Raw genomic sequence first — 72089 nt, 5'->3', positions numbered from 1 at the left:
TAAAACCTCACCCTTCACACACTTTATATAAAGGGGCATTCCTTCGTTTCTCTTCATTAATACGACAGTTTTACTCTCAAGATCAACCCCAGTTCTTCGAGATTTAATTCCTGAAAATTCTTAATTCGACCCGAAGTATCACTAATTACCACAAAGACATACAATATTTGTCTACAATACGCCTTTCCCGTGTACATTTCGGCGTTGATTGCATTACTTGTAGGCACAAACACTCATAATCATCGGACATAGTTTTCATCAATAGAAATTGTTCATATATCTGAAGTCCGAACGAAGGAATGCCCTTTTAATATGAATTAATTTCGGCATATGTTTACCAAAACATCAATACCTTCGATACTTTGGTAACAAAATTAAACTATAATACTGCCTTGGTCTTATAGGTTATAATTATTTTTAATGAATACAAGTAAATTCGTTGAATTTGTATCCCTCGGTTTCCTGACATATTATAGGTAACCATTTTTGAGGTTAAGAGTAAACAGGTCTTTATAACTCGACAGTTTGGTTTGATTTGGTTTATTTTGTTTAACGTGCTATTAACAGCTGAGGTCATTTAAGGACGGCCTCCCGTGCGTGCGACGTGCATGCGTGTTGTGAGTGCGTATGTGTGTTTTGGGAGGCTGCGGTATGTTTGTGTTAAGTCTCCTTATGACAGCCCGGAACTTTTGCCGATTTATAGTGCTACCTCACTGAAGCATATAAATGATCAATTCTGTTGAATCATAATGGATTGCTTGAAACTTATACAGCAGTTAGATTTTTGTTTATGTATTACGTGATAGAGACCAGTGGACGTGTGGCGCATAGGTAGAGAACTTGCCTTTCACCTAGGCGACCGTGGTTCGATTCCCCACTTGGACGTGGATGTGGGGTTACCAGTTCGAGCACGGTATGTTTTGGGATCTTTCGGCTTCCACCCTGGCGAACAAGACTAATTCATTGATATAACTAGTTCAGATTGTGATGTAGATTAAATATCCATATAAACTGTTTGATGTAAACCTTATTAATATCACTAAATTTACCTTTTTATTTTTTTTTTTTTTATTTAATTTAATTTTTTTTTAAGTGCTCGAATATTTCTGGGTGACAAATGTTAGCGAATGTGCTACAAATATTCCCACTTCATATAACTAATCGAACACGGAAATTTGGTGGGACCCACAGTCCATGTATATACATATATGTATATATATCGACCTTGCGTTGGGAATTCGTACTAAATCACTACTGCAATTCATTGACTGATTGCATTGTTACCAGACAACAAAAAAGCGTCATGCCCGAACAAGACAAATTATTATCTCTCTGACGTTCAGATAATACTGCGACACAAACCTTTGAACCTTGTTGATAAGATATAAATACACTTGTACGTCACGCGACTCATATTTAAAATTATAGTTAGCCCATTGTCAGTATAAATTGTCCATGTTGTCAACTTGTTTGTTGTAATTATGTCCAATTAATTTGATTGGGTCATTAATTAACGGTCTTCATTAGCGCCAGGTGGGGTGTCAAGGGTTGACATTTATACATTTGATGGTACATGACCTCAAAGGGGCCGCGGTGGCCGAGTGGTTAAGGTGTACAGTACCGACACTTTATCACTAGCCCTCCACCACTGGGTTGCGAGTTCGAAACCTACGTGGGGCAGTTGCCAGGTACTGACCGTAGGCCGCTGGTTTTTCTCCGGGTACTCCGGCTTTCCTCCACCTCCGAAACCTGCCACGTCCTTAAATGACCCTGGCTGTTAATAGGACGTTAAACAAACCAAAACCAAACCAAACATGATCTCCAGGCAGAGGTCAGCCTGAATGACCTCACTGGATATCCTTGTTGTTTGTCCTAAACTGTTTTGAGGATGTAAATATCTAAACATTCAATAACAATAAACAATTGGCAGCCATTGCCATATCACAGGTACGTGCTACCGACTACGTGTTGTAGGTGCTAGTCGACAGGTCGAACAGTGCTGGTATGTAAGTAAATAACGTAATGCACTAATGTTTACTAGATAATTAGTTTTTTAAACGTTTAGACTGAATTAACAATAAATAGTTATTACTAACTACTGATACATATGGCGAAATTCCTTTCTTACCTGTTTGGTAGTGGCCGTTGTCAGGAACTTGTAATTTTTACTTTCGTTTCTGAAAATTCTATTAATATATCAATATATGCATAATAAATCGGAGTTATTTCCCTTCCATCGAATATGTCTCTATTCACCGGGCGTTCCTTTTAAATTCTGAATTGAAAGTTATGCTTTTGCATCTTCTATTCAGATTTGAACTTTTTTGCATTTAATTGTCTCGACATCACAACCAAGTTTTAGAAGGAAGAAACGACTCTTTGGTGTTGTATCTAACTTTTTTTTTTAAGTTTCATAAAATTATATTCAATATTTACAGATAAAAACGTCATTCAATAATTGGAAAGTAATATGGAATCTCTAACTCCCATTTGTATTGAAGGGTAGGTGCTAATATATATTTCTTATTGTGTACATGTATGTATTACGTTTATGTATTTCCTGGGAAGGTTTTTTTGGCCTGGTGTTTGATGAAAAATGCTGCAAGACTTTTTTATTGTTGGTACAACGCTAATACCTACGTCTTTCGCTAACATAAACTAAATCTCATATCCTCACCTCTGTTTTAAAGATTTAATTATATATGTGGTTATATATCCAAACATAACCTGTCACGTGCATTTAGATAATAATTTTATTGACATAAACATTTAATGAGGGAAGGAATGTTAAAAGGGAAGCAACCCAATATATACGGATGTCTCGATATTATATTATTATTTCATGAAACGTGTGTAACTCCACATAAAATTGTACGCTATCATCCTAGGTGATGATTTTGTGGGTGCAGGACTTCTTCACCACAAACTGTTGAGTTGTGTTTGGGGTTTGCTTGGCTGTGTGTACAATATATAGAAAATCTCTAACACGTGCTGCCTCCAACTTATATTTTATTCTTCTTCAACTAAACATCAAAACAACTTCCGGTGATGGACGCACACAAATTACGGAACAATGAACATACTAACATAAAAAGATGATATTGATTAATTCCGGATACACACTTGATGGTTGATAATATATATATACACCATATATATAACAGTTGAGCGTTGGGCAGAAATAAACAAATACCAAATTTATTGACTTTGTCTCGTTTAAGAACATGAAATTTTAATTGTTATCTTTTTCTTTTGCTATGAAACACAATAAAAACTTAGAATTAATGGGAGCGATAAAATCACTGAACGTTAATCCGAAGTGGTATATTTAAAAAGGATCAATGTTTCTTCTTCCTATATCAGCCATGTTAGATCTCAGTAAAAGGCTTTTTTATTTACATAACGATGACGTCTTAATAGGCACAATGTCTTTGTAGATTAAAGATAATATATCATATTCAACAAACAACAAAGTAACATTAAATATGGCTCCTCAGGTCTAGCACATACGCCACCTATCGTACGTTTGTGATTAAACGTGTCGTTATTACTGCCGTTTATATCAATCCCAGCTTCTTTTTGTCAGCAATATTTATCCCAGAAAAAATATCACAGAGAAAAAATATATCCTAGTTGTGTTTTGTCCATCAGCAGTATTTCGATCGCGCATGGTTCGGAAAGCAGATCATTAGAACACTGTACAACCTAGTTTGGCCTTATCGAAATAGGATGTGTTTTTTGACCACGCGGCGTCTTTATTCCAAAGGCATTTTCTGAGATCTACCCGAGATAGTCTAAAGAAACGTGAATTACTGGTGTTGTCTTCATCTTTAACTTTCCGTAATGTAAAGAACACAGACAGTCCTAAAAACGGCATAGTTTTAATGTTGGTGGTTGTAATGTAAAACTGCTAATTTAGGGTGGTCGGGTTGCACTTACTCTATAAGACGCCACCATTTCAGATTGCGTTCCATTTACCAAACGGTGGTTGGGTAGCACAGTGGTAACACACTTGCCTTTCACCTAGGCAGCCGGGGTTCCATTCCCTGATCGGACGTGAACATGTATGAGGTCACCTGCCCGACCACGTGGGTTTTCCCCGGGTACTCCGGCTTCCTCCCACAGTAAGACCCCTCGCACGCTCCCATCCGAGCCAACAAGCGTGATTAATATAAGTTGATATGCCTTGTTTCGCAATTGTTGTAAAATAAATAAAGTTTACAAAACTGCTAATGAAATTAATTAAGGAACTAATGCGTTTCAGCACGGACAATAAAATTGTATCAGTTTGAATAATTTTGGGTGATAATAAGACTGCATTTGAATCAGGAATATAATTTTATCAATGTGCCCTTTGAAAAGTTACATCCACTTCAATCTTAGTTCTTTTTTTCGTTTTTAACTGCATATCTGCATTTTGCATTTACCGCTACATTGACCAATCACATAGTTCATCTTGACCAGTAACGCCACCTGTCGCGTCATATCCGGGGCCAAAAGAATATTATACGGTCATGCCGAAAAATATAAACTGTGAATAATGATCAACATATGAGCTTTATTAAGATATTTGATCAAGTGATTTTACAGAACATTACGCAAGTAAAAAAGCTAACAAATTTTTGGGATGATGGTCGAACTTGGTATTCTAGTGTCCAATTATTCTACGGATTGTTTACTTCAGTACAAGGTTCCCAGCATTGTTAACTTCCAATAGAGGTCATCTTCGCTAACCAAGCGTTATTCTACGCTAAGCTCCATTTCTCACCTTTGGTTAGCGAAGATGAATGAGATCGGCCTAGATATTTTGTTTACATTGAGAAAACCACTCATCGGTACATGGCTTTGTGCCATCAACGTTGGGTTTCTTAACTATTCATTTAATCAAATTAATTGATGATGCACCTGCCTAATTAACTAATTACGAACTTAAATTACTAAACTAAGAACGCAGATTGTCAAAAAACGGATAAAAAGAAGTATTTATTTTAATGAAATATGAAAGTTTAAACCATAAAAAATACTGAAATACTAAAACAGTAAGAATACCGCCGATAATATTTATTTTTAAGCATCTTATAAAAATCGTTTTTGTGAACAATTGACATTTTGAATGTCATCTATATTCAAAACTATTTAGTGAATAGAGAGCTTTATTACCTTACCTAATCCTGTCCAAAGATAAAAGCTATACCATTCGTGCAAACTGCTGATTTTTCGCTTTGATGTATGTCACCGAAATGACTTGTTGAACGATAGTGGACATAACAGACCACCCTGTAACACTCCAAACCTAATGCACACATGTTCCTTTCTTAATATATAACCCGTAATACGTATTCATTTGATACCTGTATAATTTCAGTCAATGTACTGAGTCTCGATATTAATCTAATTCATACATAATATCAAATTAATGTCTATTTAATCAATGTACATACGTTCTCATTTTCATATTTTCAATATTGTCGAATGGATCTTCACACGTTGGAGAAAATAAAGATATTCAATTCAATTCAATTCAATTCAGTTCAATTCAATTCAATTCAATTCAATTCAATTCAGTTCAATTCAATTCAATTCAATTCAATTCATGCCTACCTGACAATCGCTGTTAATTATAATCAGGACATTAATTACGATTTATTACATGATATCACATGATAGTGATTAAGCAAATCTACAAATAAATAAAGCACATATATATATATGTTCTTTTGACATTACCTTTCATAATTTGTTCAGGTTAATTGTTTCTATGTCCTTCATTCAAAATATTGTATTTAAGTGTTTCTATCCTATTTACAAATTCGCATCTGACGGAGACTTTAAACACTCAAAACAGTGCCGTTCTCACAACGAGAGATAGATGTGTAGGTGTGGGCTGTGAAGTTGTAGGGCATTAAAACCAAGAAATTTGCTAGAACGATAAGACTTTTCCAGCTTCAATCTGCTGCTTGATGTTTTAAAAACAAATGGCAATAACTTTACTGATGATCAAGAGGTTTGGTTTGCGCGACGTACTTCAGATATTGTTATGCCAGAAATGGCACTGAGTTTGAAAATGGTACAATTATGTAAAACTACATAATTGAGAATTTATTTTGTAAATATCAATGTTTTTCATTTTCTATATTTCACAGAAATATTCTTATTTCTGATAAAGTTTACTTAAATTTTATCAGAAATAAGAATATTTCTGTGAAATATAGAAAATGAAAAACATTGATATTTACAAAATAAATTCTCAATTATGTAGTTTTACATAATTGTACCATTTTCAAACTCAGTGCCATTTCTGGCATAACAATATTATCGAAAACGAAAGCCGCAAACTGAAGATCAAAACGATGTAGTTGATGATGATACGTGGCTTAACCTCCAATTATTATCCATAGAAGATTAATGTTATGGCCAGTCTTCCACACCAACTTCATACTATGTATGAATAGTTTCAATCAAAACTTGACCATTTTGCTCGAGCGTGCAAAACACCAACTCATTTTTCATCACAAACTTTTGTGTCCTTGCTCCTCACATATTTGTTCACGTCATCCCATAGGGAAAGATCCTAACTCTAACGAGGAAATTCACACTGATGCTATTACATATGCTATGAATGTAGGAGTCTATCCTTCACTGTGTATTTCTCCTCTCTGAATGATGCAGAATATAGAGCATGGAAAGACTGGAAAAGAACACAGTTTCTAGAAATTCTTTCACGTTGATCGTCTTCTAACGACACTGGTATTGACACTCAACTGGTATTTAACCACGGGAATGTACTGCTGTTGCTCCGGGTAAAAGTGAGAACGGATATACACAATAGAGCTTGTTCAACTTTTATCAGCATGTCAGTTTTTAGTAAATCGGAAACACTTCATTACGTACTCTAGACACAACGTAATTGTTCAATCGTTCTTTGAACGTGAACATCTCATAAGTGAAAACATTCTTGAACAATACACCGTGTTCTCCGAAGCGTTTTTTTGGCAATCGGGCGACTGCCATACCTGACGGTACTTATATACTTAATCCCGAGTTCTGATCACAATCTACAGACAATCTCCTACTGTGGCAAGAAAAGCAGATTACCAAAGCTATAATGGATAGTCTCGCTGTGTTGGAGAAATATGACAATGTCGTTTTTTATCGAAGTTCTAAGGACGTTTTGCCATATTTAGAGTCACGTGGTTTGTAATTAAAGATGCCGTCTTATGTAAAACCTGAGCAGACTCAACATGCCGACCCACAAGCCAGCATTGATGGAGCTATAATTAAATCCAGATGGGTACTGGAGTCATATCACACATACTTCCAGCAATGGCTGTTTTTCAAAACACAACTTGCCTCCAACTGTTTCATAGATGTCATCGAGGTACTTGTCATTTTGATCAACGTCATGGACATGCTATGCGCTACGAATGAATCAAACTCAGCGAAGATAACGATTGCAAACATTTGCGTTACTTTGACTTCATTTTGGCGATATGGTGATCATCGTCACGTCAAGGCTTTGTATTGTGTGTCAGATTGGCTTCAAGTCAATCACAGATAAGAATTTGATTTAAATATGCTATTCTTCCAAATGAACATATAAGGAAATGAGTAAAAATAAAGAACATAATATATTTTATTTATCTTTAAAAGGCAATTTAAATATTGGTAAATGTAAATATAACACATGCTTGTAAGAATATATCTTTGTCACTATCAATGTAATCTGGAGGACAGGTTGATTATGCCTAAAAAATATTTTTCTTTTAAAACACCAGCTTGTTCTTGTTCAGTGTGCACTAAATAAAACAATGAAAATTTAAGTTGTATATACTCGGAACAACTCACCGTCGCTTTTAGTGGAAATATACATCCGGGTAATTCCACGGAACGATGACGTAGGGGTGCATTCACTTTGATTGTTTACGAAGTTATGCTTTTTAGAAACAGTTTTTAATTCCAAACACTGATATAAAGCCAAATTATTGATCTCTCTCATATATATGGTTTTTAAAAAGAAAAAGAAAACAAATCTCTCCATTAGATTCTCTTTTCTCAACGGTTCAGCTACCAAATATTAATTCTTTGGTGGATCGATAAAATTCTTCTTTGTTCTCTCAGATAGCCTCTAAACAACTCATTCCATCTTAAGTTCAGTATGAAGACCATTTCTATCCCGATACCTACAATATATTTGTTATGGTGTATCGATAAAATTCCTCGTTGTTCTCTCTTATTTGGGAATTTTCATCAGTACACAAATTATCCGAGGTAGTCAGACAGCCTCTAAACCACTCTTCCATTTAAAGTACAGTATTAAGACAATATCTATCCCGATACCTACCCTATTGTGTCTATATGTTCTTCTTTCTGTTTACGTCTCCAATACACAACAACTTGATATACTACATGTTTAGTACATGCGGCCCAAAGGGAAGTAATATTTTAAAGGGAAGCAACCCAGATTGTACAAATATATCGAGGGTGCGTGTTTCAGCGGTACTTGCCCTAACGGACTGACTTGGATTTGATAAAAATATGTTTGCAAACTCTATAAAACCGTGCCATTCTCGGAATTTTTTTTTTTTTTTTTTTCATTTAAGCAATGAACAGTGGTTTTAATGTTGTTATAGTCGATATGGCAGCAAGATGTATGGTGGGCAAATGGCATGGAAACACGTTAGCCCACCATACATCTTGCTGCCATATCGACTATAACAACATTAAAACCACTGTTCAATACTTGTATTTACATCGTTAAACTAAACCCAATACAAAAAAAATCCCGCCTTTTTTAATGTCACATGACCCACTGGGTGTTATAGCCTGAGGCACTGGGTGTTATAGGTGTATGATGGCAACTGCCTCTTAGCATTGTGTCAATGGGGAAATACTGTACCGAGCAAATGTAAATAAAGTGGCATGAAAAACAATTTCAACCAATCAGAAAGCTGCATTCTGCGTACAAACAGTGGAAAAATTAATTATATTCGATATATCATGATTATTTCATGAAACGTGTATAACTGTATACAAAGTGAACCCTATCTTCTTAGGTGTTGATTACGTATGTGCATGGAGTCCTCACCATAAACAGTTGAACGTTGGGTTGGGTAGAATGCAAATCTTATTGAATGTGTCTGCTTTAAAGAACGTAGAATAAACTTGTTCTCATGCATTAAAACAAATCACTTCACATTAACCTTGTAACAACATGGATTTAGAATTTGTTGAAACGATCAAAGTATTTAACGTTAATCCAAAGAGGTATATTGGTAAAAAAAATCTATATTTCTTCTAGTCAAGTAAGATCAGAGTGAAGGGACGTTTTTATTTACAAGCTGATCATTGTTTGATAGATTTGTTTTTACATTGTAGATAAAATATGCTTTATCAGATCCTATCCTACAGAAGTAACCTTCTACTATTTTATATACATGTAATTTATTATCATAAACATCATCAACTTCCTTTCATCAACATCACACTGAAGGCATTTTAGACGCCAGTCACCTATCCTATCCTACACGAAAGGGGGCCTCACTCGTTCGTTAAACATAAATTGAACCATTCAGTTCTCCAATGTTTCCCAAAATCATTTTTCCTCATTAGATGTTTTGCTTGATTTATGGATTTTTGGATATTTGACCCCTTGTATCACTGGTCAGTCATATTACCACATGTTTGACCCCTTGTATCACTGGTCAGTCCTATTACCACATGTTTGACCCCTTGTATCACTGGTCAGTCCTATTACCACATGTTTGACCCCTAGTATCACTGGTCAGTTATATTACCACACGTTTGACCCCTAGTATCACTGGTCAGTCCTATTACCGCACGTTTGACCCCTAGTATCACTGGTCAGTCCTATTACCGCACGTTTGACCCCTAGTATCACTGGTCAGTCCTATTACCGCACGTTTGATCCCTAGTATCACTGGTCAGTCCTATTACCACACGTTTGACCCCTGGTATCACTGGTCAGTCTAATTACCAAACGTTTGACCCCTAGTATTACTGGTCAGTCTATTACCGCACGTTTGACCCCTAGTATCACTGGTCAGTCCTATTACCGCACGTTTGACCCCTAGTATCACTGGTCAGTCTATTACCACACGTTTGACCCCAAGTATCACTGGTCAATCAGATTATCACACGTTTGACCCCTGGTATCACTGGTCAGTCTAATTACCAAACGTTTGACCCGTAGTATCACTGGTCAGTCCTATTACCAAACGTTTGACCTCTAGTATCACTGATCAGTCATATTACCACATGTTTGACCATTAGGATCACTGGTCAGTCCTATTACCACACGTTTGACCCCCTAGTATCACTGGTCAGTCTATTACCACACGTTTGACCCCTAGTATCACTGGTCAGTCCTTTTATCACACGTTTGACCCCTAGTATTACTGGTCAGTCTATTACCGCACGTTTGACCCGTAGTATCACTGCAATTGGTCAGTCCTTTTACCAAACGTTTGACCTCTAGTATCACTGGTCAGTCCTATTACCACATATTTGACCCCTAGTAACACTGGTCAGTCATATTACCACACGTTTGACCGCTAGTATCACTGTACTTTTAACTCTGAAATAATCAGTCAGTGATGTAAGATTATCTATTAACATTGTCCACAAATAAACAAGGCCTAAGTGTGTCTATTTCTGTAGAGCTGAGGTTGGTTATATATCCGGTAATCTGCTTTACATGTTTGTTAAGTCGGTGAAGTGGCAATCAACCAGTCAACATTGTTACGAATATTTTCCTGTGAGATACCAATATTCACTAAGTACACAAAACTGGTTTGTTTCAGATTCTCCGGCAATTCACCAACTCATATTCCACCAGTAACAACATTTACTTGATTTTGATAAACTTTCCATTCCTCACTGATTCCTGTGTCAGGGTTAATATGACCTGATTATGATATTATTATTATTATTATTACAAGCTAACCGGTAATAAGTATTTATATATTAAAGTATTTAAAATAATGCCGTATCAATCCACGTAAAGAACATACACTGTATAAAAAAAAATATATTGTGTGACCAGTAGCATTGGGTTCTAATACTTTTTCATCTAGGGAAAGTATGGTCTTTCATTGATATGTGCAGTATTTTTATATCTATAGTTACATTATCTTTAACATTTGTCTTTCAAACACATGTACATGTAGTGTTCCAACCAACTGGTTTTCATTTGACAGAAATAGTGACATTGACCTTTGACATCCGAGTCTGAAAGAGTACTTAAGGCATTGTGCAGCAACCAAACAAGAGGCCATATGGGCCTGCATTAGTCATCTTCTTCTCTGGAGCTCTTTTTGATATTGATAAAAAAAGGGTTTAAACATTTAAACATGTTTGACGGCTGTGACCTTGAATGTACATCAATGTTGCTTGTTTTTAAACAAATTTTGTATCACTTCATCAGCATACTACAGGCCCAATACCAGGTATCTTGACCTCAAGGTTATACATTTGAAGATTTTCAAGGTTATTGCATGTCTGGCTCCAGTGGTCTTTAATGAAGGTAAAGGTCATACATTAAACCAAACCTGCTAGCATTCAAGATTTGGGACCATCACTACAGAATACATGTGCATTTGAATTGCACAATCGTCCTTTTGTGTCCCACCCCTCCTCCTTGGGAGCCAACATAGTGCCTCAAGATTCTTAAAACAAAATTAGTGCCCCAGACCAAGTTTGAAAAGATTGTGATCATCAAGTTAGCCATACAGAAGAAAAAGAATTGAACAGGGATGTTATCTTGGACTAGTGTGTTGAATATGTGCTGATCTGACAGATCCGCCAATTCAAAATGCCCAACAACATTATAGGTAATTTTAACAAAACTAAAAATTTCATCAAAATTATTGTTAAAAAAGAAGAAGCAGAGTATTTTCATTTTTCTGTTATTGAGACATGCAAAATATTGATGTACACATATTGCAAAACAAAAAGCAAATTTTGAAAATCAACCAATTCTCAAAAGCCACTAAATATGACAATCTTTTAACGAAAGGAAACTGGAAATAGAAAGAAGTGAGAAGAAACTTTTGAAGATATTTAATAGAAGGAAATGTAAAGACTTATGTGAGAGACTATAACCAGATATATTATCAAAAGAAAGAAATTAATTTTAAGTACACAAACAACCAAGTGTAAACCTTGTTATATTGGAGTTATATATCTGATTTATATAAATATATCCTCTGCCCCAAACAATGGAAAGTAAAACAACCATAACAATAAAATGTTAAAATCTTACCTACATGAAAACTGAAATGGATTTGTGAAGTTTCTTTCACCTCTTTTGTAACTTCTAGATTTCTTGTGACTCAATAAAATAACCTATTCCATTTTTTGCCCACTTTCAAATATCATCAGATGTATATAAGGATGTGTAGAACAATTGGAAACAAATATGAATGGCAATCTGCTAGAATAAGATGTGTATGAAAGAAAACAAAGGGACACAACTCTTTAAGTTAGTGAAAATCCAACCCTTAATTTAGCATATGATCATATGTCATTAGAGAATGTGTTCCTAAACCAAAGTCAACAACTGTATGAGAGCTTGTCAGTGTCTAACTTCCGGTGGTGGGGCAAGAGGAAAGTCTGAATACTCATTAATTAGTCTCATCAAAGGTCTTTGAACTGTTGGAAGGTGAGATTGCCAGATCTATTGAAAATCTGACATTCTGTGTATTGAAATCAGAACAAAAGTAATGCAGTATATTTCAACAAGTATTTTTGGATTGATACACCAAATATGTTAATATAAATTTTAAAAAAATGTTTCTTATTACTGCAAACACATACATGTATATTATACAATTATTTCAATTACAGATTTGGGAAATGAAAGAAATATTTCTATGTTCGATTGGATTCAAGAAATATATAACACAGTAGTATTCTAATGAAGAAATGAATTAATAGTGAAAATGTCACAGAAACATGTCAACAAACAATATGGTGTGGAGCGCAATGTATTTTGAAAGCTAAATTCTTACTGTAGTCAAGAATCATATTCTTTTATATATCTACATGACTTAAAAAATCTCTGCAAGGATTTATAAAACAAAAACAAAACAAGAATTCCACGGAAGTGGAGGTGTCGCCTGTGTATGCGAATAATTAAAGGGTCATAACTCTTTAAAACTAGGACTTGAATAAAAAAAACAATAACAAACTTGTCCACAGTATTATGGTAACGAACATTCTATTTTCGCAAAAAAATTAAAGGGCTATAACTCTTTTAAAAAGGTCCGAATAAATTTGGTTAACGAACTTGTCCACAGTATTATGGTAACGAACCTTCCCATGCAGTTTCAAATTAATCCAGTAATAATTATTCAAGTTATTGAGGGGAAACCATTTTCGCAAAAAATAAAAGGGCTATAACTCTTTTAAAAAGGTGCGAATAATTTTGGTTATCGAACTTGTCCGAGCTATCATGGTAATGAACCTTCCCATGAAGTTTCGAATTAATCCGTTCTAAACTACTAAAGTTATCGCACGAAAAACATTTTCCGGACGACGCCGACGCCGACACCGACGCCGAAAAGTAATACCTATATGTCTCCTTTTTCAAAGGCGACACAACAAAACCGCACAAAAAAAACTATACACAGATGAACATAATTTAAAAAGATAGACAATCGAATCTGGTAATTGTGTAAAATGAACTTAATAACGTGTTTACACAGGCCTTCAGAACTGACTGAGAAAAACCCAATTCCATTCTTTTTAAATTTGTTGTTGACATTTCTCTGATCTTCAGTTTTTTTTTTTTTTTAATTTCACATTTTCATGACTTCAGCTTATATGCCAAATACAGTAAAAACTTTGTCTCAACTAACCCAACTGACTGTAAAAAAAATTCTTGCATGCTTTTTTTCCCAAAAAAATCAGTGTTTTTGGTAATGCAAATATCTTATAAGAATGTGTAGTCCATTCCTGTTTAACCATTAATCCTGGTCAGTAATACAAGGTATGTGTAAAGCGATTACACTTAATATTTGGGGAAATATTCTCTGTTTTTATATGATCAAATGAACGAGATTAAATTGATAAATATCTTCTTCATCTAAATGACAACCAAGGGAAAGACACAGCAGTTGCCAGTGCTGGAACAATCTTAAATGTTTTTTTAAAGTTTTCCACATTATCGGTAATATATACCACGAGGAGACAAACACGAACATACCGCAGACTCCTGAAACATGTATTAATTATATGTGCACCAGTGACCAGGTAGCTCAGTGGTGAAGCGTAAGTCTAGAGTTTGCAGGGTCTCGTGTTCGAACCCCTGTCTGGCTACTATCTTCCTCCTGTTACATACTTAGCGAGCTTGCAAATCCTTTGGGAGGATGCTTAAGCAACGGGATATCCGAACCTGTTATCTCTGGGGGTGAAGATGTGATAAAAGGGGGAAGGAATGTTGAGGAACTGGACTGGGTTGATCATTGGCGACCAGGTAGCTCAGTGGTAGAGTGTCCGTCTAGAATTAGGAGGGTCCTGGGTTCAAACCCTGGTCTTGCTACTTACTTTTCCCTTTCTTCTTGTTATAACATGTGACACACATACTTGATACATGTACATGTACAAAAGTATGTCTGTTACTGCGACAGGTTATGAGTACAAAGACAGGTTACTAACTATACTAATGCCCCCCCCCCCCCCCCTTCGAATTGTTGTATATCTGACCCCACCAGGTATGTTATTTTTGCCAAATTTTAATCAAGCCCCACAAAACGTCTCAAAATACATGTAGACTGTAAATGATTCTCATGTCCCTGTACATGAGGGTAAACGGAAGTATTATAACGGTTGCGTGCCTACAGTCCGTTACCAAGTTCCATCTTGGATCCAGTATATATCTAACTGTTGTAAGAAAACATAAACATTGCCGACAATATATACAAAACAATGGCTAGTCTACCTGACTTCAATATATATATGTAACAATTACCTAATTTACGCCTGGTAAATATTACCTAACACTATGATAGCCTGAATACAACCCATTACTTAGATAAACCAACTGTATCACAATGTACCTATACCCGTACAGCCTGTACCGCAACACTATGTGATCACGACAACTTGGCCGCGACACACGTACACCGTGACTGCGACTACCTTTACCGAGACACCCTTTGACCAAGTCACCCGTTTACCAAAACACGGCAAACACTTGTCTCGGTACCTACCCTGTAACGATATGTGATACTGATACAACAGTGGAACCCTAACTTATGCAGCTAGGCCCAAACTTATTCAGCTTGGTCACTGTTTACCTTTATTTACCTTTTTGTAACGCCGAGTGTTCCTTCATCCGAGCGAGCTGGAGAACAACATTAACTGAACAACTGAACCTGCCCGTCTGATGGAGCCTCTATTCACATACATATTCAAGGACTTGAGCAAGACTATCACAATATTTACATTCATTCGCTTCAGTATGAAGTCAATACAGGGGGGGGGGGGTGGAGTCACAACGTTCCAGAAGCATAGACGTGTATATCATAGAAGGTAGAAAATTGTAGTAATACAGATGAATCTGCCGTTTCTACAAAGGAATACGTAGTAACGACTAACGTGATCCTGTGGTCAGGGTCAGCTGAGGGTAGTCAGATCAGATCTGCAGATCTAGACTAGTAAACAAAGACGCACTGTACATGAGAAGTACAAATATTCTAAATAGAAAAATTCAGCGGATACAAAATTAGATGACTATGTTTGAGGAGATGGATTATTTACATGATCATATCTGTAAGCTTAAACTGTAAAACGAAAGTAGGTCTAACTACTAGCATCTTCGCTAGCCAAGGCTTCTGATTACGTAGTGTAACGTAATCAGAAGCCTTGGCTTGCGAAGATGAACTACTAGGTGAAGCAAATACTGCTATTTTCGCAATAACTGTTCATTTTACTTGATACGATAGCAATAAACAAAATTAGTGTTACCTTCCGTTGTATTTTAGCACATTGGTGTCTCAAAAAATGAGAAAATAAGCCGGTATTACGTTCAATGATCTTCTGTTTTTATTATCGTCATGCATGTTTTCCGGGTCACGTTCTAATAGCATGTGGGCTTCCGGTTACGTCATCAAATTCATTTCCCGCGAATTTATTGGGGAATCTAAATTAACACTTACAATGAAATGAAGTGAAAGAAATAAAAAATGTCTAAATAAAAATATTGTGATCAGTATTTAGTGCAACATTAAATTTTCACTGTAAAAAAATACTACGATTTGCTTACCTAAAGCATAAGTAATTAAAATCAAATTATTTTAAAATCCATATTTCGTTTCTATTATAATCTTAAAATTTGCATCACAAGATCGTTTAGAAGCTTTGCACAGATGCTTTGATTTGAGCAAAGATGGCGACCTGAAGCTGTGAGGCGGTTTGGATTGGAATTAAAATGCGTATATTTCGGCAAGTAAACATCGTACAATGTCCCCGTATGGTCAGATCATCTAATTTTGTCATTATGTATTCAGAACAGTTGTTCTTTAGTCGCTACGGTCATTAACATAAAAATTCGGATTATTATATAAATACTTATTTAATTATTGATATCATATGATAATTATGATACATTAATGTTAAAATAGTGAGATGATATTGAACCTCCATATCAGAACATGTTTTCAGTTTTTCCATTCGTCTTCTAGACATCAACATTTTAAAATCAGTTTAATTCATCTTTGGTCATACAACATCTGTCTCTGAATTTGTATTAAAAGTATATATGGCGTGTGTACGTATACCTGTCGTTGTCAGTATAATGTGACCGGGTGGGGTGTCCTGCTGGGTGTCTTCGGCAGTATGCTTCAGTGAGGTAGTACTATAAATCGGCAAAAGTTCCGGCCTATCACAAGGAGACATAACACGAACATACCGCAGCCTCCCAAAACACACATACGCACTCACAACACGCATGCATGTCGCACGCACGGGAGGCCGTCCTTAAATGACCTTAGCTGTTAAAAAATCAGTTTAATTCATCTTTGGTCATACAGCATCTGTCTCTGAATCTGTATTAAAAGCATCTATGGCGTGTGTACTTGTTACAATCCATATTTATCGTCACAATTCGTATCTATGTATGTAAATACATTTCGATCCAGGTATTTATATCATTTAATAGACGACTTCCACAATGATCATGTTAGGATATCGGGCCGATTATCTATAGGCTGCGGGTATTTCTGGCTGGGCGATTGGGTGTCGTAGATCGTGAGTTCGAGGCGCGGTCAGGACACGAGTCATAAAGTTGACTTCCTTCGTCAATTTTGTTACTATATTAGATATAATAGAATATATATATTATATTTAATTTGTTGAGTTGGAGTGGTGCTGAAATTTCATGTTATGGCACTCTAAAATAGTTATTGAATGACCCAGCATCTGTGGACACCATCGGCAAATAGTCTGTGCTGCTGTGTTGATTTAATTTTACAAACAAACAAACAAACAAACAAAAAACCAAAAAAACAACAAACAAACAAAAAAAGAACGGAATGAAATTATTATAAAGATATGGGTGTCAGATTTATATAAGTGTCTTGACACTTGTTTCTGATTCTTTTTTGTATCTTTTATATGTTGTATATATATATATATATATATATTTTAAATGCTTTTGATATATCATCGCCTTTTTTTTTAGTTTGAGATAACGGCGTTCAACATCACCTCAGATTGCTCGTGCATTTAACCCCCACTATTAATATACACCATAGTTACTTATATAGTTTGGGAACATGTGGGAGGGCAATGACCGATCTCAGCGACAGTGGATTACACTAAGTGCACGTGCACAACATACTTAATACCAATTGTTGTGCACGTGCATATTATAGAGGATTGCGAAAGGAATGTTGATAATAAACACATTTACTGAAGGATTTCGGTCATCATAGCCCCGTGTGCTTTATCATTCCTTGATTCCTGACGAGTTGAATTGAACAAATGCATTTTGTAATTTCAGATTTGGTGACGAAAAATATGGGTTTTTTTCCCAATGAGAAGCAGCACGTACATGTATCTCTAGCTTATCTACTCTTTATAAAAGTAATTTCGCTCGGGAAAGCAGATTTCAACCTTTAACTGTAAAATAACTTCCCGATGTTTATTACTTGTCTAAGTTCTCCGAATGTATTATCTGTTATAACCTCTCGACTGTATCATTGATTTGTGAAAAGGAACCCCTTATAAGATCAGTTAAATTGTACATAAAACATGTTTTAATTTTGAATATCAATTTCAAAAATTAGTTAAAGCGTTGATGTCAATTTTTTTTTTTTTTTTTTTTTAGTTTCATAGAGGTATGAAAAAAATTTGTTTGCAAACTTTTGTAAGAATCAGTTACGCGGATTCATACTGTTTACAACCACAATTATTTTCATTTAACAATTAAACGCTTTGCTAAATCTGGGGTTTAAGTTCAGCTATTCCCCTGTTTGTTCAATTGAAAGAACGGCACATGTGAAATCGATGTCATTGTAGTGCTTGGTTTGCATTCAAATTGATGTGTAATAACAAAGCACCAAAATGACGTCATAATTACGCGATTGTTCTAAGTCGAAATCTTTGCTAGGGTTTGATTCACCTGTTCCGGGCATTGCCAAACATTTTTTTGACGCTGACGGAAGTGACGTCATATGATCTGGGCTGCATTTATACGGTGATCAATACCATCTGGTTTAACACAGGAGTAATGGGAGACTGTCACACAGAATGTAAATATACCCAAATGAAGCAAACAATAATTTACATCAATGCTTAAATGAAACATAACTTCAAAACATCATTTTAACTTAGATGTAAAAATTAATATAGTCATCGGGCGGTCATCTTTCCGACTGAAAGTTTTGTTATGGCTATTTCTCAGAATCTGCATGACAGAATTTTCTCTTCAGCATCCATGTGCTCTTTGGAGCCCAGTGTAAAAAAAATTCTGAAATATCTCACACATATTTCCCATTAGATGTAGTTATCGACATCCTTTCGGTTGCATATATGAAAAAACAATATGGTTGTCAGCTTGTAAGGTGGTAATTTTGGATTTCATAGAGGCTATTATCGTTGTTTTATGATTCATATCCTGCTTTGTATACAAAGCATTTTTCGAAAACAAGGTCTGCTAAATAAATAATCGTATATTTTGCGAAAATTGTATATAACATTAAATTCCCATTACTACCCATATTTCAGATAGTATGTCCAACATTATTCAAAGCTTGTCTTGGCATTATTGGTGTCTACTTGACACCCATCCTCATATGACACTGTCTGTTGGTGTTCCCCTAGACATCCGTCCTCATATGACCCTGACTGTTGGTGTCTCCTTGACATCCGTCCTCATATGACCCTGAATGTTGGTGTCTCCTTGACACCCGTCCTCATATGACCCTGACTGTTGGTGTTCCCCTAGACACCCGTCCTCATATGACCCTGACTGTTGGTGTTCCCCTAGACACCCGTTCTCATATGACCCTGACTGTTGGTGTCTCCTTGACACCCGTCTTCATATGACCCTGACTGATGGTGTTCCCCTAGACACCCGTCCTCATATGACACTGTCTGTTGGTGTTCCCCTAGACACCCGTCCTCATATGACCCTGACTGTTGGTGTCTCCTTGACATCCGTCCTCATATGACCCTGAATGTTGGTGTCTCCTTGACACCCGTCCTCATATGACCCTGACTGTTGGTGTTCCCCTAGACACCCGTCCTCATATGACCCTGACTGTTGGTGTTCCCCTAGACACCCGTTCTCATATGACCCTGACTGTTGGTGTCTCCTTGACACCCGTCTTCATATGACCCTGACTGATGGTGTTCCCCTAGAAACCCGTCCTCATATGACCCTGACTGATGGTGTTCCCCTAGACACCCGTTCTCATATGACCCTGACTGTTGATGTCTCCTTGACACACGTCTTCATATGACCCTGGGTGTTGGTGTCTCCTTGACACCCGTCCTCATATGACCCTGACTGTTGGTATCCCCTAGACACCCGTCCTCATATGACCCTGACTATTGGTGTCCACTTGACACCCATCCTAAAAGACACTGACTGTTGGTGTCTCCCTGACACCCGTCTTCATATGACCCTGGGTGTTGGTGTCTCCTTGACAACCGTTCTCATATGACCCTGACTGTTGGTGTCCCTAGACACCCGTCTTCATATGACCGTGACTGTTGGTGTCCCCTAGATACCTGTCCTCATATGACCCTGACTGTTGGTGTCCCCTAGATACCTGTCCTCATATGACCCTGACTGTTGGTGTCCCCCTAGACACCCGTCCTCATATGACCCTGACTGTTGGTGTCCCCTAGACACCCGTCCTCATATGACCCTGACTGTTGGTGTCCCCCTAGACACCCGTCCTCATATGACCCTGACTGTTGGTGTCCCCCTAGACACCCGTCCTCATATGACCCTGACTGTTGTTGTTCCCCTAGATACCCGTCCTCATATGACCCTGACTGTTGGTGTCCCCTAGATACCCGTCCTCATATGACCCTGACTGTTGCTGTCCCCCTAGACACCCGTCCTCATATGACCCTGACTGTTGGTGTCCCCCTAGACACCCGTCCTCATATGACCCTGACTGTTGGTGTCCCCCTAGACACCCGTCCTCATATGACCCTGACTGTTGTTGTTCCCCTAGATACCCGTCCTCATATGACCCTGACTGTTGGTGTCCCCTAGATACCCGTCCTCATATGACCCTGACTGTTGCTGTCCCCCTAGACACCCGTCCTCATATGACCCTGACTGTTGGTGTCCCCCTAGACACCCGTCCTCATATGACCCTGACTGTTGGTGTCCCCCTAGACACCCGTCTTCATATGACCCTAACTGTTGGTGTCCCCCTAGACACCCGTCCTCATATGACCCTGACTGTTGGTGTCCCCTTAGACACCCGTCCTCATATGACCCTGACTGTTGGTGTCCCCCTAGACACCCGTCCTCATATGACCCTGACTGTTGGTGTCCCCCTAGACACCCGTCCTCATATGACCCTGACTGTTGGTGTCCCCCTAGACACCCGTCCTCATATGACCCTGACTGTTGGTGTCCCCCTAGACACCCGTCCTCATATGACCCTGACTGTTGGTGTCCCCCTAAACACCCGTCCTCATATGACCCTGACTGTTGTTGTTCCCCTAGATACCCGTCCTCATATGACCCTGACTGTTGGTGTCCCCTAGATACCCGTCCTCATATGACCCTGACTGTTGGTGTCCCCCTAGACACCCGTCCTCATATGACCCTGACTGTTGGTGTCCCCCTAGACACCTGTCCTCATATGACCCTGACTGTTGGTTTCCCCCTAGACACCCGTCCTCATATGACCCTAACTGTTGGTGTCCCCCTAGACACCCGTCCTCATATGACCCTGACTGTTGGTGTCCCCCTAGACACCCGTCCTCATATGACCCTGACTGTTGGTGTCCCTCTAGACACCCGTCCTCATATGACCCTGACTGTTGGTGTCCCCCTAGACACCCGTCCTCATATGACCCTGACTGTTGGTGTCCCCCTAGACACCCGTCCTCATATGACCCTGACTGTTGGTGTCCCCCTAGACACCCGTCCTCATATGACCCTGACTGTTGGTGTCCCTCTAGACACCCGTCCTCATATGACCCTGACTGTTGGTGTCCCCCTAGACACCCGTCCTCATATGACCCTGACTGTTGGTGTCCCCCTAGACACCCGTCCTCATATGACCCTGACTGTTGGTGTCCCCCTAGACACCGGTCCTCATATGACCCTGACTGTTGGTGTCCCCCTTGACACCCGTCCTCATATGACCCTGACTGTTGGTGTCCCCCTAGACACCCGTCCTCATATGACCCTGACTGTTGGTGTCCCCCTAGACACCCGTCCTCATATGACCCTGATTATACAATATCAGTTTGAAGACATTTTAAAGATTGGTTATATGATTATGATGATGATGATAATGATGATGATATTATGATGATGATGATAATGATGGTGAGATTATGATGATGATGATACTGATGATGAGATTATGATGATGAGATTGTGATGATGATGAGTATGATGATGAGATTATGATGATGAGATTATGATGATGATGAGTATGATGATGATATTATGACGACAAGATTATGATGTTGAGATTGTGATGAGGATGATGAAATTATGATGATGATGATATTTGCGAACCATACCTATTGGAATTGTTGTGTGTTTGTGTGTGTGTGTCTGATGTATTTATGTATTAAAGATGTCTTTAAAAATTAAAATTAAAAAAAGATTGGTCATATGTCGACAGATTCATGATATTAGTTTTCAGGTTGTTTAATTTAAACATGCTGCTGTATGTTACATGAGCTTATGTAATTCAAAACTACAGTCATCTGTTCTAACAGGAAACAGTTTTTAGAATCACTATATAAAGTTTAAGATGAATGTTTGTGCACCCGACATTGGAATATCTTAAGCTAAAAACAGAAATACTGCTAGTGGGATAATCAATGGAACATTTTGAGGCTTGCAGAAAATGTGTGTACTTGATTAAATATGATATTCGGAGAGTTAATATGATCAGGAGATCATTTGAAAGATGAGGTAGCTTTGTTGATGCACGCTGTTAGCCCCACTCGACATTTTGTCACAAAAAGATAGCATCGCTATTGTGTAGCCTACACGGGTCAGCAAAATCAGCCCGACCTTGATAGCTGTGTTCTGATTGGATAAAAACTAGCACACCCTCGGCTGTTTAGTTCAACAGCAACTCGAGGTAAACAAGAAAATGAACAAACATTTCCGCACGTTCTGTCTTCAATGTCGCCAACCTGACAAAAAACAAGGCGAGAATCTAGTCATAGTCGCGTGCACTTCGACATAATTTAAGCTTTAGTCATTTACTTCCAATCCAAATGTTTGTATTAATGTGTGATTCGCTATGGATTTGACCCGAATTTCTGAAAATAAAGGGTACAATTGTTATTGTAATCCTATTCTACATACAGTTAAAATTGTGTCAGAAGGTAAAAAATCCTAAATCTAAACGTCATAAACTATAAATCTCATAATGTCAGTTCCTCCTTTTAGTCACAGTATCAGATTACAAATTTACATAAATATTACACTATTAATATTCAGTACAGTATGTTACAGACAGTTTTTTTTTTGGAGAATTTTCAATTCTCAACTTTATTATGGAATGCCACGTGAATAGAGGATTTGTATACATATATCAAACATGTCAATGTCATTTGGCTCCAACAAACATCCATAAGTTTAACATCATTTTGTGGCATTACGTAATCAATGTGACAGCCTGTCACCAGTTCATCACCAACATGTCATACGATAGTCGTTAGGAACGGTTCTCTATGGTGACACGAACATCCAAGGTCATATGAGGACGGGTGTCTAGGGGAACACCAACAGGCAGGGTCATATGAGGACAGGTGTCTAGGGGAACACCAACAGTCAGTGTCATATGAGGACGGGTGTCTAGGGGAACAACAACAGTCACGGTCATATGAGGACGGGTGTCTAGGGGGATACCAACAAACAGGGTCATATGAGGACAGGTGCCTAGGGGACACCAACAGTCACGGTCATATGAGGACAGGTGTCTAGGGGAACACCAACAGCCAGGGTCATATGAGGACAGGTGTCTGGGGGACACCAACAAACAGGTTCATATGAGGACGGGTGTCTAGGGGACACCAACAGCCAGGGTCATTTGAGGACAGGTGTCTAGGGGGACACCAACAGACAGGGTCATATGAGGACGGGTGACTAGGGGGACACCAACAGTCAGGGTCATATGAGGACGGGTGTATAGGGAGACACCAACAGTCAGGGTCATATGAGGACGGGTGTCTAGGGGAACACCAACAGTCAGGGTCATATGAGGACAGGTGTCTAGGGGAACACCAACAGTCAGAGTCATATGAGGACGGGTGTCAAGGGGGACACCAATAGACAGGGTCATATCAGGACGGGTGTCAAGGGGAACACCAACAGTCAGAGGCATATGAGGACGGGTGTCTAGGGGACACCAACAGTCAGGGTTATAGGAGGACGGCTGTCAAGGGGAACACCAACAGACAGGGTCATATGAGGACGGGTGTCAAGGGGAACACCAACAGCCAGGGTCATATGAGGAGGATTGTCTAGAAAAACACCACCAGACAGGGTCATATGAGAACGGTTGTCAAGGGGAACACCAAAAGACAGGGTCATATGAAGTCGGGTGTCTAGGGTAACACCAACAGTCAGGGTCATATGAGGACGGGTGTCAAGGGGAACACCAACAGCCAGGGTCATATGAGGAGGATTGTCTAGAAAAACACCAACAGACAGGGTCATATGAGAACGGTTGTCTAGGTGAACACCAAAAGACAGGGTCATATGAGGTCGGGTGTCTAGGGGAACACCAACAGTCAGGGTCATATGAGAACGGTTGTCTAGGGGAACACCAACAGTCAGGGTGCTATGAGGACATGTGTTTTAGAGGATACCTACATTGGTGGCGTCATTAAGACAAATACTGTGTAGAAGCCTACACTGAAAAGGAAAGATTCAAGACTTGTGAAGGGGTAAGGAGATCGATGACTGCCTCTTCCTTGTCATAATAATAAAGGAACACAAGCATTTTCTAAAATGTTACTATTATGTATACCAAATCATTGTCATCCTTGATGCTCTTCTCAAAAAATGATATTGTGCTGCTGTAAAACTGTATCTATAATTGATGTTTTTTCTATGTATTTCATGTACTTATGATAGACAAAAGGATGAATAAAAATATTTTAAAACAGAAAAATGAAGGGACATAAAAGAGCTAGCTTTTAAGAGTCATGTTACGTATATATTATTATAATTTATGAGCTGCTATTTTATAACACGCAACAACAAAGGCAATTTTAGTCATAAATTCAAAGCTAAACATTTTCATGAATCACTTCATGTAATATGTACGTGAACATGAGTATGAAACTTTCTCGAAAAAAAAAAATATATATATATAGGCAGCTGTCAATAATGCCGTTACCCAACTTTTCATAACCGAGTATGTATGTGAATTTAATGCATTATTTCATGTCACCTTTGATATTTGATGCGCATGCGCAATATCTAAGGTGGGTCTATTTTGAGTGCGGCAGAGTTTGTTTTACGAAAATAAGTGCACTTGCACTAGCTATCGTAAATCAGGACAAATAAAAACTAGTTCCGCGGCTGAAGGTCGGAGTACAATACATGATTAAGCACACCCTGTCGACAGCTGGGAGGATTTCAGTTGTGTCCATTGCCTGGTGACACAATCTACTAAACAAATAACTGAATCGCATTAAATCTGTAAACACATTTTTCTCTCGATTTTCTTTTGCTGTATCTTACTTAACTATGCCTCGCAATTGACAACAGTCGGTAGTAAAATATCAAAAGGTATGTTACTTTAGACTGATCGATCAGAAATCTCTATTGATACAGACAAATAAGCTGAGAAGAGTTCGTCCTTAGACTAGGTCACATATTTTCACACATCCTCACCTTTTAAAGCGGGAATATAAACCTGACTATGTGGCATAGGATTAACCGTGTACTGTCAAACACGTAATGATAGACCGGTATTGGTTTTCAGTTTATCTATAAAAATGTTACCACATCAATGATAAGAAGAAGCATTATAATCCTGAAATGAAAATAGGTTACAATTCCCTTCATTTCAATAAAAACATATATTTGTCTGCTTCTTTCTGTCCCTGTAGGAGGTCAAAATTGTACTGACTATCCCTACTGCATTTTCCGTAAGAGGCGACTAAATTTGGGATCCTATTGTTTCTCAACGTTTTGAACAACTTTCTTCTTCTTATGTCGCCCTTGACAATGCCTAGATTTTTGACCCACAGTTGAACTCCGTGGGAAAAGTTTTAAACTTGAATCCGGCTGTCTCCTTACCTTGGAACACCTGAGGATTTTAAAGTGGTAGTAACTACTCCGATAGAACGCTCAGCATTTTGATTGGGGCGCCTGGTTCGCCTGTTGACAGTACCATGTGACTTGGGGGTGGGGTGGTCTGCTGTCGTCATTCAACATTATACTGCAGTGAGGTAGCACTATAAAACCGCAGTCCCGCGCTATCAAAAAGAAAACTCACACACACAGCTCGAATATCGGAGATACTTTCAATGACCAAAGTTGATGATATGACGTCAAACAATGTAAAATCAGCCGAACTATTCATCTTTCTAAACATATCCCCCCGCCCCTCCCCTCGACACCCTCCTTACTTTGTTCAAAATCATTCATCCGATACAAAGCATCACCGGTACATTCTGATGTCAGTATTATAAACCGGGAAAGCGACACATTTCAATGTCATTGAACTATAAGGCTAAATTGTCCGCTATAATTTGTTGACATTCAAGAAGGCGCCTGATCCTTAAATGACATTTATAGGTCAATCTGTACCGGAGATAGGTATATGTGTCCAATGCCATGTGAAAGGATTTAACGAATTTGATTTACGATATTTCGTCACAAAAAATATGTTTTAATTGATATAACTTACATAATAAGTAATGAAATACATATGAAACTTCTTTTTAAATTGAATTTTACTCGAGTCAAATGCCAGTTAAATTTATATCAAAAATAGACAACAATAATTATCAGCTGGATAAACAATCATCAAAATTTCCTTGATTACGGTTATGACAATGAAAATAAAACAACGACTGATATGTTTAAGTCAATTTTATTCATCTTGAAACTCGTTCCCATTAAAACTGAACATCTTAGAACCAACGACTTTGATTATGTTTCTGACTGGTCTGGTCAACACATGATGAAGCCACTGTCGGACATATATATTGACGTTACATTGAAATTCCACATCTGCCCACGGAAGAGTGCAACCCGAGTTTCCTCTGACCCTGACTCAAGACTTAGACATTAGCCTCAGTTTCCTCTTACTCTGGATCCAGACATTATGACTTCATGTATCTGTCAGAATGTCTAAGTCTAGTCAGGGTCAGTGGAAACTCGGGCTATTGTCTTAGTCTCGAGTCAGGGTCAGTGGTAACTCGAGCTTATGTCTTAATCTGGAGTCAGGATCAGAGGAAACTTGGGCTTATGTCTTAATCTGGAGTCAGGGTCAAAAGAAAGTCGGGCTGCACACTACTGCGATCAAATGTGGCATTTCAGCATGACAACACTATGAATATGGTCTATACATTCGGTTTTATTTTAAAGATACCATTGGAGCCAAAATCCATTAAGGAATTCAAAACAAACATCTTCTACAATCCTGCTGAAAAGGACAGTTATAATAAAAGAGATACACAAACGACATATTTATTATAATTAGACAAAAGTATATGGCATTTATTCCTCATATGAATGCCAAAGTAGAGACTTGTTTACTGTTGTGATCGTCACTGATTATATGTGGTTTTGAGGTGTGACCCAGTTTGAGTTACAATTGAATCTTTTGTAAATAACAATACATATATATGTATATTGTGCTTCCTACTGTATTTAATATGTAAGTGTGGTGCTTACGGGCACGCAAACAGTATATAACGGCTAAGGCAAATTTAGATTTCTAATAATTTATAAATAATTGTGAAACCAAGATACCGATAAACAAATATTTGTAAATGTTCAGTGTGTCTTTTATTAGAAGATATCATACTATTTGTATACGTCGTACACATACTGTATATTTTAATTTTAATTAATAAAAGAGTAGGTTATATCAATAAGGGATAGTTAAGCTGAATGAACACTGTAGATGAAATAAACAGTTCTTCATTCTGTCAGAATATCACCACGACTTTTATTGTCAGAATAAACCGTGATTAGGTGGTCAAAAACATCTAGGCCTATCACACACAGCGTGTTTATTTGGTGTAAAAATGTCCCCCCTCTCAAGGCCTCAAATAGGCATGACCTTGGCCCGGCCTAGGAGAAGCAATCCCCCTTAACAAAGAAAACTACCTCTCACCGACACATATATGCGCCTATGTATCCATACCGTCGTTAAATATGAATATTTAAATGTCATTAGCTCAAACTCTCCATGGAAAAATCACTGGCTATATGTTAAAGGTGCTGTTTTGTGAAGTAAACAACAGGGGAACCTGATATCTATTTTTAGCTGTGGTATATCAGCTGATTTCTGGGGTTGCTTCATGGATGAGGCCACAGAAGGGGCATCCCAGATAAACTGTTGTTCCTTTAACAGTGACGCTATCAACGATTCCTTTTGTGATAACACTAATCTTAAGCATTTCACCTTAATAAAACAAAATATTTTTCACATCTTAACGACAATTTGATTCTGTAAGGTATTCGTTACCAAGCTCATGCTGAATCAATCATGAAAATCTTATCCATTAATCGATTCAATATCCCCCTACCAGTCCTCGTATTATACGGAGTTAGGTCATATGCATAACAAACAAGCCTAGATGTTAATATTAGAGGCAGTATATTTTTACATAAGTTGGCTCCAGTCAGAGGTCAAAGATTCTCCACTGTAAAATCCAGGACAAGTGGCGGGCTTGGGTGTTCCAATTTAGGATAAATATCAACAGCATAAGCAAGATAGCTACCCTGGGCTCCATAGTCACTCGATCACATCAGTTACCTTCGGTATTTAGTAAACTTATCTATATTTATTTTCCGGAATGTATTCACCTTTGATAATATCTTGTGTAACAATGAGAAGCCGGTCATGACAAAATGTATTTCTATAGCGTTCTGTATCGATGTACTGATGTCAACACTTCTCAAATAAACAGTAAACAAACAGGATATGTTGCTATGTTACTATAAGTAAAAAGCTGTATATTGATGTTTTCGTTAGTAATTTGATACAAAAACCAAAGCTTTCAAATAATATAGTGAGGCAGATGTTAGAATAACGGAAAAAAAACACATCGATAAAATAATGAACGGATATCGAAGTTATTGTACAGCAGAGAAGGCGTTAAATTAGTCCAGGTGTGAAAACAAAATCATGTGTTTGTATTTAATAAAAGTTTAATAATTCACTTTGTATTACTCTGAACATAAGTTCATGGAGGAGATACCAAGTGTTATAATTATACGATTTGCTGACTATTTATTTTACTTTTTATTATTTCAAATACTCTTTCTTGCGTACTTTTCAAAATGTCCAAACTTATATGCGTATGTATACATAACATGATAAAAACAGAAACAGACACGAAATATCTAATGAAGTGTTGATATCAGTATATGCAGATTTAGAACTTGATTATATGTACATGTATATACACTTTGGTTTGTTTGTTTTTGTTTAACGTCCTATTAACAGCCAGGGTCATTTAAGGACGTGCCAGGTTTGGAGGTGGAGGAAAGCCGGAGTACCCGGAGAAAAACCACCGGCCTACGGTCAGTACCTGGCAACTGCCCCACGTAGGTTTCGAACTCGCAACCCAGAGGTGGAGGGCTAGTGTTAAAGTGTCGGGACACCTTAACCACTCGGCCATCGCGGCCCCATATACACACACATGAATATAGTGCAAATAAAGTTGGTGCCCACTTGGAGTGGGTCATTATAGGAAAAAATAACCAAAGCTCGTCGACCATTCCTCTAACAGCGTGTTGGGCTCTTCAGATGAGTTGATCGTCTAACTTTGTAAAAAAAAAAAACAACAACAACAACAACAATAAGTGAGGTATATTATAACACAATTGTTTGATTGTGAAAGGATGAGGCTTAATCCCTTATATAAATATTATTGCACTTTTAAAGAAATTGGGAAAATCCTTTCCTTTGTGTTTCATTCAAAGCTGTCTATAAATTAGCTTAAGGTAGGACGAATTTCGTATAAATGTATATAATAGTGACATGGTTAAATAGAAACATGTACTTAATGTTCACTTAAAATCCAATATTGAATTATGTACCCCATCCATGTGGTGTGTGGCCACTGTTTGTCACCTCCTCTATCGAGAAGATAACGTATGTAAAAGCCGTTAGATAAATGAATAGATGAAATAAATAAATAAATAAATAAATAAATAAGATAAATTAAATAAATAAATAAATGAATAAATAGATATAATAGATAAATAGAAACAAAAAATAAATAGCATAAATAAAATAAAAAAATAATAAAGGAAATAAGTAAATGGAGTAATAAAATAAATTACATAAATAAATAAATAAAATAAATAATGAATAAATGAAATAAATAAATAAAATAAAATAAATAAATAAACAATATTGAAGATACTTTAGTTAGTATCATACCGTGTATGATATCCATTACAATGGACTAGCTTGTCTAACATAACAATGGTCTTTGTTAAATAAACATAAGTATCATCAATCATTCATTGTTTGTTTGATAAATATTGATTTGATAGTGATTCACTCTGACAAAAACCGAATGATTTGAAGAGTTAAAGTATAATACTGCCTTGGTGAGCTACAATATACACGACAGACAAATATTAACAGCCATGGACTTGTCTGCAAATTTATGTTATGCAACGGTCCGATATTATATATTTATCATAAATTACCATAACGTACCTTGCTAATCATGTTGAGGTGAGTTCTTCCTTCGAAAAGCTTTCGGCAGCTCGAGGAACGTGACTAATAAGCAGTGATTTGTTTGTTTGGTTTGTTTATGTTTAACGTCCTATTAACAGCCAGTGTCATTTAAGGACGTACCAGGTTTTAGAGGTGGAGGAAAGCCGGAGTACCCAGGAGAAAAACCACCGCCTACAGTCAGTACCTGGCAACTGCCCCACGTAGGTTTCGAACTCGCCACCCAGAGGTGGAGGGCTAGTGATAAAGTGTCGGGACACCTTAAGCACTCGGCCACCGCAGCCCCACCAAGCAGTGAACAAAACTTAGGACTTGCCATGACTATATATTCATGCTGTGAAATCATTGTGGTTTAAGAAAGTTGGTGACAACCAAACTGCTCTTCTTCGTATACTATGTTTTATCCTATTATATATTTATATCTTTATGCAAGTTGACCTTTAAATGTTTGCTGGCGCCCTGAGGCATTAGAATCATTTCACAAGCTAGTCCGACGTCTATATTTTGTTATATTTGATTAAATGTTGGTTAAAACTATACAACTAAATTATTTGAATGAGTTTTTTGTTTTGTCTAAGGGGTATAACGTCCTCAGCCAGGGTCATATGAGGACGGGTGTCAAGGAGACACCAACAGACAGGGTCATATGAGGACGGGTGTCTAGGGGGATACCAACAGTCAGGGTCATATAAGGACGGGTATCTAGGGGGACACCAACAGACAGGGTCATATGAGGACGGGTGTCTAGGGGATACCAACAGTCAGGGTCATATAAGGACGGGTGTCTAGGGGATACCAACAGACAGGGGCATATGAGGACAGGTGTCATGGAGACACCAACAGACAGGGTCATATGAGGACGGGTGTCTAGGGGATACCAACAGTCAGGGTCATATAAGGAAGGGTGTCTAGGGGAACAACAACAGTAAGGGTCATATGAGGACGGGTGTCAAGGAGACACCAACAGACAGGGTCATATGAGGACAGGTGTCAAGAAGACACCAACAGCCAGGGTCATATGAGGACGGGTGTCAAGGAGACACCAACAGCCAGGGTCATATGAGGACGAGTGTCTAGGGGGACACAAACAGCCAGGGTCATATGAGGACGGGTGGCTAGGGAACACCAACAGTCAGGGTCATATGAGGACAGGTGTCAAGGAGACACCAACAGACAGGGTCATATGAGGACAGGTGTCAAGGAGACACCAACAGCCAGGGTCATATGAGGACGGGTGTCAAGGGGGACACCAACAGCCGGGGTCATATAAGGACGGGTGTCTAGGGGACACCAACAGTCAGGGTCATATGAGGTCGGGTGTCTAGGGGACACCAACAGTCAGGGTCATATGAGGACGGGTGTAAACGAGACACCAACAGTCAGGATCATATGAGGACGGGTGTCAAGGAGACACCAACAGCCAGGGTCATATGAGGACGAGTGTCTAGGGGGACACAAACAGCCAGGGTCATATGAGGACGGGTAGCTAGGGAACACCAACAGTCAGGGTCATATGAGGACGGGTGTAAACGAGACACCTAAGGTTTGAATAAATTGAATATCAATATATATTTGTTTTGATAAGTTATGTTTATTCTGAATTTTCACTCTATTTTCACGAGAAGAAAATGACACAACACTGCATTTAAAATCTTTAAGTTTATTATGCATGTTTGAGCAATATAAATACCTATTTCACTTATTCGTCCTTCTAACTTCCAAACTACAGGGAACACCGACCTATCATCAAAATCGTAACATGATTCGTTAAAACGGGACAAAATATGACTCTCTTGAAAGAGTACTGGGATACTGCGACCAGGTGTTACAGGGGAATGAGCGTCGAACAAATACCCTGATTTTTTTCTACGTCTGTATATGTATATGAAATCTGAATGTATGAACATAATGCATCGCTGATTTCACATATGAATATACATCCATTATTGAAATAACAATAATAAGAAAATCAGATATGCTCTGCGAATCAGGTTGGTCATTTTTCGGTACATACCAAACACACCGAACCTGCTAGAATTCCGGGACCAATATGATACTTTATAAATCTTCATTCCATAAATCTTGAAAAAAAATCGAACGTTTCTTCAATTTAAACCTGAAACATGAGCATTTTTTTTTTATTTTATTGTACTCTATTGTACTCTTTTTTTTGTGGTTTTGCTTTTTTTTCAATTTTATTTCAAGGCATTTGTATTGCTAAAAATAAACAGATGCAATGTTCACGTTAAGTTAAGCTGATGCAGGTTTTACATGTTTCTACTTTACAATCTAATCACGTAATATTTTAAACATCAAAAAAATACTCAGAACCAAGGATTTAAAATGATTTCTACACCATAATATATACAAAATCAAAGGCATCTTGGGTCTGTTTCATAAATATTCATTAACTCAGGGAGTTTCTTAACTTAAAACTTTGAAATTGAGCGTTTATGAAACCGGAGCCTGCATATATATAACTTTATTTAATTTTTTTTCCCATAAAAATTGAATCATTATATGTTTGTATCGATGTTGTGTTGAGGCTTGTTTAATGTTGTTGAATGGACGCACTTAATGCTCACTAGGTTATCAAGAGGTCACCCGGATGTGCACTCGTACTTGATCACTCGGAAGTACACATTGACAATGATATCTCTGCTGATTACGTCATCTTCACTGTCTGGTAGTTTAAACCACAACTTAATTATATTTCGCATGCGATAATATTTTTTTTCGTTATTTTTTGTTCTGTTGGCATTTACAATTATGCAGTGTCATTCTGTAGGAGACTTAATGATGGTTCATTTATCACATTGTTTTATAGACATTCAATATATTTGTTTCCAGAATGACAGCGACACAGGAACAGGATCGGTACACTGAAATGTAAAACAAGAAACAAAACAACTTTAAAGTGAAGAACATCAAGGCACCCTACAAAAAAAAGACACTGAAAAACATATTTTGTTCCATATATTAGACCTGTCATTATTTAAATCATGTGTTAGTTATCTGAACCGATTTTTTTGAAAGATTTTATTATATGTGCTCTTTGGTTTTTGGATATTATTTTCTAACCTGCTACATAATAATACGTCAGCTTTATCTATGTATTAAGAGCGAGTCGACTGTTTGTGACCACCCCCAACCCCTCTCCAGACAGCATGATGCATGAAAGAATTTAATACTGAGGTCCGCTGTACATCGTAGCATGCCACCGCCAAAAGGCGACTAATGTGAAATTCATTGCGGCATCAACATTGTTCTTTTATGTGTTAAGGAGCCTGCTGACTGTAGCATGTTATTGTACCGTTAATAAATATCGTTATATATTCTGCTCTAATCTCACCTCGCTTTATTTTCCTCTGTTGCTGTGTGGGGCAGTGTTAGCTCAGGCGGTAAGAGCACCGACCACGTGATCTTAGATGAAGATCCGAGGTACGTGGTTCGAATCTTCCTTCCCGTGTCGGTTTGTGTTTCTCTAGAAGCTGAGAAACGGGACGGTCTGTGTTGTCGCTGTTGTGTCTTTAGGCAATTAACTTTACCCTAATTGCTCTGGATGGCTTATGACTGATTTTCCGTATGTTGTTCAGTGAGGTAGTCACCAACTACAACAATTAGTATACTCTGACCTTCTATGACCCTGACTGTTGGTGCGACTCAGACAGACTATGACCCGGACTGTTGGTGTGTACTCAGACAGACTATGACCCTGACTGTTGGTGTGTACTCAGACAGACTATGACCCTGACTGTTGGTGTGTACTCAGACAGTCTATGACCCTGACTGTTGGTGTGTACTCAGACAGTCTATGACCCTGACTGTTGGTGTGTACTCAGACAGTCTATGACCCTGACTGTTGGTATGTATTCATACTATGACCTTGACTGTTGGTACGTACTCATACTATGACCTTGACTGTTGGTGTGTACTCAGACAGACTATGACCCTCCCGACTGTTAGTACATACTCAGACAGACTATGTCCCTGACTGTTGTCTATACTCAGACAGACTATGACCCTGACTGTTGTCTATACTCAGACAGACTATGACCCTGATGTTGGTGTGTACTCAGACAGACTATGTCCCTGACTGTTGGTGTGTACTCAGACAGACTATGACCTTGACTGTTGGTGTGTACTCAGACAGACTATGACCCTGACTGTTGTCTATACTCAGACAGACTATGACCCTGATGTTGGTGTGTACTCAGACAGACTATGTCCCTGACTGTTGGTGTGTACTCAGACAGACTATGACCTTGACTGTTGGTGTGTACTCAGACAGACTATGACCCTGACTGTTGTCTATACTCAGACAGACTATGACCCTGATGTTGGTGTGTACTCAGACAGACTATGTCCCTGACTGTTGGTGTGTACTCAGACAGACTATGACCTTGACTGTTGGTGTGTACTCAGACAGACTATGACCTTGACTGTTGGTGTGTACTCAGACAGACTATAACCCTGACTGTTGTCTATACTCAGACAGACTATGACCCTGACTGTTGGTGTGTACTCAGACAGACTATGACCTTGACTGTTGGTGTGTACTCAGACAGACTATGACCCTCCCGACTGTTGGTACGTACTCAGACAGACTATGTCCCTGACTGTTGTCTATACTCAGACAGACTATGACCCTGATGTTGGTGTGTACTCAGACAGACTATGACCTTGACTGTTGGTGTGTACTCAGACAGACTATGTCCCTGATGTTGGTGTGTACTCAGACAGACTATGACCCTCCCGACTGTTAGTACATACTCAGACAGACTATGTCCCTGACTGTTGTCTATACTCAGACAGACTATGACCCTGACTGTTGGTGTGTACTCAGACAGACTATGACCCTGACTGTTGGTGTGTACTCAGACAGACTATGTCCCTGACTGTTGGTGTGTACTCAGACAGACTATGACCTTGACTGTTGGTGTGTACTCAGACAGACTATGTCCCTGACTGTTGGTGTGTACTCAGACAGACTATGACCTTGACTGTTGTCTATACTCAGACAGACTTTAACCCTGACTGTTGGTGTATACTCAGACAGACTATAACCCTGACTGTTGTCTATACTCAGACAGACTATGACCCTGACTGTTGGTGTGTACTCAGACAGACTATGACCTTGACTGTTGGTGTGTACTCAGACAGACTATGACCTTGACTGTTGGTGTGTACTCAGACAGACTATGACCCTGACTGTTGGTGTGTACTTAGACAGTCTATGACCCTGACTGTTGGTGTGTACTCAGACAGTCTATGACCCTGACTGTTGGTGTGTACTCAGACAGTCTATGACCCTGACTGTTGGTATGTATTCATACTATGACCTTGACTGTTGGTACGTACTCATACTATGACCTTGACTGTTGGTGTGTACTCAGACAGACTATGACCCTCCCGACTGTTAGTACATACTCAGACAGACTATGTCCCTGACTGTTGTCTATACTCAGACAGACTATGACCCTGACTGTTGTCTATACTCAGACAGACTATGACCCTGATGTTGGTGTGTACTCAGACAGACTATGTCCCTGACTGTTGGTGTGTACTCAGACAGACTATGACCTTGACTGTTGGTGTGTACTCAGACAGACTATGACCCTGACTGTTGTCTATACTCAGACAGACTATGACCCTGACTGTTGGTGTGTACTCAGACAGACTATGTCCCTGACTGTTGGTGTGTACTCAGACAGACTATGACCTTGACTGTTGGTGTGTACTCAGACAGACTATGACCCTGACTGTTGTCTATACTCAGACAGACTATGACCCTGATGTTGGTGTGTACTCAGACAGACTATGTCCCTGACTGTTGGTGTGTACTCAGACAGACTATGACCTTGACTGTTGGTGTGTACTCAGACAGACTATGACCTTGACTGTTGGTGTGTACTCAGACAGACTATAACCCTGACTGTTGTCTATACTCAGACAGACTATGACCCTGACTGTTGGTGTGTACTCAGACAGACTATGACCTTGACTGTTGGTGTGTACTCAGACAGACTATGACCCTCCCCACTGTTGGTACGTACTCAGACAGACTATGTCCCTGACTGCTGTCTATACTCAGACAGACTATGACCCTGATGTTGGTGTGTACTCAGACAGACTATGACCCTCCCGACTGTTAGTACATACTCAGACAGACTATGTCCCTGACTGTTGTCTATACTCAGACAGACTATGACCCTGACTGTTGGTGTGTACTCAGACAGACTATGACCTTGACTGTTGGTGTGTACTCAGACAGACTATGTCCCTGATGTTGGTGTGTACTCAGACAGACTATGACCCTCCCGACTGTTAGTACATACTCAGACAGACTATGTCCCTGACTGTTGTCTATACTCAGACAGACTATGACCCTGACTGTTGGTGTGTACTCAGACAGACTATGACCCTGACTGTTGGTGTGTACTCAGACAGACTATGTCCCTGACTGTTGGTGTGTACTCAGACAGACTATGACCTTGACTGTTGGTGTGTACTCAGACAGACTATGTCCCTGACTGTTGGTGTGTACTCAGACAGACTATGACCTTGACTGTTGTCTATACTCAGACAGACTATAACCCTGACTGTTGGTGTATACTCAGACAGACTATAACCCTGACTGTTGTCTATACTCAGACAGACTATGACCCTGACTGTTGGTGTGTACTCAGACAGACTATGACCTTGACTGTTGGTGTGTACTCAGACAGACTATGACCTTGACTGTTGGTGTGTACTCAGACAGTCTATGACCCTGACTGTTGGTGTATACTCAGACAGACTATGACCCTGACTGTTGTCTATACTCAGACAGACTATGTCCCTGACTGTTGGTGTGTACTCAGACAGACTATGACCCTGACTGTTGTCTATACTCAGACAGACTATGACCCTGACTGTTGTCTATACTCAGATAGCCTATGCCCCTGACCGTTGTGTGTACCCAGACTATGATCCTTACCATTTAACGATATGAAATCTAGCAGATAACGCCTGTTAAAAATTGATAATTATTGCTATCTGTGTGACGTCAGACGGAGTTTGCAGTAAGGATTGGTTATGTGTCAGTATAAAGTGACCGCGTGGGTTGTCATTTTTCTGTATGACGAAACTCATTTTTATATTGAAAAAAAAAAATGGAAATACATCATAAATCACGTTGGGAACTGAAATTTGTATCACAAAGATTTTATAAATCTACGTCACCACAAAATACGAGAAATAGTTACACGAAAAATGATCTATTTTTTCATGAATGTATATATATATAGTGTTATCATGATGGATTGATTTTCTGACCACCACAATCATTTTATTTTTAAATTGAAACTGTTAAATTGAGATTTAAATCGAAACTAATAAATGGAGAACCAATAAAAATCTTGATTACTACATGTAATAAATTTTACATCTGTGACCGATCTTAATTTTTCCAAGTTCATTTCTCTGTCCTGGTTCATATATATACATGTATGTATGTCATGGTAGGAAGAAGAAGAGCGGCACGATGTAGCCACGAAAGTACTAGGGAGACAGCAGATCTGTGTTTGGCTTTTTATTTTATTATACATGTATATATATTACAAGTACGATAACAAACAATCCAGTGGACCCTTACATGTACCACAATATCTGTACAAAATAAACTCGATACATTTAATCACTTGGCATAATGACGACAGTACACGGTTTACCCATATAAGGTCAAATGATAAATTAACCCTGGAAATATATATCCGTATTAAGAGTGCCTAAAATATCAACATATGGTATATCTCACATCTAAAACCTATTTGTGATGATGTAATTTCATCCCCATCAAATTTCTGCTTAATCACCCTAAACCACATGTGGTAGGTAATTCAGTACGTAAAAAGACCCAGATACACTGAAGCAACAATAAGAGTTTATTCATATAGAATCATTATCATTATTTCTTTTTAACTGGCATTCTAACACGAAAATAAATGCCAAAGTTTATTTACTGTGCTGTAGCAATACGTTACAAACACAACACACCTATCTAGATACCATCAATACCTTACACGTACATGTAGATCACATTATGTAAATACGTATACATCTTTGGGTTTGTAAGCCAATACACAATAGGATTAAATCGTCCCCATCCTTTGTCTCTGAATGACTACGAGCGTTAGCCTACTGGACTTTCACCCCACCAGTTATCAAGTTACATACATAAATGTATTAATATATCACAGATGTTCAGAAACTTAAATACTGATTTTCCTATTACTGTTCAATGCGCTGTAGTTGACTGGCTTGTCCTGCTCCTGTCGGCTACTAAAACAATGGCTGCATTGTTTCAGTACAATTTGTGTTGATCAACCTAACACCATTGATGATAAAAATCTTACATTCAGTGGTAATATACCTAACTACGTTGATGGTTATATCTTGTTTTCTATTAAGTCCTTTATCTATATTGTTGAAATGCCATTGTTATCATGACCCATTTTTAGCTACGAATGATGTTTGCGTGATTTATTGTGACGCTCTTCAGTCATATATTGTTGTACATCTTAACGATTTTAAACCTCCCTCGGGGAGATTGTCATCATTCAGGGTTCAGAAATGTTTGAGACACCATTTAAACATTCAACTAGTCTTTTTCTGAACTGATTTTTGAGATGGTGAAAATTTAAAAAAAAAAGCAATAAACAAAAACAAGAAAAAACAAAAAATATTAAACATAATGACAACTTTACAAGTCTAGAAGTGATGGGGCCACACAAAGGGTACTTTGAATGAAGTATTTCCACATATGATGGGGCCACAAAAGGGGCACTTTGAAGTGTAATTTGTTGCATAGGTGATGGCGTCTGACATTGTGGAACTTTTAAAGTGTAATCAGTCCACCGATGGTTGGTCAAATGAAACGGCACATTCTCAACTGCACATTGCCACTCTTTATAGGAATTCCAACGTGGCATGCCGGGTAACGTTGAATTCGGAGGAGTTCCGGTTCATCTGCCAAGCTTACCACCCAGCAATCGCAAAATGCTTAGTACCAAGAAATCGCAAAGAGTTTACGCCCCAGCAATCGCTAAAAGGGCTTACTACCTAATCATAACAAAGAGCTTACCATCCAGCAATCACAAAGAGCATATCACTAAGCAATAGCAAATGGCTTACCATCCAGCAATCGCAAAATGTATAGTACCATGAAATCGCAAAGGGCTTACTACCTAATCATAACAAAGAGCTTACCATAAGATAAGATAAGATAAGATAAGTTTATTTCTGGTTCAGGACTTTTAAAGTCCTCTATACCAGACTCAAAATAATACATGAGATTGATATAGTACTTCTGTCCGGTCTTCTGTACATTGTTTTTATGATTTAATTAATTAATTAATTTACCATCCAGCAATCACAAAATGTATAGTACCATGAAATCGCAAAGGGCTTACTACCTAATCATTACAAAGGGCTTGTCATCAAGTCATTACAAAAAGCTCACCACACATCAATCGCCAAATAAATCAATTATATAGAAGAGTGTTATCACCACTTTGAGTCAATTGTTAAATATCTGATAATTTTATCATTGGTTAGATCGTTTTAGTATAATATAAGGCCAGGTGTGTATTAGTTTTGAATGAAAATTGCTTTTCAAAATAACCCCGTTATCAAAACCATTGTCTGTTATTAGGAATCGTGTACTTTATTTCCGTAGATTTGACGTTACAGTTATCGAAGTGTGCCACTTAATTAAGTCAGTAATATCTCAGGTTATTTTCTCTTCTTACCTTTCGATTTAATTTCGAAGTTAAGTGACCTTGTACGTTGTAGTTTTTATTTTGCTTTATTTAATTCCTTGCACTCATTTGAGCAGTGACACAATTCAGACTATTTATGACATTTATTGAATTATGAATTTAATGCACTTCCTCGTCCAAATTTTTAAATTTATTTAAATATATTTTAAGTGTATTTCATCACCTCACAAGTATCAACACTTTAGGCCCTTAGCATTACTGACGAATAATGACAAATGTATGATGCAGTTGAATTAATTTTGGCTCTGCTGTATCTTATTCCCAATTTGTATTGTAAAGTGCGTATATCGTGTGTTCTTGTACAATTCTTCTAATGCATGCACACCTGATAATTAACTGCACACCTGTTAATTATCTGCACACCTGTTAATTAACCGCACACCTGTTAATTATCTGCATACTTTTTAATTAACTGCACACCTGTTGATTGACTGCACCATACACTATGTTACGGCTAATGAAACGAACATCACGTCATGAGAAATGAATACTCCCGTTACTGTGCACTCGGAACACCTCGAGGTGGTGTTCCGAGTGGTTACTGTGCTCACGAATGCGACTTAATATGTTGTACATATGGGGCCTAATCTCTCTTCCCGCATCGCGTTTTTCGGCAAAGCCGTATAATTTTCTTTTGGCCCCGGATATGACGCGACAGGTGGCGTTACTGGTCAAGATGAAGTATGTGATTGGTCAATGTAGTGGTAAATGCAAAATGCAGATATGCAGTTAAAAACGAATTAAAGTTTGGATTGAATGCAAGCTGAATAAGTAGATTATCTTTTTAAATGACACATTAATAAAATCATATTCCTAATTCAAATGCAGCCTTATTGTTACCAAAAATGATTTAAAGTGATATAATTTTGTTATTCGTGCTAAAACGCTTTAGTTCGTTAATTTATTTCACCATCAGTTTTACAGTATAACCACCAGCATTAAAACTATGCCGTTTATCTTTTTAAAAGATATGTCTTGTTTCCTAATGATAAGGGTCCCCCCAGGCCATACACCCAGACACGAGCCTTTACAAAAACTGGTCCTAACCTCTTTCTGTTTAAAGATGGGTAGCCCATATTCGTTCAATTGCCCAGTGGAAATATTCATTGTTAAATAATATTTTCTATTTTCGTGGACTGGTGAAGTTAGGAGTGTAATGTTGGTACCAACTTGTAAAAGTATCTCACAGTATTAGTTTTTCAACCGACAAATATACTCTTCGGCTTTTTGACAGGTGGCTGGAATAGAACGATCACGTGATGTTCTATCATGTTTACCAAGGGACGTGTTCTCCTTCTCTCGCCTTTTTAAACAGAGAAACAGCAATGATTGGACAGTAAGTATTCATATATAACTTATGATTGGACAGCAAGTGTTCATATATAACTTATGATTTTACAGTAAGTGTTCATATATAACTTATGATTGGACAGTAAGTGTTCATATATAACTTATGATTTTACAGTAAGTGTTCATATATAACTTATGATTGGACAGTAAGTGTTCATATATAACTTATGATTGGACAGTAAGTGTTCATGTATAACTTATGATTTTACAGTAAGTGTTCATGTATAACTTATGATTTTACAGTAAGTGTTCATGTATAACTTATGATTTTACAGTAAGTGTTCATGTATAACTTATGATTTTACAGTAAGTGTTCATGTATAACTTATGATTTTACAGTAAGTGTTCATATATAACTTATGATTTTACAGTAAGTGTTCATGTATAACTTATGATTGGACAGTAAGTGTTCATATATAACTTATGATTGGACAGTAAGTGTTCATGTATAACTTATGATTGGACAGTAAGTGTTCATGTATAACTTATGATTGGACAGTAAGTGTTCATATATAACTTATGATTGGACAGTAAGTGTTCATGTATAACTTATGATTGGACAGTAAGTATTCATGTATAACTTATGATTGGACAGTAAGTGTTCTCCCAAGTTACCTGCTTTTGGGGTTTTTTCCACCTTAAAGGTCATCTATATAGCAGAATAATGTTGAATTTCAAACACGAATAAATATCTTAAAATTTGCACAAAAATTGTCATATTATATACCAAAATGTTTGTTTGGACATGTAGTGTCTTAAAATCACAAATAATTTGATGTAGATGCTAACAATTTCTTTCATAGAGTTACATTGTGGTAAGTTGTAGCATGGAATAATTCTAAGTCACAAAAATAACCAAACCTGAAAAATAGTGTCTATAGCACTGGGTAGGAGCATTATTTTTTTGACCGGATTTGACTTATGTAGGTATAAACACATATTTTGTTTTGACCTTGAAATGCAAAGGGGGACATTTCAGCCATTAAAAATGTTCCTATATCCTACTTTTAAGACATCTGATTATAGTAAGAATGACCTTTTCAAGTCAAATTGTCAAACTGGTGAGTTTTGGGCCTTTTTCAGAAATATATATCTTTTACCCCAAACTCAACAGATGAACATTTATTTGTTCCTAAAAACAGTCTTCCTGCCATGACTAGAGTTATTTATAGTATCTAATAAGAGCATTTTTGACGTTTGAAATACCTTCTTATATGCCATAATTGTGTGATATTATTCACAACCGCCATTTGCATTTCAAGGTCAAAATAAAATCAGTGTTAATACATAAGATAAAGTCCAATTTAGTCAAACCAATGCCCCTATTTTGTGCTTTAGACTCTTGTGAGCAAAACGACATGACTATTTTGCATAACAAATGCGATACATATGAGTTAATTATGTCCCCCTGAAACATGCCTTTTTCTCATGTTTTGCTGAAATTTACAAACAATTGCACAAATGAAATGTCAACAGCAAGGCCCACAGTTTGACATGATACATATAAACATTCTATCAAGTTATTTCTATTAAATTGCACCCTAGTAGGGATTTGTGGCCTTGTAAAATATCAACTGTTTTGGCTGGATTTGCTGTTTATATGCCCCTTAAGGTAATTTATATTCTACACTCCGAAGCAAGGTGTTAAAAAATGTTGACCCTAAGTGATGAAGGCAATCCTTTGTTAAATGAAAACAGAAGAATGAAATTAATGATACATTCAGAATCAATAGGATGCCTTTAAGAATGTATTCATCTTGCAATGAGATTGCAGTAAGAATTGGTCGGTCCGTTGTCAAAGTAATGTGACCAAGTTTGGCGTGCAATCTTGTAGTGATGGCAATTCAATGTGACGACACTATCAAAATGTGTAATGCTTGACCATAATACACAGTATCCCATTAAATATACAAGACCCAATCAATTTTCAAATGTAGCATGTTAATTTTAAAGGTATCATTAAATATCCAGTTAATTATCAAAATCATCCCATTAATTCTCAAATGCACCACATTTATACTACAGGTGCTCGGTAATTCTTTCAAGAACAATGTATCCAATTATTCTCGAAGATACCCCATTAATTATCAAACGTATCCGATTAATTCTCGAAGATACCGAATTAATTATCAAATGTATCCGATTAATTCTCGAAGATGCCCCATTAATAATTCTTGTAAGAACAATGTATCCCATTATTCTCGAAGATACCCCATTAATTATCAAATGTATCCGATTAATTCTCGAAGATACCCCATTAATTATCAAACGTATCCGATTAATTCTCGAAGATACACCATTAATTATCAAACGTATCCGATTAATTCTCGAAGATACATCATTAATTCTGAATGAACATCATAATTTCTCCAACACGATCCATTTACGTATCACAATTAAGTCTTCATTCTTCCAAGACAATAATACAACACAATCATCATTTAAACGTTTTATTTCTCAATGAAACTTGAAACATGATTGACAATAAGTTTGTATTTTCTGAATGAAAAGCGCCATCTATATTATACCTGAGCGCCACCTATTGTTAAAAATTGAAAAACTTACAGCACAGTAAACCCAACTGGCGGGGAGTACTGTATCCAACTTTTACACATGCCCTTATAGTAACAAAAGTTAATTGGGCCGCAACATTTCGATTTCATCCTTCACACAGACCTCTGCAGTTCGGAACACCCGATCTGCTCAAAAATTACAGACCTCTGCAGTTCGGAACACCCGATCTGCTCAAAAATGACAGACCTCTGCAGTTCGGAACACCCGATCTGCTCAACAATTAGTTAAGAGTTTCTTTAGTTCAGACACAATCGTGAAAGACAAGTACTTGAGAGTTTCCTTTGAAGTTAGTATTCAACTACTTTGGTATCTAGGTATAATGACTTAGCATAATGGACTGATCCAAAGGAAGAGTTCAAATCATACCAGAGAGGGGTGGACAGGACTGATAAAAGAACTCTTGTAAGTACGAAAGTACACTGTTCTACAACGACTGATTTGATGAGAAAATATTGTCATACACATTTGCTGTTTAAAAAAATAATACTGTATTATAATTAAAAAATATCTTTGAGAACTTATAGAACCTTTGATATGAAATCCAGGCAAAAACCAAAATAGAAAAGAATTCAAAATCGTTATGGTTATATCACCGAAATCTTTCTGTATAGAATTTGTTTTAATTGTCCCATTCCCAGCACATGGCACGATTATAGCATTTTTTATATATAAAACGTAATTCTAATGATACAATATCCCAAAAGAACACATAATTCACGATTAAGTGGCGCGATTAAAATTAAGCTGGGACACCAATATCAACGAAACTATTTCTCTCCCAAATACTCCTTTTCAATCGATGGTATCAAAAAGAACCGACAACTGCCTTTAGTTAAAAGTCACGAAATAATCAATAAGCGCTTGTTATTACAATAATTGCAAAAATATATCAGTAACTAATGCCAATTTCTTTAGTTGTTCGACCTATATTGCCATATGAGTGCCCAACACGGATTGAAGATGTTTCCATCAATTTTGAATTTTGTGGTGACTTTTATCCTTTTCAAAAAAAAATACATTCGTAAGGAATGCCACTCGATAAAACTATTTAAAACCTAATACGAATAAGGGAATAGGACTTCAAAACATTTCAAACAATATAACCTGATAGGTGATCGTCCTATCTACCGAAGGTGACCGTCCTATCTACCGACGGTGATCGTCCTATCTACCGACGGTGATCGTCCTATCTACCGAAGGTGACCGTCCTATCTACCAAAGGTGATCGTCCTATCTACCGAAGGTGATCGTCCTATCTACCGAAGGTGATCGTCCTATCTACCGAAGGTGACCGTCCTATCTACCGAAGGTGACCGTCCTATCTACCGAAGGTGATCGTCCTATCTACCGAAGGTGACCGTCCTATCTACCGAAGGTGATCGTCCTATCTACCGAAGGTGACCGTCCTATCTACCGAAGGTGACCGTCCTATCTACCGAAGGTGATCGTCCTATCTACCAAAGGTGACCGTCCTATCTACCAAAGGTGACCGTCCTATCTACCGAAGGTGATCGTCCTATCTACCGAAGGTGACCGTCCTATCTACCAAAGGTGACCGTCCTATCTACCGAAGGTGACCGTCCTATCTACCAAAGGTGACCGTCCTATCTACCGAAGGTGACCGTCCTATCTACCGAAGGTGACCGTCCTATCTACTACCGAAGGTGACCGTCCTATCTACCGAAGGTGACCGTCCTATCTACCAAAGACAACAATAAGTGTCACCATAACTTACTGACATTATAGTTTGCGTCATTGAAATTTCCGAATAATCAAATAAATCTCGAAACTTATTGGTGAAGTGAGAGGAGAATGGTCGAGGTAAGTAATGGTCCGTGAATGTATTGACGATAAACTACGTAACCATCAACGAAAATAACGATTTCAAACCGGAACATCTTTCTGCAATCGACCTTCAAATGTCATTCTGTTCTTTAACTAATTCTACTGGCCAATCAGAAAACAAAACGACAAAAACGTCTCCATTTCTGGTCTTAATCATTTAAAAGTCGATTTTGAAGGAATATTCAGGTTTGAAGTTAAACGTAATGCAATCTAACTTTAATGCCCTATGTTAGTCAGATGTGTCGCATAATACGAGATCTTGTTCTGGGTTCGTCTGAACGAAACTGTCTAAAATTATTCCACTGCTTTGGAACAGTAAAATATTACTTATAGTGGTGAAAATATATGGCTCTATTCCTTCATCCCCGTTACTGGAAAATGCCCCACGAAAAAGCCCAACTTTGTATATGGTTGTTACATTCGTGAAGAAAATATACGAATACATGCATGTCCACTTTGAAACACGTGACCAAATCGCATGATTTTCCTTCTCTGTTAAACAAGTTCCCATAAATCGTATTCCGGAATTTAGCTTCAGCAGGATCTATACCTAAATCTCAAACTTTAATGGTGTTATTAAAAGCAAAATATCAATTTCATGATTTATTCCAGAGTGACGGATCCTTTTACAGTAGCCATTTTACACCTTATGCCGATTTCTAAAATCGCTTATTTTTTTAATTTCTGAAAATAATTCCCGATAAATGATAATGAATTCAAATAATACCCACACTTTTTGATCATAAAGAAAAATAGAGATACAAATATCATGAACCACAACCCGAAGTCAACCCTTCCCGGTCCAACCGTGTCGAAGTGAAATATCTCTGAATATATTCTGAAAGGGTAAAACCTGTTTGTTTCTGGTTGAGAATTTTGACAGCTTATGAAAACTTGGTCAACACAGAAATACATATAAAAGAGAAGATATTTGATTTTCTTTACAATGGGCCTTTGCTAAATCAGATCCATTCACTTTATAAACATGATCCGCACTTTCTGGAAAGTCATACTTAGAAAAAATGTGTTTCCGGATAAAAATCGTGACCGAATCCTTAATACAAAGAATAATACTACTCGAACTTGGCTGAGCTAGTAACAGGGAGGGGCGGAAGAGTCAACCTGACCTTTGGACAACCGACGAATGTCCATTTTGTGTTTCCATGGTTTACAAGCACCAGAAAAGGAACTTAAATTTACAATTGTTTAGTCCATTCACACTGTACAAACATATATTCCACCAATCAAATCACGTACAACATACCTGTCTATACTAACCAATCAGAAATCACAATACTCTTCATACTACAGATTCTAACCAATGGTAGCCCATGGTACTAATAACCGACCAATCAAAAATACAGATACTTCAACCAATCATGTTTAGCTTTACACACCTCTTACTTGCAATGTGACCGACTCGATCTCTCAAGCAACAAAAAGCCATGCAAGGACCATTTCATATTGGAATAATTAAATACACTTTAAATAAAATTAAATACTTTAAAAAGAAAACGAAAATGATAAAAGTCTTATATATTATGCTACCACACGCAAAAACAAGAAACCATTTTTTTCAAAATGTAGCACTATCTTTTACCATAAAGTTTCCGTGAAAAACATTATGTATTTTAATGTTATTCAAATTTTACATTTGAAACTTTGCATTTTCAATATTTTTAAAAAGATAAAAATCACATTCTAAAAAATATGACCACTTCATAAGAACTATTCAGAAATTCAGTGACTTGTGAAATGTCATATTCCTGTAAACAATTGGCCCTTGCACAATAGTCAGACACATTCTACAACACATAGCTAACATAATAACCGTAAAATAACATAACTGTGCGTTTTGACATGATATTGAAAATGTGAACACCTGCGTTGATTTGGTGAAGATTGTTCCAGAGGAGAGGTAGGGGCAGGGAAGTGGGGCTGAGATTAAGGTGATTTGGGCAAATGGGGCTGTGGGTAAGGGGATTTGGGCCATGTAGGGTGGGGAAGTTGGGCTGAGGGTAAGGTGATTCAGAGCAGATAGGGGTGGGGAGGTGGGGCTGAGGACAAGGGAATTGAGGCCATGAGGGGTGCGGAAGTGGGGCCGAGGGTAAGGGAATTCAGAGCAGATAGGGGTGGGGAAGTGGGGTTGAGGGTAAGGTGATTCAGGCCAGGTAATTGTAGAGACGTGAGGGCGAGGGTAAGGGTGGAGTTTAGGGGCGTGTCCAGGTGGGATGGGTGAGGTAGGGCCAGGTTAAGGTGGGGATAGTGGTAGAGAGGGTAGGAATCCAATAATAACACAATAATGAAAAGTATATAATGGGTACAACAATCTTGACAAGATTTATACAATACTTTAAAGTCCGAAAAACATATTACTCCTATTTGAGCTTTCAAAACATAATTCAACTGCAATTTTCTCAGATTAACAGATAAACGAGAAATATGTATATTTGTTTACTTGTATATATATAGGTCAAGCCCATATGTTCAAATACACGGAATAGCTGGTATCATTTTCACAAGGCCATGGAAACAAGCATAATGAAGTGATGCAGCATAAAAATATGTTCTTAACTCAAATAACACTATTAAAGGGTTAAAACAAACAACATTCATACTCAAGTTTTCTGGCCTTCAATCCAAACAAAAATAAACAAGAAATAATGTTTAAAGGTATAGAGAAACAATATCAGCACAAATCTCCCATCCTTCTTATCACAAACAAAATAGCCTTCAGCCTAGCACACTTATAAGCCAACAGGAAAGATTTCAAAGATATTTTTTTTTCAAATAAAGTTGAATTTTGTCACAATTCATTAATTTACATAATTCCTCCTTGGGCATGAGTAATCTTTACAACAGGACAGTTATAAGTTCAGCCTTTAGAACAAAAAGTATCTTCTTTTCAAAACAAAAATATATCAATTTAGTGCCAAAGAAGATCTCAATGGAGTCGAAATGAGCCCAAGTTTTATGTAGAACTCTTGGATTGTGACCAGATTCTATATAATATCAATATAGCACTGTACACTATACAAATGAAATACAACATATGAAATAAACATGCTTAGTAACACCGTACTGATACCAAAACAACATTTACATAAACAGCCTAGAAACTTTGTAACTACTCTAAGTAGTATGGCGATCAAAATATCCTCCACTCTCAGTGACCTTTGACCTTAATGTTGGCAGGTCATGTCCAATAGCCATCCTACTAACCTCTCAAGGTCAGCGGGGCGTAAAAATTGCCACATGAGCAAAACATATGAAGTCATGTGACATTTATTTTCCTTACTAAATTGAATAACAGAATTCATGAATATGCTAATCATCATACAGAATAATATATTTTAAAAAGATATATATATTTATATATATAGATATATTCTATAAGGTATTTTTTTGACTCTACGGGTATCAGAGTCCGCACAACACCTTCACACAAACATACATACAAGTTCATATGTGCAAAATCAGTTCTCCAAACACTTTAACAGATTCAATAACAATTCAAATTGTTTTTCATTCTTAACTATCACGACAGACTGGAAATCGCTTAGAGTAGACTTTCTCAAGAAATGTTATCAATGGAAAAGTGTGTCTTATCAATTACAAAATATTTTACCAAGTGCAAGTCTACAATTTCAGTACATATGCTACCATATGCAGTATGGATGATGTATTACGGAGTTATTTCCCTTGAAATCATTTACCAGGATGGTCTAGCGTGACCTAAGCATTACATGCAGTGAAAATTCAACATTGGTATTCAACACTATTCCACGGTAAATCCATCTGGAATTTTTCCAGTGTCACATTATGTAACATTCTCCTTACGATTTCCATTTGTCATTTTCCTGGCATGAAAAAATGTGTCTGCTTAATGCTGGTTGATCACATTGTCATAATAAATTAAAAAAAATTCCTTCCAACTTAAAACATTGTCTTCCCAACTTCAATATATGTTTTTAACATCTCCCATTTATTTTATACCAGAGAGACAACCAACAATCTGCACAGACACATTTTCACATCACAAAAGGCACTGTATTTTGTGCTGAAAGCCTCCATAGCCCTGACCTTCTGTTCTAAGCTTCACCTTCAGGGAATATTTACATAGAGAACATAATAAAGTTTGAACATGTAAAAACATCTACAGAACGTATAAATGGAAACCTAAATTTCGATACATGATTGGAGGAAAAACAAGTTCTTTACTTTTAGAGTCAATAAATTTTCCACACTTTTTTTCTTCATTGTCTCCAAAAATATTAAAAATTAAAATATTTTCACAGATCAAAAAAAAAAAGAAGTTCAAAATTTCAAAAAGTCAAGCTATCAAAATTTATCCATTAAAGCAATTGAGATACTAAAGAAATCGCAAGCCACAATTCCAATCAAATATCAAAATCTCTAAAATGTTATCAAAAAGCTACAAAGCACCTTACTAACTAATACTATAGCACTTATTGAGACTATACTCAGCTGAGAGTTTCCTCTTCCTCAAAGCAGTATCCTAAAGATCACATCAACATATGTTGCCTGCTGATTATTTTTGAACTGAAACCTTTTAAAGTGAATATATAGGTTAAGATCTTAAAGAGAAAAAGGACTGATAAATTTTTGAAAAAAAAAAAAAAATCTGTTTAATTTTTTTATAACCTCAAAGCAATATAAATGAAATTCTGGTGAAAATCCTACAAAATAACATATCGGGTTTAAATTAGGTCATCCTGGAGTTCTCCCATTCATCAACACTCTCAACCTGAGGTCACATGACAGTTAACATCACAACTAGTTTTATTCCAAAACAATATGAATCTTGACCTTTTAACCTTGACCCAAGTGCAGCAGCACCAGACGAATGAAAAAAAAGTTCCCTGCCGTAAGCATAATTAACCTTTGACCTTTAAACTCAGAGGTGACGCAATAACATTTCAACTATGAAAAAAAATATTCAAAAGTTGATATGTCTAACCTCAATAAAAATGTGTCTCCGCCTGTTGACAGTATCTTCAAGCACACCTCTTACATAACAGTCAACATACATTTAAACATGGCGTCCATTTTTGATCTTCTGTGAGAGGTATAAAGGTCAAAGTTCATACATTGTCAAAGAGGTCAAAGTTAATACATATTGTTATGTATGTACACATATAAAATGACATTTTAATGTTATCTAATCTATTTATAACCATGATGCCACGGTAAGTCTCCATATTTCTTCTGTTCCAAACCAATGTCTTTCTCTTGTACCAGAGTAACAAGAAATGTCACAGAATTACAGCCCTATGCAGCATACATACAAAACACAAATTGTTTGACACAAAATTGTTCGGTATTTTACCGATAGTCATCATCCCTGGTACTTCTATGTACCAGAAATTTCTCCATGGCAATACTCAAAGCATGTTCAGATTTTATCTAGCACTTTTCAAGTATATAAGTTTCCATGGGAATATATTTGACTAAACGAGTTTGTATTCCCTCACTGTATTATGTTTCCATAGCAACAAGAGTCAACAACTTTTTATTCATTCTGGCATTTCTATCCCTGTATTTCTTCGCCTTTTTTACTCTCTGTTTCCCTGATGATCACAATAATTTGAGTTAACGTTATTCAGCTAAACATTCTCACAGACTCGACTAAGTAGACTAGCATCTTTTGTCTTCTTCCATTCTTTGGAAATTCAACACAAGCAAATCGCAGTAAACAACGCCACCTGGTGGCCGGGAACATACAACACAATCACATTGCTGTTTCTTTCTGTCCAAGTTTCACATACTCAATCTGTGCCTGAGACACATCACCATACTGCTCAAGGTCCTCCTGCTGGAGAGGTAAATCTTGTGGGCGATGTTTCATCCGCATCAAAGGATATCCCAGAATTCCTGCCAATGCGAGCAGACTTCCCGACATGTAAAACACAGAGTCAATATGGTTTGTGGCGTCCATAAGCCAACCTGTAATGAGATAGAGGCAACAACTGATAACAAGTAATCAAGATCTATGTATTTAATTAGAAATATTGATAACCAAGAGATGAGTATCAGACAGGTACACCAGATTTTGTTATGTTACTTTAATACTTTTGCTGCTTAAACATCTTTAGGTAAATTCCCTCTAAAAAAAACCCCAAAAAATCAGTTTCAGACCTATCTCAAGTTTTCTGCTATAAGCCCCCTTACTTGAATCAAAATATGTGTTCACTTATGGATCGAGTCAAGTATTTTTTGAAGTTATTTTTTCCAATTATTTTCCCCTTTACTTTAAATAAAAGGTTTTGAAAAAACTGAGTCAATATTGTTGTTTTAAAAAGTCATGAAAGAGATAGTTTATATTTGAAATAATATGAAATATGAAATCAGACTTGGAATGGAAAATCATGAAAGGTGCACAAAAAGGGGAGATAAGCTGATATAACAAGGGAGATAAGCTGATATAATAAGGGAGATAATATTTTAAAACAAGGGAGATAATCTGTTAAAATAAGGGAGGTAATATGTTATGACATGGTGGATAAATTTTAACAACAAAGGAGATAATCTGTTAAAATAAGGGATGTCTGTTATGACATGGTAGATAATATTTAATAACAAGAAAGGTAATCTGTCACGACACATACCAGCCAGTGGTGACCCAAGGATTGAGGCAATGCCCTGAAACAAGATAAGTAAACCAAAGGAACTGGTCAGTCTCTCCAGGCCGATCAAATCCACCAGGACAATGGAACGCAACGATAGGAAGGCCGCTGTCAACAGAAAGACAATATTCAATAACAGTAAGAGGAATACTGATAATCTACTTGTGTAATCACACAAATATACCAGGTTTCATTACTGGAGAAATTTACGAAATTTATTTTAACAACTTAAACAATTGTCACCTGTTTTGTTTTGTTTCTGAAGCACTCCACTTTTTTGAGATTCCTTGCCAATAAATATTTACCATGTGAATATTATTTTCAATTCCACAATGAAGTGGTTTTTTTAACATACCAAAGGATAATTATTATATATTTATCCTTATAAAAAGTTGTGTCCTAATCATCCAATGGCTATCTGGGAATATTTTGAACAATGTATAAATTTACCCTATGGTCATGATGAAATGTCTTAAAAATTAAGTGATTACTATATTGTCAAACTTGTGTATAACAATGTGGTTTTTCTATGTCTATATGTGATCGTTTGTAAGTTACCTGTGTCTTGATAAAGGGGCAGATTGCCTTGAAAATTCGACAATTTACTTGTCTGTACTGTTGTTATTACTACTTGACAATTATATTTATATATATATATCCTTATAAAAGTTGAGTTCTAATCCTATAGTCATGATGAAATGTTGTGTATAACTTGTGTATAACCATGTGGTCAAGCACCCTAAACTTGACTTATCGGTCACCAATTCCTCTTTTGAAATTTTCCTTACCTGTTGTAAGACCAAATCCACAAGAGAACAGGATCATCAGTGAGTATGTGGTGCAAAATGGACACAGGATTGTAATAACACCAGCCAATACGAGACTGAAATTGTTGATCAAAACGGAATTCGCCCAAGGTCTGTCAGCAATCCACCCCACCAGGACCCTCCCCAGAGTGTTGGACAGACCGATCACAGCCAGGACAAAGGATTCTGGGTCAGGTGTTGAGCTGTTCTCTTTAGGCATATTACGGACTTTCTCGGGCAAGAAAAAATAAGGAATGAAGAAACCTGAAATGAGAAACACAGATAATTAGAGACACGCCTCCTTAATGGATGTTTACTTCACGATATATTTTCAAAAAAATGTATTTTTTTTCTTCCAAAAAACAGATTCAGTGCATTTGACAATGTTATTAACTCTTTCACTTAAAATTATAGAAAAGTTAATTTACTCAAGGTATGCATATTCTGTCAGAAATTCCAAAAAGTTACTTACCAAGCATGTTGAGGAAACTTGTTATTGCGTATATTACGAAAGCCTTTTCCTTCAACAACGACAGATCAAACATAGTACTCAGACTCTGTATCCAGACAGGTATGTCTCTCTCTTCGTAGTTCTCGATTGTCTGCACGCTTGCACTGTACTGTGGAGGCACAGTCATCACAGATGATCCCAAAATACACTGTGGTGGAAGGAGATGATTGTTTGATTGAGATCGAGAATTTCCGTTACTGTCGGAGACATTGTAAAAACTCCCACTTTTACTGTTCGTCGTTGTAGGACTAACATTACCTTGACTGTTAAGAGTGTTTGAGCTCAAGCTCTTAATATTCAAAGACCCCTCCTTGGACAATTTTTCCCAGGGATCGTCCTGCGGCAATGCATCGTAACTCCGAGCCTTTGGAGACTCGAGGCTTCCACAGCCACTATCACGCCTTTCCAAACGCCTTTCGTAATCCCGCTTACGTCTTTTTTGAGGAGACACTTTTTTGGGTTCGTCTGATGGTGTCTCTGGAGAGGGCATCATAAGTGAAGGAGGAGTTGAATTAAAACTTCCCGTCCTCTGAGGTGTTGAACACGCACTACCATTAACACTACCATTCGGAAGTCCAGTTCCGTGTATAATAAGACTGTTTTTGCTCCGAAGCAAACTTCGCGAGCTGTAGCCTAAATGTTCCTTGAGTCTGTTGATGTAAGAAGAACTTTTGTTCCGCAAGTCTATTTTATCTATTTTTATCAGTCTATTGTCTTTTGTAATAATACAATTGTCAAGCGAGCCATTGCTTATAGTGCGCTGTCGTTCCTTCTCTAAAATTAGCGCCTTCATAATGGAACCCCTTTGTACGACACCCCGCTTCATACGTTTCACTGTGGGTCGCTCTAGTGGACGGAACAGTGCACCACAAATGACGCACTGTAATACGATCCCTGCCACCAGCATTGTACACTGTTTCCAGTGGTATTCCTCACGGAGATATTTGTTCAGAGGTGCGAAGATCAGGGTACCGATTCCAGAGCCGCAAAGTGCTATACCAGTCGCAAACGCGCGCTTACGTTCAAACCAGTACCCGATGATTACAATAGCTGGCAAGTAGACCAACCCAAGTCCTGCTCCTGTAATTAATGTAAAGATAATTTTGTATGAATATTTTGAATCAATCTGTCCTAATAATTAATACAAATTTTCCACTTCTTTTCTCCTCTTTTTAATTGGTTGAACAAATTAATTTCACCATTTCTGGCATATTTTTTGTAAATATACTTTAGAACTAAACATATATACATATTTAAATGAGCCAGGCCTACGATTTTGTAGTTTTTTTTTAAAGAAAACTTAACCGTGTTGATTACGATTGGCCCTCCCCATTCAAATAAAACAATCCACTAATATTATTTTTCAACACTTTTTGATTAGAATGCTCATGTTTACGTTAAGAGTAACCATGCTATCAATGAAAAATCTTTAAAAATATATGAAAATATAATTTTTTCTGTCTGAAAAGTGAAAATATTTTCATAATTTTTTCTTTACAAAATTTAATTTTTTAACCATTCAATATTCCTAATAACATCCTACCAACAGAATTTATTAGAACAACTTACCAGCAATTATGCCATAAGTCAGAACGAGGATTTCTATTGAGGGAGCCGACATGCTGATGAGAAACCCTGCGCATGCCAGAATGGCCCCGAATATGGTCACCTTACGGCACCCAAATCTGTTGGCAAGGGCGCCACCAATTGGACCTGTCAAGAAAATTGTCCTTGATTAATCAAAATATTTAAGAATTGTACAAATGTTCAAAAATAAGATTCAGCAATTTTGTTCCATAATATTCTTTAAAAAAAAAATCATGGCATTAATTGTAATTTTAACAACTTGTGAAATATTGTAAAAAAACATCAACATTTTCAACCAGATGAAAAAGTAGTTTCAGAGATTTTTCTGTTGGCTTTGAAGGACCGATAATGGACCCTATTTTCAACTGAATTTATTTAATATTCAAAGCCGATAATAGGCCGTATTTCCAACTGAAATAATTTAATATTCAGTCTAACTTTCAAAAATTTGTAGTAAACATGTGAAACTTAGCATCCCAATTTTCTGACCAAAATGTGGGGAAAACGGCAATTTGACTTAATCAGAGAAAAAGTCCCAAAACCTACATCAAGGATCAGTCGGCAATGAAGCATGAAAATGGCGACAAGGCGCATGTGAATACCTACCGGCCAACAGGTAACAGCCCACCAGCAAAGACCCCACGAGTGTTGCCTTCCAATGGCCAGCATCATAATAACTTATAATGTCCTGGACAAACTGTCCAAATGTAAAACAAATTCCGTCAACTATCACATTGCACATAAATGAGGCGAACACTATCACCCATCCCCAGCCTCCATCTGGACATCGTGAGTTCGGGCGCGGCTCCGGTTCTGGCTCGAACTCAAGGTCCTTTTCGCTGCACTCATCAAATTTGGTAACCTTCATCTTCCCAGCAGCTACAGCCATTGGCTACTGCGCTATCTCTAGTTACATGTTCAAATCTGCAAGAAGGAAATAAACACGGTTTAAAAACACTCATAACAAAGGGAACACAATTCTGAGGGGAAACTACCCATAAACGATAGGGGAAAATCCCTAGATTGATCCCTGGCCACGTTCCGATAAAATCCCTAGATTGATCCCTGGCCACGTTCCGATATCTACTTTGTAAAATGACATCATTTCACGCTATAATCGTGACTTAGTGAAAATAAACAAATCTTGAAATCTTTCACACAAGTGACAGCTGTCCCTAACTGAACAATTCAAACCACATCAAACAAAACAACATCTACATTGTATTGTGACCAGGGCTAATATGTGTTAAAAAAAATTATTGGAATCAGCGAGCATCACGTATATTGAACAATTGACCTAATGAAAATGTCGATATTGGACACAAGGCCACCAGCTAGATATGGCAGAGGATAATCAACGCCATGTATATATTACAGTGGTCAGTGCGGTCCGGTGGTCATCGCTATTTAGGTCACTCGGCTAGCTCCACGGCCGAAGACCTTCCACATTTTAGCCAGGGCCCGTTACATTAGTCATTACCATTGATTCTCCCGACTTCGGGATTTTTTTCTGCCGTGTCAGCATAGTTTCACCGACCTTATGCGGACATAGCTGTCCCTACCTACAGCCAATACACGTGGTTTGGGGACTTGCTGTACAGGTAGATAAATATTTAGGTTTAATTGCCAAATATTTACACCTAACATTTGCGGCGATGAGTTTGTTTTTTCATGTTAGTCTTTCCTCATATCGAAAATCTCTGCTGATCTGTTTAATGGACATATCATAAAATGGCTTGCTTAAAGGCATTTCCTCCAAAATACATTTCATGAGTAAATAATCTGTTTAATTTGTATGTGTTTGTGTAGTAAACGTTTTCTAATTCTAATGGAAACAGTTCTGACAATGCATAACGCGCGTGTAATTTTTCCCGCCTTTTTATCTAGGTGAGGAGCAGACGACACTCCGGGCCGCTTCGCATACATTTACCGCTTTCAAAACCCTGAATTGTGTTACCTTGCTGTATAATGCTTAACCTCTGCAGTGCCCTAATTAATTATGGCACATACATGTACATGTGTAACCTCTGGTTATCCGATAAAATCATTTTGTATCTCAGAAAAGGTGTCGAACACGGCTGGAAAGACAAAATGTCAATGACCTCCGCTACTACAGTATCCCGAGTCCCCAGTAGTGGAACTGAACTATGAATATTTAAAACTGGAATGGAATTAAATAGGACACCCAAGATTGATGGGGCCTTTCCGTTATAGGCTATAAATAGCAAAATCGCATAATTTATACATTTCAATGTATATGTATATATTTCTCTCAGACAGAACTGTTCCCCAGGGTCGAACGGCTGGAGCACTATTACTGCCGATAAAGTATTCCATTTATTTGTACAAGTTCCCCAGTGCATAGAAGTACACTTTTATATATACCGTACGCCATGAAAGAGTTGGAATTGCATTTTGATAGGTATATATATATTTATATTGTTCAAAAAACTGAGGAAGGGTTGCTAAAAAAAAGAAGATATACATATAGACTATACATAAGACATGCAAGTAATACGCCGTGGCAGTTTATCTACGCCTTTGTACTATATACACTACACGGTGACTAAGAAGTTATTGTGTCCAATTTATCTGTTTTGATTAATTGATTAATACCTATTGATCTACCTACAACGACCACGTGATCAACTCATGGTATCAAAGTCCGAAAGTTGCATACGAACACGGTCATTAATCATGCAGTCGTTCTATTGTTTTAACACGGTAAATAGAACAATAGGACTCGGCCTTGAGTATAAATTTAGGCCAAAATTCAAGTTCAAATTCTTCACTAAGCCTTCAAACCCAGTAATGAATTCAACAATACACATTAAATATCTTGGCAGGGTTGCTCAGCACGTGGCTGCCGCATGCTATGGGTTCATGGTTGACACATTATTGTATACCGGTACATGTATATATAAATATGTACGAGACAGCCTGGTCGCTGGTCTCAAAATAATCCTATACACGTAGGTTAAGACAAAATGAAGTATATCAATGCCAAGCAACTTTACATTTCATTTATAAATAGTATGTTTGTGTAATTCACGTTTTCTGAATTCTAATGAAAACAGTTCCGACACTGCATATTGCGCGGGTAAATTCTCCCGCCATTTTATATAATTTATATCCGATATCCGACTTGCAGGTACACAAGTGCAACCATTTTTTTTTATTACCAAGGTGACCTCGACATCCAGAATTTGGACAAGACACACGAAGTTGGAGAAACCGGAGTTTCGATGTTTTTGAAGTTAGAGAGATTCAATTTTCAAATTACTTCTACATCCAGAAAACCGGGATACCGGCGGACTACCCGACAGATATATACCAAGCTGTCCGTAAAACAGACCACTTTTTACCCAAATGCAACAGGTCAGGACCTAGGGCTGGCAAAACAATCAGCAGTCCTGCACGTACACACTGGCACGCTGACAACGTAAACGAAGATAGTCGTAGAGAGGAGAAACCGGTTCACCCGTACCGGAAATGGACAGGTACACATGTACCGGAAATGGACAGTACCGTTGGTCAGGCATTACGGGCAAGTCGTATCAAGATGGGTACTCGACGAGTCAGTCATCCGACAAAAAAAAATTACCGAAGAAAATTTTATTCTGTGGAAAGTTGATAACCCACGTTTTCGCTGGGCCTATTAACTGGTCACAGGGGTTCGTTACACATATCCCTTCGCATGTGGCCTTTTCAGACGCTTGAGCTTTTGATAGACGGACTAGATCTGTATGGCGTTCCAATAGAGTAATCATATCTATAAAATAACCTTAAGTGCCACCTAGTGACGCAGAAATATTACCAAGTATCGGTTAGAATGAAGAGTGTGGGACGCAGGTCGGTCAAAATGTCTAATGTATGGTGTTGGGGTCAGAGGAAACTCTGATATTAACGTTACCTTTCTTTCAGAAACTTAGCAGCTTGTGATACGCGAACACACATCCCGCCATCTATCTGCAAAGCCATACAATAGTATACGTCTCTGGTTGAACGACATCGCATTGTACAGGCTACGCAAACCTCGAGATGCTGGTAAGTTGGAAATAGCTTGGTATGTATGTTATCTGGAAAACGCGCACCAACTTACACGTTCACACTATATAGATACTGTACATATATACTCTCCCAAGTACACCTAGGACACATCAGATTGTAGATTTACACAGCCTCGGCACATCGTGTCATTTGTGTGTTCTGAGATTTGTAGTTTTTGTAGTTGACGATATAACATTACCGCCTGTTTTGATCGCAACTCTCACAACAACACACATCGTACGCGGTATCCGGAATCCTAATCGTCTTGATAGCTTCTCAAATTTCACATTTCCGTTTTTCAAGAATTGATATCAGAAATGCTTTTTGACAAGAATTTATTTGAAATAAGCTAACAAGCCAAGGGGTTTAAAGCTCCAAGTGGCAAATAGATACGATAACAGACGTAGCCGTGACCCTTGACCTTGGGCGGTAAACAGCGACCCGATGAGGTCGCCGACAGTTTCCCGACACCTAGATATGGTTCCGTCTCTAATCTGGTTCCATAGGTCTATAGGTCACCAATCAAGCGTCCCCGTGACCTTGGCATATAGTCTCTGTTATATGTATCTGACTGCTAAAGAGTACCAGAGCAAGATTTTCTTCCCCCTACGTTTTTATATCCGAAGATTGTTGTCACCAACGTAGTATTTCAGCTATCATTTCGCTACTAGTGACCAATACTCGCCTAGTTTCATCGACCAAGGAAAGAGTTTATTTTTTCGTTCACTGACCACATCGCACAGTACTTCCATTCGAGGAAGTGAGGATCACATTTTCGTGTGCTTATATTATATAAATTATAATGCCGATCGCCTATGATGGAAATCCTGTATCGGACAAAATTAAATCCCTTCGTTGAGTAGAAACGTTTGTTCGTTGTTTTTAAGTAGACTAAGTCAGAAAGTTATTTAACCGACGATGTATTCTCGGCCCCTGTCCTCCCCTTCCTTTACGTCACCGACAGGTGTCAATATCCGAGGTAGAACGTGGGTTTATAAATAACCTATAGACTATTGGTCAATACACGGACAATATACACGGCGTATGTAGAACTCTGACTGACCGACACTTGGCACGAGCTTCGTTATCACTGACCGCGCGAATAGTGGAATTAGTTCGCAGGTAATTTACATCTTGTTGGCTTGTTAACCAAGACCGGCTGCATGGCGAGTTCCCAATTACATGTGAAATGGATTCAGGATATTCTCGAGGTTTTTCACGTTCTTGCCTCTTGCCCCCAAATTGCCAATAATAAATAATACGGAGACAAGAAATAAAATGAGAAAACGTCCGTATACAAAATAAAATTACGCCATTTTCAGTTTTTACGGCACAGCTGGGTACACGATACAAGTATGTATGACTTTGCGGTTTACTATCTCGTCCGACAGCGGGTCGAAGGTTCAGTATTCCGGATCCGTGACTCAATAGATGGGACAGTTCAACCAGACGAGATTTATATAACGGACTATCGATGTCTCCCGATAAATGTGTTATCTTAAACATCTGTTCCCCCCGTCATAATCCGTAAAATCTGACTGCACTCGTCTACAGATGATCAGCTGTGTCCGATTAATGTGTATGTATGAACGGGGTAAAATATGGCTACAGCAGGACGCTTACTCCATCGCGGACGGCCGGATGTTGTGTATAAAGAAAACGCACCCCTCATGACTATAACGAACTCTACGAAATTATGAACTTGTATGGTAGAGGTTACCGATGATGAGAAATTCAAAACACGATAAAATTATAATGAAGAGTAAAATCAGGCATAATGGAGCACAGTTACCTTGGATACGACATGTTTAAATCAACGTTCCATGTTCCACTCTCGCACAAGATAAGGTAATACCCAAACCCTTGGATTCCAAAGATACTAATGAAGTCCACCCCCCCCCCCCCCCCCCCCCCCCCATAAAAAAAAGAAAGAAAAGAAAGAAAAGATTAAGTTAGAACATTTCGTTCGTTTTTTGTCCGATTTGAATTAGGCAGAAGTTATTACACCATTACTAAGGCCCTCTCCACACCAAACTCTACATAAATTGAGAAATAGCATAATATGTTCTTTAGTCTACACCAGTATCGTACGAGTATTTTGTACCCGATGTCCGCAGGGTGAGAGCGGAATTATCAGTACGAGGTGTCAATGGATTGAAGTGATAGCGGAAAAGTTATCCACCTGATATAGTATACATGTATGTGCACAATCCCTAAAATTAGAATCTATCAGACGTACGAAGTCTAATATTTATGTAAATAAAATGTTTTATAAGTTTTTAATTCTACTATTCGACCCGACTTTTGTTTGAACACCCTGGGTATCCTGTTGATATATCTATACTCGTTAATTTAAACTTTAGAGACAAACAGAAACAATTTAAAAAAGTTTTTTTTTAAGATTTAGGAAATTAAAATTAAATCCACATTGTCCGTATATCTTATCCCTGAAAATTAAATACTGGCATGAAAATAAAGCTCACCAAACTCAATAATAGATCACTCCCGAGATGTCTCCATTCCTATACGATATCAGCCGATGTTCACTCGTGACCCTAACTCGAGTTTTAGATATATCTCGATCCGTCCACTAAAGAATTACGACATTTCATGAAATAAGCGAGGTTGGCAGTGGACCATGACGCTATGTATAAGCTACCCGTACAAAACCACAAAACACACTCGGCCTACTTCATTCTATTAGTCATTTGACACGGTGACCACATCAAAAAACATACTAAAAATAACTTCAGTATTAAGGCTTGCGTAGCTTTCATTTTTAGCCAGTCTGGAAATTTCCGGTATTTCCTGAACAAATCACCCGATGTTCAAGGTCTCGGAAGACAGACGGTTGTTTGTAATGTATGTTTGATTATAGTAAAATGGAAAAATGTAACGGAAAAATACAGTAGATCTATACAATGATGATACAAATATATCCGTAAAAATTGACCGACGAACGTTTTCTATTTTTTTTTCTCTTTCAGATTTCTATTGATCACTCAGACACACACGTGTGTTACAAGAGGTCAAATACGAGATGTTATAAGGAAATGTCACAAACATAATATAATTTAAAAACTTTTTTAAAAATTTAATATATATGTAACGTAAGAAACAGCAATATATCAAAACATTCCGAACAAGTGGAAAATTAAAATGTGTATCGTGAATCTATCGCACTAATTACTTTATCATTTAAATACAGACTCTTAAATAGAGTAGATGAATATTTAACAGCCAGAAAACAAATCCTGATCAGTAGAGCTCTGTATAATTATTCTGACATCCACGACTCTTAGCTTGACGCGGAACATGCCCGAGTCCCGCCAAACTTCAGTGAAGTTTTAAACATTTAGACTTTTTAATTTTACCTCTAGCATATTTTTTCTGTCATTTCCTGACAGTGAGTTTAATCTAAATACCACTTGAGGTATACGGCCATATTGCCGGCAGTTTAAATGGATTTTAATTAAGTGATAATCAATTCGTCTAAACTCGGTCAAAGAAAAATCCCATGTACGCGGGGAGCTCCATGAAATCACAGACTTGGATCTATATCGAATAGGAAAGTCATTGATAGTTCTAAATCAATGATGTCATTTCTCGGAAATTAGGGAAACACTTTTACCTATTCCAAGTATTGGAGAAAACGCCAGTTTTTCTAGCTGAAACTTCACGTTATTGAGCCACACTCCTTCGTTTTGGATGAGATAAGCAATTTAGACGTTATATTTAGAATATATATTGTATAGATAGATCTACACAAAAGTTATTTAAACACCAGTTTTCACTTTATATCACAAACTGAGGAACTTATATAAAACTACTTTTCATAAAGAATACAAGCCTTCAGAATTTATTGGTTTGTGATTTAAGACTCGACTACTGTATAGCGTTTAAGTGTCTATTGGACTGCCGGCGACCCATTTACTATAAATAGTCGGCGATGGCCGATTTAGACTTGTTTACGACAAACATCTAATCATCGATATCTCCTTAGTTAGGCGTTATATCGTTATAACAACTTTACCAGTAGGTAGCCATGACATTAATGTAACATAATATACAGTTAAAATAAACATCAGAAATATACATACTCGTAATTCGGTGTTTTCCATAGCTTCGTTTCTGTGTATTCCCAAAGCATGGTGGCCTTAGTTTTTCCACGCATGCGCATATACCGTTACGCTGTGAGTCACAACTGCCGACCTTGACATTATCAGCGGTGATAAGTACAGTTGGAGGCACCAATGGGTTTTTCCTTTTTCCATCGTAGTCGTGTAGTTGTTAAACTCGAGGTATTTTATAAATTATTTATCTATGTTGTGAGCTTAATTCATTATTGATTAGGGAATAGATCTATCTTACTACCTTGAATGTTAAATGTTCAGTGTATTTTTGACATTCCATGTCTCATTTTTTTCCTATTCAACATACAACAGACCATCTAGCAATAGAATGTTGGACAATCACCCTACGCTTGGGTTTTTCATATTTTATTTCCGGGAAACAGGAATAAAACGAAAGTATGTAATTCATTACGTCATATTTTTCGTGACGAGGGCTAGTCTAGATAAGGCCTACATATCATTATTTTTATACATTTATATGCATAGACAGTTTATTTAGCAACGATAACAATTTGTTTACAACCTACAGGCGACATCCGGGATATTTATTGCTACCAAACGTGTTACTGTCGATAACCTTTCATATTTTTGACGGTATAATCGGTTGTTAAGATAACTAGATGTTAAATGAAGTAAAAATATGTTAATCTTGATCACGTGTTTTTGTAAAATTTGTTTCCACAGCTGTTATTTATCTTGTCAACAATTCAACTAGCGAAGTACTTTAGATATAGGAGTCTGGTTCATTCTTTTTTTTAAATAATCACTATATATCGCGCAATTTATTCGTAAATAAAGCTGTATTCTCCAACCGTATCGAGCCGAAATGATTCTTCGGGAAGACTGAGAACTTTATCATCCGAGTATCATATGACCCTACCGTCAATTTCATTCTACAAAAACACAAACTTAAAAATTCATAAATAAATCAAACACAATCTTAAATTCATAAATAAATCATTGTTAATTTATTTCTTGTTTTGACAACTAATCTAGAATAGAAGTTTAAGCATATGATTTGTTGTCACAACAAAAACAAAAATGTTTTTAAAGTTGTTTAATGAACTTCGGCCAGTGGCTATTTGTCCGAGGGGTCAGACTAATGATATGAACTGACAGATCTAAATGATACGGACAGTGCTCGGTCAAGGTGTGGTTTTGCGATTGAAAGGAAGTTAGTAGTAGTCCATTGACCGAATTCTTTCCTAATGTTTGCTGCCTGTTTACTCCCTGCACGTGAGCACGTGGAACGAATACCCATTATTTAGGGCAGGGACCTTGACCGAAAATTATGAGACCGGCGACATACAATTTTACATATTTTTAAAGGGGTTGGATGCTTTCGTGTCACCGTTGTTGTTTTTTTTCAGCAGGATAAGTTATAACAAGAACAATAAGCATTGTTGCATTTAGTTTCAGCTTATTGTTAAAGAAAGCATTTTATTACAATATCGTTCATCGTATTAAAACAATTTGGAGTTCTTATAAAAAAATATTACTTGTGTATATGAAAATGAAATCTCATTTCATTAAAGCCTGTTGGATCTGTCAATTTGTCCATCTACTCTCGTTGCCATGTTATACAGTTGATATGTATTGTTTGACCTCTTGTTACATACTTAAGTGTGTCAGAGTGAAATAAAAAAAATTTGAATCTTGAATCTTATATTTCCGACTAGGCAATTAGGTGCCGTAGATCGTGAGTTCGAGGCCCGGTCAGGGCACGAGTCGTAAAATTGTCTTCCTTCGTTATTTGTGTTACTATGTTGTATATATAATTATTAGCGTTTTAAATCACACGCATTGTGTGTAGGTGATCCAAGGTAAAGGTTTGATTTTCCTGTCGCAATTTTACTTATCTAATAAAGGATTTGTCACTATGATCATGTCGGGGTATCGGGCCGACCATCACTGCGCCATTGAAACGTTCTTTTTTAAGAACGTGGATGTGGTACAGTGGTTTAAGCTGCAGGTATTTCTAGCTAGGCGATCAGGTGCCTTAGATTATGAGTTCGTGGCCCGATCAGGGCAAGACTTAGAGTCATACATACAGTTGTCTCCCTTCGTCATTTATGTTACTATACCATACACATATATATACAAAGCAACACAGCAAATTTAATGCTGCTCGTAAATTTATGCTTTCTCGGAAATAAATCGTCCACTGACAAGTTTTACCGTTAAACGAAGGGAAATGACTCTGGTATAGTGCCGATATATCGGTATCTATGATATATCGGTATCTATGATATATCGGTATCTATGATATATCGGGTCGACTCCCTGGGGATCACACTGCCAGATTAGCCCGAGTTTCCTCTGGCCCTGACACCATATCTTGTGTAGGGGCCCAACACCAGACATGGTGCCAGGGCCAAAGGAAACTCGGGCTAACTGCCAGATTACACATTCGGCGCTTACATCTTGTCCCCAATATCCGAAAGTGTCATACCATGTTCTCACAGCCGAGTTTACTGGAATGCAACGGAGTAAATGATCGTGTTCAAGGAAATACGGACACAACAAAACGTCCATGCCGGGACTCGAACTAGTGCCCATTCGACTACCAGTCCTGCTTCATATACGTAGCTGCGATGACGCGTAGCTCCGGACGGCGGACAGACGACTTCTGACAGATGTTCGTCGCAGAATTTCCGTTCTACATACAGTACGTCCAACGTCCTATTGTATACTCCACTCACTTATCCATTCGATATTGCCGCTCAGAAATGTTAAACATCTGTAACCTTACTTTAATATTTATTTTCAATATGATATATTTTGATAGATCTATTGTATATGTAAAGTAATTATATCAATGCTGTCCATCTTTCGTTAATTTGTATTATATATTAAGGATTGTAAATTATATGATGTAATCTTTTAGTATGCTTATGAGCCGTAAGGCTTAAAGTGAATAAAACATTGAATATTGAACATCACTGGACAAAAGCGGCTTCGGCTTTGTAGGCAGAATGTTTCATTTGTTCTTTACCTTAAATTGAAAGAAACATCTAACTTTAATTTGGAAAAGATGAAGTTAGGACCCGAGTATGAAAGAGTAGCGCCTTCTCTCAAATACACGTCACCGGGCGGAAATGATAATACTCGACGACTTCGAGTTAACGGGGGTAGTCCGTATCTGGATTAACGGAGTTCGGATTACCAAGCTTTGCTGTTAAGCTGACCATGCTCAGAGTTTTAGGCCTTTGACAGACTGACCGATATTGCACGCGCCTAATCCGTTAATATACTGTATCTGGGATTAAACACGACGTCTTCAGCAATATAACAAAACTCCCATTACATATTTATATTGTTACATCAAAAATAGATTAATCTCGAAAAAAAGTGAGTGATAAAGATTGTGGAGTCCTTGGATGAGCGCCGTCACATTATCTGTTTAGGAAGAGAGACTGGTAAAAAGCACATGTAGATCTCGGTCAAATCGTCAGAGCCTCTCCTTCGAGGTCGTAGCGGTGACTAGCTTCCTCGTCAATAAACGTTTATAAACGACAGAGGACCAATCGGAAACAACTCGGGCTTTCCAGTAAAAACAGAGATGCAAGACTACTACTAATACTGATTTATTTCGGAACTGTTGGAAAACTTGGGATGGATTCCAATTGACCGTTGTCGTTGATACATTAAAAGCATTGCAAAGACTTCTACAACAAGACGTTTATTTTGTTTTATCTCTGCGATGCTCGAAGCAATTTCAAAGTTATTCAATAACAAAAAACAATGAAATTTTCAAAAGACATTTGTGATCTTTTTTAAGTGGTTGGTGAGCTGTCAGAATATGTATATAATATAAACATTGTTAGCGATTCGTACGAATCGGCTTCAAAAGCAAAATGAAAATACAAAAGTATCTTAAAATGTGTACATGTGTGAAACATCCTCAATTCTCACCAATCTCTATAAACAGAATCACAACTTGTAAAACCTAAACGACTTGTTAATTCCCTGTCTGCTAAATGCTAAAAGCAATTCTGTCAGTTAGTGTAATTCCTGCCAACGCAGATACTTCCTTGGAAGGTATATCCGAATTCCAAAGGTTCCGCTCTGTGTTTAGCATTAGAAACAGGGCCATGGCACAAATTCACAATCCACGGTCCGTATATATATATATATATCATAATGTATTATATCATCTATATTATACATCATCACACATATATCTATTGTTATATAATATAGACAGCTGATTAGTATATACCATCCCTTTCTTTAATCACGTGATCATTCAACAAACACTGTACGTGGAAATTTCCATGTACGCGTTTTTTTTTTTTTTTTACCAAACGTCAGACCCAACAGGTACCTTGTCCCAAACTCCCCAGATTGTTTTTTACATACATATTTTAGTATACGCAAACCACACATCACTTAATGAATGAAGATTGAAAGAATATGTCGCGTGGTCGGACTATCCCAGAACGAGGCTACGTGACAGAAGTCATATACACAGATATACAAAGCAGCTTATATTCATCAAATCAAACGCACAAGGTATCTGGAGAAAAAAAATGTTCTCCCGCCCTCATCGATTCCTTTCCCATGTTTGCAATAAAGCAATTCGCTTGTCCCAAGGGTATGGCGAGCTACACGCACTTGTGACGTCAATGTACCAAGTCACGAGGCGTGACGCCATTTTTTGACCGGATGACGGTATGATTTCGGTAAGATGTTTACACAATATCGAATTATCAATTCCGGACGAAATGAAAGCATGCCTGTACCAACAATCTAGTAAAACTCCGAACGGTAACATTCTCCAAAATCAATTTAACGTCAAGCCTCTGGTTCAGGTTCATTCAACTAGATGAGAATTGACGAACTCGAGAAAATATTGGCTGTCCGCCCTGGGTGTCAGAGCAGTTTCCATTGGTAACACGAAAAGTACCGCGCCACGTTTGATAATCCAAGCTTTTCCGAAAGGAACAGTCGGTATATGATCTAGCGTAATTATCCGAGCTAATTTCCGTAAACCTGTATTAGTATTAATTCTTCCCAATCGATGATTTAATATATGTAGAAAATATTTAATCCGGTTACGAACCCGACATATTCTTCAATCCGGACATTATAGACGTGACGTGTCCGGACAAACGTCTGGTCCGAATACTAAATTCATAACGTAAACACCTAAAGACAAATGACTAACTAGGATGTTTAATCTTTCTGTGCTAGATTTAGAAGTTGGATATTCGGTAATGTGACGCAAGGCCTGTAGCCCCGATTAAGACGCAAGCCCTGAGCTCATTCAGGAACCAGTCCGGCGGCCGACGACGTATATCATAGTTAACCAACGAATGAACGATATTGTATATCATTTATATAACAATACACAATAAATATGCTTGAGGGGATTCTAACAGTCCATCAAAAGTTACGAGGTTGTCGTTTATTTTTGGCAGTTAAGGAAAATATTCCGTCAGCAGGTCACTGGTTTGACGCGAAAAAATCTCCAATCAAAAATAAAAAAGAAAATAAAGGGCAAAAATTGTCGAAATAACCATGTCGATCGGCCAACAATACGAGTCCTGTATGTATCTGTTTGATATACTGACAAAGAAAAACGTTGTCTCAAGCCAGAAACATCGAAGACAGATGTGTTTCAACTTGTACCGCAGAATCGACACAAGAACAAAGAGTTGTTTACTATTTTAAACAAAATGCAAACAATGGAAAATACACACTCTAAATAATCGCAAATGTAGCTGAGGAAAAATGGTAACATAACATTTTGTGTTTTGTAATTTATTTTTGAACGCCATAAGTTACAAAGTTAGTCTTCTGTAGGCATCACTTAACTCAAAATACATTGTATGCGATCAAAATTCTAAAAATCTGAGGTTTCAAGTCTGTTCTTGCAGTTTTGGTACGGAAATTTGGGGTTGGTTGTAGAGGATCTCGGAAGACTAATTTTGTAAACTGTTGAATCTTAATTGAAAAGAAATCCAAATTTATCCCGGAATCCGAAATGCATTATTGAACAATATGCTTCCCTCTCTGTGGGCCCCTCAACATTAAGCTGCGGACGCTATTCGCACTATCACCCCACAAAAAGTTTGTTGCAGCAGTGAGGAGGGGGCAGCTCGAGGAATAATATATTCTCAGAAGATGCTTCTTCAAAAGTAAACCCACATTATAAACAGCATATAGTTCACGTTTTTAATTTTTAACTTCAAAAGTCTGTAAAAAAAAAAAAAAAAAAAAAGTTGCCAAAAACAAATCATAAAATCGTAGTTCTTGGTTATTTACGCAGTAAGGTTTATTTTTGGGATGTGTACAGAGAACGTGAGCACACTATTGGAAAAGAATATTGTTTATTTTATTATAATTACTATAATTTTATTTCTAATAAGTGTGGGTATCGTATCGAAATAAGTGTCCTAATGCAAAAATTAATCATATTTTTATTTAAAACGATCCGTTTTTAATATACGCTTGAATAAGGCAGCAAAGTTTTTCAGAGTCATGCATCTTAGGATAGGTCCGAAGTGAACCACGAAACCAGCATAAACATGCTGTTTTATTACATGCATAATCTGTTTTATATTTTCAAATACATTAATGTATAAAAACCTTAGTGACTGACACCTAAAGTTATTTTTTCTTATATTATTTCGGTATATAATACTGATGATGGACAATAGTTGTATATAATGTTAGATTAATACTTCCTGAACAGCCCGTAAAATTCTTTCACTCATTTCTTAGTATTAACTGATATTTATGGAATGATAATGAATATGAAAATATATTAATAGACCAAGATTTCATTATATCCAAACTAGGGAATGATAATGTGAAGCTCTCAATATTAATTCTCATTTATATTTGCACTCAGTATACTTTTAAATAATTTCACCTCTTTTGAAATAATATAACACGAGAATTGCTAACAAAAACAAAATCCTACATTGCTCAATATCAGCAGAACATTACTAAAAAGAAGTTGGATCTAGTAATGATGTCATCGCTTCGCTATAAATTTATTAAAATTCATGTAAATTGCTGTCTTTGGCAGAATTGTTTTAAAACACGGGAAGAATTTTTTGAAAATAGTATAACATAAATTTACGACGGTATATTAATTTTGTTAAATTCTAATAACAGTTTTACAGGGGAAAGATTGCTGGTCGGGATACCTACAACCTCCAAGTCGCCCCTCAGTATCGACCCCGTTTAAGAGTCAGCTGCAAGCTCTGAACAAAGAAATCTGACTAAAATGGAAAGAAATCGAGAAAACTACGCTTAGACATACATACCAATAGTTTCGTTTCTCTTCCACAAGTGCTTATAATCCGACACAAGTTCTAAAAACACAATAAAATCCCTCCATTCTCCAACTCCAGGTGAATTTCTCTCCTGCCCATTCCCACTCTCGCGGACCGCGAACAGCTGATCGCTAACGATGACCTCGACCTTTGTGGGAGTGAACTGAATACCGGCCATATGATTGGTTAAAACGATCATGACATCACAGTATACCACATATATTACCCTAGAAAAGCCGGTGACCTACCTGAACGCTAACAAAGAAAACAAATTCTGCAAAATTAAGATTTTTTACGAATGCATAAAATAATGTTGTCGGCTTATAAATCATATTTGTCTGTATGCATTGCAAACAGATACTGTTTAGCGACTGTCGGGACAGCTTTGCTGGAGAAATCTGCTCGGATTCGATGCCGGTTATGAAATGCGAACTGACCCATTTCTGCACGCGGTCATGGTTCGCTAACCAAGCGAGTGTAATTATGTTCTGAATCGTTACGGTAAGCGTGGCCTTACAAACGTTACGCTTCAGAGTGCATTTATTCCCCATTCTCCTCCCCCTTCCTCTCTTAACTCGGTCACATCGCCAGCGGCGTTGCGAAAATATTGAATTTAAAAGATTGCGGATGCTGACCGAATACTCACCTTACTAGTTTATACAGGTAAACATAATTTCCTGGTTATGCTTCCGTGTATGCCGCTGTTTTTGCTATTTTGTTTTTGTTTTTGTGTTTGTTTACTTCGGCTACGTTCAGGGAAGGGGGGGGGGGGGGGGGGGGGGGGGGGGGGGAGTACTTTAAAATTGTATGACGAATAATTCTCGAATATATTTATATATCAGTG

The 72089-nt window shown here is 37.5% G+C and overlaps 2 protein-coding genes across 5 annotated transcripts in view; both read right to left on the bottom strand.

Moving 5' to 3' along the window:
• Window positions 1-2180, bottom strand: part of LOC117340940 — an 8379-nt gene extending 6199 nt beyond the window's left edge. The window contains exon 1 of the mRNA XM_033902731.1: window positions 2129-2180. The gene's annotated coding sequence lies outside the window, so the exon portion shown is untranslated. The remainder of the gene's footprint in view (window positions 1-2128) is intronic.
• Window positions 2181-44240: 42060 nt separating this feature from the next.
• Window positions 44241-71370, bottom strand: LOC117341189 (monocarboxylate transporter 14-like). Of its 4 annotated transcripts, none has more exons than XR_004535575.1 (8): window positions 71237-71370; window positions 56380-56697; window positions 55756-55899; window positions 54148-55266; window positions 53658-53939; window positions 52852-52977; window positions 44564-52189; window positions 44241-44521 (listed from the first exon to the last, which is right to left on the bottom strand). XR_004535575.1 is itself a non-coding variant. In XM_033903044.1 (7 exons), exons 2-7 carry the CDS (start codon window positions 56660-56662, stop codon window positions 51975-51977), a joined length of 2169 nt encoding a protein of 722 aa, XP_033758935.1. In that variant the 5' UTR covers window positions 56663-56697; window positions 71237-71370; the 3' UTR covers window positions 44241-51974. The 4 variants fall into 4 exon arrangements, 2 of the variants coding, with proteins under 2 accessions (XP_033758935.1, XP_033758936.1); XR_004535574.1 differs by having other exon boundaries at window positions 44241-46029; window positions 46069-52189; XM_033903044.1 differs by having other exon boundaries at window positions 44241-52189.
• Between the last annotated feature and the right edge of the window lie 719 nt (window positions 71371-72089).

This window comes from Pecten maximus, chromosome 13, assembly GCF_902652985.1.
Source record: "Pecten maximus chromosome 13, xPecMax1.1, whole genome shotgun sequence".
Lineage (NCBI taxonomy): Eukaryota > Metazoa > Mollusca > Bivalvia > Pectinida > Pectinidae > Pecten > Pecten maximus.
Note: the sequence above shows the minus strand (reverse complement) of the source record. Positions and strands in the feature narration are given on the sequence as shown.

Bases quoted from the DNA above. Each gene is read 5' to 3' on its own strand.
- LOC117341189 (XM_033903044.1), bottom strand. From the start codon at position 56,662: ATGGCTGTAGCTGCTGGGAAGATGAAGGTTACCAAATTTGATGAGTGC. The intron at 55,267-55,755 runs GTAAGTTGTTCT...CATTAATTACAG, and splicing joins GACTTATGGCATAATTGCTG to GAGCAGGACTTGGGTTGGTC. The intron at 53,940-54,147 runs GTAAGTAACTTT...TTCTCATTTCAG, and splicing joins AAGTTTCCTCAACATGCTTG to GTTTCTTCATTCCTTATTTT.